The sequence below is a fragment of the Thalassophryne amazonica genome, chromosome 2 (genome assembly GCF_902500255.1).
Source record: "Thalassophryne amazonica chromosome 2, fThaAma1.1, whole genome shotgun sequence".
In the NCBI taxonomy this organism is placed as follows: Eukaryota; Metazoa; Chordata; class Actinopteri; order Batrachoidiformes; family Batrachoididae; genus Thalassophryne; species Thalassophryne amazonica.
The window spans coordinates 38,552,118-38,624,206 of NC_047104.1; the positions used below are offsets into that span (position 1 = coordinate 38,552,118).

The window sequence follows — 72,089 nt, forward strand, 5'->3', positions numbered from 1 at the left end:
AGATTGGCCCCAACCTACAAGCCGTAGGAAGCTGCAACAGTTCCTCGGCTTTGCAAATTTCTACAGGAGGTTCATTAAGGGCTACAGTCAGGTAGTTAGCCCCCTGACAGCCCTGACCTCTCCAAAAGTTCCCTTCACCTGGTCGGACCGGTGCGAGGCCGCGTTCAAGGAGTTGAAACGGCGCTTCTCGTCTGCACCAGTTCTGGTGCAGCCCGATCCTAGCCGCCAGTTGGTGGTTGAAGTGGATGCCTCGGACTCAGGGATAGGAGCGGTGCTCTCCCAGAGCGGGAAGACCGATAAGGTCCTTCACCCGTGTGCCTATTTTTCTCGCAGGTTGACCCCCGCTGAGCGGAATTATGACGTCGGCAATCGGGAACTCCTTGCTGTGAAAGAGGCCCTCGAAGAGTGGAGACATCTGTTGGAGGGAACAGCCGTGCCATTCACGGTTTTCACTGACCATCGGAACCTGGAGTACATCAGAACCGCCAAGCGTCTGAACCCCAGGCAAGCCCGCTGGTCACTGTTCTTTGGCCGTTTTGACTTCCGGATCACCTACCGCCCCGGGACCAAGAATCAGAGATCGGATGCATTGTCCCGGGTGCACGAAGATGAGGTCAAAACGGAACCGTCGGATCCCCCGGATCCCATCATCCCGGAGTCCGCTATCGTGGCCGCCCTCACCTGGGACGTGGAGAAGACCGTCCGGGAGGCCCTGACCCGTGTCCCGGACCCCGGAAACGGACCAAAAAACAGACTATACGTCCCACCAGAAGCTAGGGCTGCAGTCCTGGACTTCTGTCACGGTTCTAAGCTCTCCTGTCACCCAGGGGTGCGAAGGACCGTGGCAGTCGTCCGGCAACGCTTCTGGTGGGCATCCCTGGAGACCGACGTCCGGGACTACATCCAGGCCTGTACCACCTGTGCCAGGGGCAAGGCAGATCATAGAAAACCTCAGGGCAACTACAGCCATTGCCCGTGCCTCATCGCCCCTGGTCCCACATCGGCCTGGATTTCGTCACGGGTCTCCCGCCGTCCCAGGGAAACACTGTCATCTTCACGATAGTGGACCGTTTCTCCAAGGCGGCCCACTTCGTGGCTCTCCCGAAGCTCCCTACGGCCCAGGAGACAGCGGACCTCCTGGTCCACCACGTCGTCCGTCTGCATGGCATACCATCAGACATCGTCTCCGATCGTGGTCCCCAGTTCACCTCACATGTCTGGAGGAGTTTCTGCCGGGAACTGGGGGCCACGGTCAGCCTCTCGTCTGGGTACCACCCCCAGACCAACGGGCAGGCAGAGCGGGCGAATCAAGAACTGGAGCAGACACTTCGCTGTGTGACAGCCGCGCACCCGACGGCCTGGAGTACCCATCTGGCCTGGATCGAGTACGCCCACAACAGCCAAGTGTCATCAGCCACCGGCCTCTCCCCGTTTGAGGCGTGCTTGGGGTATCAGCCCCCCTTGTTTCCGGTGGTTGAGGGAGAGGTCGGTGTGCCCTCGGTCCAGGCCCACCTACGGAAGTGCCGTCGGGTGTGGCGGGCCGCCCGCTCTGCTTTGTTGCAGGCCCAGACGAGGGCGAAGAAACATGCAGACCGGCGACGGGCCCCGGCTCCCAAGTATCGTCCTGGGCAGGAGGTCTGGTTATCCACCAAGGACATTCCCCTACAGGTTACCTCTCCTAAACTGCAAGAACGATACATCGGACCATATAAAATCCTCAAAGTCATCAACCCCGCCGCAGTGAGGCTCCAGCTCCCGGCCTCACTGCGGATCCATCCAGTTTTCCATGTTTCCCGGATCAAGCCTCTTCGCACCTCACCCCTCTGCACCCCGGGTCCGGCACCGCCTCCTGCCCGGATCATCGACGGAGCACCGGCTTGGACTGTCCGCCGGCTCCTTGACGTCCGTCGGATGGGCCGGGGTTTTCAGTATCTGGTGGACTGGGAGGGGTACGGCCCCGAGGAGCGCTCCTGGGTGAAGAAGGGCTTCATCCTGGACCCGGCCCTCCTGGCCGACTTCTACCGTCGCCATCCGAACAAGCCCGGCCGTGCGCCAGGAGGCGCCCGTTGAGGGGGGGGTCCTGTTGTGTGGGCCGCTGAAGAGGAGGTACTGCTGGCCCACCACCACCAGAGGGCGCCCTGCCTGGAGTGCGGGCTCCAGGCACCAGAGGGCGCTGCCGCATCATGGGAGTAATCTGGGTGACAGCTGTCACCCATCACCAAACACAGCTGTTTCCACTCAGCACCGAGGTATATCAGGAGGACGGCGTCTCCACCTCAGTGCCGAGATATCACCTAAGACCAAGGTAGTATTCTCTGCAGGTATACTTTGCATTATTACTTAAGACTGTCAAAACTGTTTTTCAGGACTGGTGACTACTAAGAACCTTATTCCTTGGATAAGTACTCACCTTCCTGCTGAACTTTGTCAAGAGGTGGAGACGGCTTCTCCCCTCTCTGTAACTGGGTGCGTTCATCCACTCCTGTGTGTTGTTGCTCTCTCCTGCCAGCAGTACCGGATCCGACGAGCGGAGGCAGTGGCCACCTGGGAAGTCGGGACTTGGCGGTTCCAGTATTTCCAGGGTTCGGTGGCAGAGGAGATCTGGGTGGTTCCGGTTCGACTGAGACGGACGTCTCCTACCTTCGAGCCTGCCCACACGACACCAGCGGATTCGACCCTAAATTGTGTTTGTTGTATTACTCTTGCTTGTTCAGTAGTAAATCTTGTTATTTACTTTCTCCATTGTCCGTTCATTGCGCCCCCTGTTGTGGGTCCGTGTTCCAACACTTTCGCAACAAACCAGCTATGTAATGTGTGAGTGTCTTATATAGTGATATAAGTCCTTTAGAAACTATTATAAATGCAACTGTCATCATTTCTGTTCTAAGGTGAAAACAGTTGTTTATATACACAAATTATAGAAATAATTAATGGAAAAATAAATGTATAAGCTTCAACAAGTAATATTTGTCATCCACTTGATACTGGGGTTTAGTAAATCACTTTCTAGACTGATTCACTGTGGCCCGGGTGCAAGCGACACACAAGTCATGTTATTAAATAGCTGATAGTCTGGAGAAAACATAACACATGCTCATCAGTTGGATGGAGTACTCTTCGAACTAATAATTTTTTGGGCCACCTTTCCTCTGTTGTGAGAAATAAATACAAAGACACTGACATCCACAAAATTTACTTTTGATACGACAAAACTGTCTTCACTTGCCACTTAGTTTTACCCTTAATGTATCCAAAAAGAAAACACAAATTTATAAGGGGGATGTCTTTATGCATAAAAATATGGCATACCTGCTGCAAATATAGTGAATCATGATTGACATATTCAGGGATGAAAGTGGTGAAAAACAAAAAAAGCTGAAACCCAAAATTACCCCTCAACACCACCTCCACGAAAATGTTTCAATTCTAGAAGCTCTGAAATGCAGTCTGGGACTATTCCAGACGATAAAAGAGTGAGTGCAGCATCCATTTAGTGAGAAAAAAAACCCAACTTTCCTTATTCAAATTCATTCCAGTAGTATTCTGCTCTTACTAGGATGCACATTACACCTATCCTGGCCCCCCTCCACTGGCTGCCTGTGCATTTTAGAATTAATTTTAAGATTCTTTTATTTGTTTTTAAATCTTTAAATGGCCTTGCCCTGCCCTACCTCCTTCATTGTTACGCCCCTGCTTGCCACCTCCGGGCTGCTGATCAGCTCCTCCTGGAGGTGCCGAGGTGCAAGCGTATGCTCAGAGGGGATCGAGCTTTTTCTGTTGTGGCTCCAAAGATGTGGAACGAGTTACCGCTCCACATCAGGCAGACCTCTTCACTTTTTGTTTTTAAAACTAATCTTAAAACCCACTTTTATGCACTGGCTTTTAACTCGGAATGAGATCTTGATCTGTTTTGGTTAACTGATTTTACTTGTTTTAGTTATTTTTTTGGGGGGGGGGCTTGTTTTTTTTATTTGTACTTTGTGGTTTGTTACCTTTTATATGTCACAGCACTTTGTTTCAGCTGCAGCTGTTTTTTTTAAAAGTGCTTTATAAATAAAGTTGATTTGATTTGATTTGATGCAGCAGTTTTCTAGTTTGGCAGATAGTTCTGGAGGAAATCACTGAAGAAATTAACAAATTGAAAATATGGTTTGACCGAAACAAACTGTCATTAAACTTAAATAAGACAGGGATGAAATGGAGGTGTAAGAGTCACTAGGTGTTCACAGGAAACTTGTTTATTTCTGTATGTATGTATGTATGTATGTATGTATTTATTTATTTATGTTCATTGTTAGTTGCTTTTATATTTTCTGTTGTGTTTCTATTCAGGTTCTTTTTGTCTCTTTGTCTAAAATTGTATATAATAATCATTAGATTATTAATATATAAACAAAATAAATTTAAGGAATATTACAATTTGAAAACAAATACACCCGAACGTGATGACGGCTGCAACTGCTTAACGCTAACTTTTAACATTGAAAATGCCATAGACATGCTAACGCGTTAGCATCGCTCCCGTTTTTAAGTTTAAAATACATCTATCAACTGTTTCAGAAGCCCATAACAGGTCGGTTTAACATAGAAAAGGTAAATAATACACACAGACGTATGCTCTTTAGGGTTTTTGCGGGGGAAAATTAAGCGAAAGAAAGAATAAACAAAGCAGTAGATCGGTTTTCGATACCCATCTCTAGTTGCTATACTGTCATTTTGTCATAATTATTAGGCCCACACAACAGACAACTTAGTTTATTTTAATATATAAGTTGTGATCATCATTCATTACCCAATTGTGATTTTTATATGACATAATTTCAGGTGTCAACAGTGACCATCCTCTGTCACCAGATTTTGTGCCTGCTATATTCAGCCATGTCGTCACCATAGAAAAAAAGAGCTCAAGCCAGTCTTAAAGTAGACCTGCACTGAAATAAATGTGGTCAGATTTCAGAAAGAAATCACTGATATATATTTATAAGACCCTTGTGAATGCAGTAAAGTAAATCTGTAAGCCCAAATTTGTAATTCGGCGGATAAATCTTCATTTAAAAATGACAAATTTGCAGCTAAAATTTAGCCCTCTGTGAAAACAGCTTGTACAGCCGTATCATTTCCATGACGTCAGGGACAAGACAGCCGTATCATTTCCATGACGTCAGGGACAAGACGACGCGCTCCCACCTTCAGTCCGATCCCGCATTGAAATTGATTTTATCTGTTAGTAATGTTACTTATACACGTCCTGGTTTCAAAATCCAAAAGTAAGCTGCAATGAATGTGAGATACAGATCTGTGTGCTCAGATCAGCAACGACATCGACAGGGGGCGCCGTTCTTCCTCTCCCGCTCTCTGCCTCCGCTGCACTTATTAAGTCTGCGCCGCCCGTGTCTGCTCTGCAGCTGGTGTTGTGCCAGATTCAGCGCACAACACCGGCATCACCTCTCTGTCTACTGATGGAGCTGCAGCACACTTGGCACAAGTCCTGAGATTACGCTCGCTGTTTTAATGAGAAGCAGCCGGTACACCTGTTGCTGCAAGGACAGACTTCTTGCGGCAAAATCCACAGCACCGCACGTCTCGGCAATCGGAGCCCCAGAGCTCCATGGATGCTGAGAGAGGTTTATATCTTTTTAATGACTGGGATTCTTTGCGGGTCTCGCCTCCATATCCCGCGATGGTACCGGAGGCGAAAGACAGTAGATTTTCATTGCGACGCCACTCAATCAAACGGGCGTATGAAAAAGTCCCCCAAAATAATTTTCAAGCACAAATAAAAGAAATGTGTACTCACCAAACGTGCCGCAAGACAATATGAAGTTTTAAAAAAAGTAGATCCTTCCGTATAAGACAAGAAAAAGGTGCAGATGCAAACTGACGTAAATCCACAAATTACAATTGGCGCAATGCATGCTGGGAGAGGGTCTTGTCCGTGACGTCTCGGCAGCATCCATGATGAGAGGGACAATTTGCGGACTGTAAATTTGTCATTTTCAAATGAAGATTTCTCCGTTGAATGACAGATCTGGGCTTGCAGATTTACTTTACTACATTCAGAAGGATGTCGTGTAAATGTAAGTCATTTTTTGTTCAAAAAATCTGACTGCATTTTTTTCAATGCAGGTCTCCTTTAAGAAGTTCCATCAGCGCCAGTCCCTGAAAAGAAACAGAGGGTAGACATCATGCTGTCCAAACTCTTCTCACACTGTCAAATTCAGGTGCTTCCAATGACGAGCCACAGCACCATCTAGAGGAGGGGGATTTCACAGAATTAAATGAAGATCTGGACATTGTGGCTGACAGTGAGGACCTTGTTTCTGGTGTCTCTTCTCAGACTGATCATGTAATGCAGATAAGTGCATCATGTCAGACAGATCTAACAGTTGCTGACATTAATGCCATTGAAACAGACTGTCAGAACATGTGAACAGAACACATAAACCTCAAGGCAAAGTTAGATTCAAGTGATATTGTGTCAGAAGCCACACACAACTAATGAAAGTGAGATGCCTAACTGGCTTACCAAACTTTGCAGTTCTGCTAGCTGTCTTCAGTGTCATCAAAGGATCCCTCAAAGATACACAATCCATGTCTGCTTTTCAGCAGTTTTTACTGACATGCATGAGACTGCGGTGGAACTTGACCATGCAGTTTGTTGGATACTTGTTTGGCATTCATGCATCTACTGTATCAAGGATCTTTGGAAATGCTGTCACACTACTAAATGATTGTTTGGTTCCACTTAGTGTAATCTGGCCTGGTCGTGATAAGGACATCTTTGCCAATGTGCTTCAGAAAACATTCCTCCAAGTGCATTAGCATCATAGATTGCTTTGAGATCTTCATTGACAAACCAAAAGATCTTAGCGCTAAAGCCCAGACCTATTCACAATACAAGTCACATAACACTATGAAATACCTGATTGGGATAACACAGAGCAACAGACCAGCATATTACAGCAAACAGTGGATTTTTGGATAGACTGTTACCTGGTGACCTAGTGCTAGCTGACAGAGGATTTACAATTCAAGATCAAGTTGGTCTTTATTGTACTCGAGTGGAAATTCCTGCATTCACAAGGGGTAAGAAACAATTAGGAGCAGATGAACTTGAGGACACTAGAAAGTTGGCTTCAGTACGGATTCACGTGGAGCGAGTAATCGGAGTTGCACGACAGAAGTACACAATGCTGCAGGGTCCTGTACCTATTACACTCCTGCATAACACAGACAATGAGGAATTTACTACTCTCGACAAGATTGTTCGTGTAGCTTGTGCTTTAACAAACACTTGTCCATCTGTGGTTCCATTTGATTAGCTTTCAGTTAATCTTCCTGAAATGATGTAAAATTAATGTATTGTTCATATTATTATCATGCTTATGTTAGTTTTCAAAATTTATAGGTGTTAAGACTTAAGAAAATAATATGATATCCCTTCAATATGTATAAGTGCTGAGTAGCTGTACATGGTACATTAGTAGTCTCTTTTTTAAGGTAGTAAACTCAAATAATCAAATAAAATTTTCAAAGAATGTATACAAAATATATATATACAGACCTATACACAATATCTTGTGAACTACAGGTAATTTATCATACTAGAATACAGTGCATTTCTGTCTAAAGCAACAACAGTCACGATGCATTGTTTGTAATAACAGAAATTTGGTTATGACTTTTGTGACTTCTTTTTTGCATTGTCAATTATTCGACAGTCTGTACACAACCACTTTCACTTGGGCACTGTCTTTAGTCCTAAACATTTGAGATGAAAGTGGTTGATTGTGCAGGTCGTGTACTGACAACATATCACGTCTGGTGTTCTTACAGTTACTTTGCAGTAATACCATGTACACCTAGTCTTGTCCTGGTTCACAACTGTATGGCTGGTGACTTGGGCACAGGTGTTTTTCTTTCCTAACAGTTCAGGCAAAATGTCAAGTTTGTAAAAATATGTGACATTTTCAAGTGCAGAATAAAAAAAGGCAGAGTCAGGTTGAACACGCACAATACAGAATTCTGCACTTTCCGTCCACACCACGAAGTCGCAGTATTCTCGGCCCGTGACAAACAGCTGTGACTGCACTTGATAATAATAACTGTGGTCTTTTCTGAGCTCCAAGCTTCCATCAGTGCCCTTCAAGCTGAATTTTGGACTGCGCAGCTGTGACAATGCCAACATCCTTGCTTGCAAAAGGACATTTGATTTCTAGCAGTCCATCGCCACAACATGCACAGGACACCAAGCTATCTGGAGAGGCCCCAAGAAATGGGAAGGCTGGGTTAATGTGCAAGCCACATTCATTGACCTTGAAGTCCAGGTGTTGTGTTTTCGCGAACGTGGCATACACTTGTCTGGCACGGTCTTCATTTTCACACCCATACCTGCCAAAGTAATTATAAGCATGTTTAACAATTTTGCATAAATTTACTTAAATATTATTTAATGCAAAATTATAGGGAAGAACACAAAAGGCAAGGAACACACACTGACATATATTAGTTCAGTTTCATCACACACCCACACTTAAAAAACTAAAAGCTTAAATTAAACCTGAAAACTAAAAATATAATACTAAAGTGCACATAGAAGAAAGTAAACAAAATAGAGACCAATTTTGCACATGGGACAATAAAGCATTGCACAAACTGTCACATTTAATGCAAACCACATATGAAAAAATAAATCAGACCTTAAGCTAAATAAAGATTACCAACACCATGCAAAACCTACTATGTATGTATAAAGCACCATATTTTCTAAAAGCCTGTGCTTTGCATTAAGGCTGACACCTAATGCTATTCAAAGCATTTGCACTTTTCTTACCATATTTGCCAGGATTCTGTTATTAAAAAGAATGTACAAATCCAATGAGGCCTGTTTGAACATTTATACTTTAAAAATTGCTTATGTCTTAATATATTTTCAGTAACAATGATACATAATGTTATAAATTTCACATCATTACTGCATAGCAGTATTACATACCATGTGGCAGCTGTTGAAAACTTGGAACTGTCAGGGTAACAGATCAACCTGACCAAACTCTTTGATGGGTTTGCTGGGTCGGTTCGTGCCGCATCCTTGAACCGCAAAGTGGTGATCCTTCCTGCTCTGAGGGAAAACCATAACTTTGACTTTGCCTGTTGCCTCGTCTCCTGTTCGATCTTCACAGCCTGCAGATTTAACAATAAGATATAGTTAAAGCCAAAAATCACATGTACATGTATGTGTCCTATTTCATATTCTTGATGTTAGTGTAATTTATGTGTTCCACTTTTTTATGGTTAACGAAGTACTAGGGCTGCAGCTATCGATTATTCTGGCGATTAATTGAGTAATCGGATAAAAAGTACTTTTGCTTTTTAAAACATTAACAGTCCAGGGCTCTCCCTAAGTAATGGCACAATGTCACTGCGTCATCACGGAGATTGTCAAATTTAGTGTATCCCTTTCTGTTTTCCTGGGTAATTATGTTTTCACATCAAGTTTTGGATCTTTCCTGGTGTCAGGAGCTCAGCCAAAGTCAGGCCAAAGTCTTGACATTTTGCTCAAATAGTGATGGGTTGTGGCTTTCTGTTTTTTCCCTTACCAAAAAATAGTACTGATAAGTATATAAAAAGTAAACTAGAAGTATACTTGAAACATACTTGCATATACTACTTTTTGGTTTTCCCAACTTGTAAAATGCAACCATTTTTATTTATTGACTGATTGATTTATTAAGGTGGTAGACTGGGTCCCTGCATGAATTTCTTTTTAACACTGCGATTCAGCCAATGCTTTTCATTTTCAGCTGGAGGTTGAACATGCAGCCTCGCAGTCACTGTTTTTTATTATTATTATTTTATTTGAGTTCCCGTTTTTGTGAAGCATTGTGTGTTGCCCCAAAAAGCTAAAATTAAAAAGCGAAACACTTATTACGAATCTAAGCAAAACGCAGAAGAAAGCATGGACTTCTTCCAGAGACTCTGTGGCCGGGACGGAGCTGTGTGAGGGCAGTGCTGAGCCGCTCACACCGGGTAGAGAGAGGCAGCAGCCGGCCGCCACGCGTAGAGCGGCCAGTGGACGAAACTTTGTTGTTTAAAAAAAAAAAAAACACTGCTTTGCTTTAAATGCACAGTAAACTATTTCAGATGATCAGCGTGAACCGTCTTTTTCATAAAAGACTTTATTTCATTCTGTTTGTCGCGTTGGAAAGCTGTAGCTATTGTGCTAATTTGATTAGCGCTTGCGCTAGTCTTCTTCTTTTTCTTTTTCTGGGGACGTTACAGCGCCACACACAGGCCTGGCATATGTACTACAACGTTAAACGAAGCTTCGAGGCACAGAATTTGCCTGGAACATTTTTTGTAATCGAATTATTCGAATTACTCGACTAATCGTTTCAGCCCTACAAAGTACATAGGAAAATAGAAATAAATGAATACTGCTGTAAACTGTTTTAGTAATAAAATGTTTAACAAGTACATTCTGTAAATATTGTATTTTTTAAAACTTAAAACAGTATTTTGCTTCATTTTCATACAGATCATGCTCTAAAAATATTTTTACCTGTTCCTGAGTTACTGTTATTGAAGCAAAAACCTGTCACACTCCTTAACAAGGTCCATGGGAGAGAGCTTTCTGTGGTTTGCATTGTAGAGGTCTGTCAGGGGCTTTGGCAAGCACAAGGCAACTGGTTTAGGAACAGTCTCTACAGTACTCTGGTAGTATTGACAGCAAGCCTGGCTTAACACCAGAATTTGTCAGGGCATCGTAGAACAGTCTACTTTCATCAGCTGACACTGGTGGTGTCTCTGGTCTTCTTTTCTTCTGTTCTACATCTGCACCTGTGCCAGTTGTGCTCCTTTTCTTGGCAGGATAATCTATGGCAGCACCTGTGGCAAAGAGGTCCTTGCCTGTCTTGATGGTCCCTTGATGTCCCCACTGTCTTGGACCATCAGTACAGCTCTTGGCTTGTACATGACGCACAGCTGACTCGAGAGCAAAGAGCATGGCAGTTATGTGTGAGCAGACTTCTCCCAAGCCAGCTTTACATGTGCAATGCCCACACAGTACAGTCACATCCTTGTCTACAATGGCCCATGGTTTCAGTTGTTCAGCAGACAGCGCACATGAATGATGAACCTGTTAATGACAAACAAATATTAAGAACACATGATCATAAATGACGGACGTGGAAATGTCAAGAAATTTACATCTTTTACCAAGTGAGAGTTCCTCAAAATATAAGTCCCAAGTTTAACAAATACAATTTTATGTAGTTAGTGTATTCAAGAACTAGAATTATCATATTTGGTGAAATGTATTGTTCAAAGTTTATTTTAAAATAAATAATAAAAATAAGCATGACAAGAGTTTATAGTACCTATCCCATGATCATGATGACCTGTATGTAAAATTATGGTGTTAGGTCAGGAATTAGGAATGGGATTAGGTCATGCTAATTGCAGCAAATATAACCACATTGATAAATTGATGTTTGTTAAGTACTTGTTACATAGCTATACATCTCAAAGTGAAACATATATACATATAACATATATGTTATATGTATATAATAATATATATGCATATACATATATATATATTATTATATACATGTTATACGTATATAATAATATATATGTATATACATATAACATATAAACAGATATACCTTACTGAATTCTCATGAATTTGTAAATAAACAAACCTTTGCTGTGATGAGATGACGACCTGAAACTGCTGGTAGAATCCACTGATTGAGGCTAGTCACCCATCCTGACACGAAGTACTGATAGGCATCCAGACTCTTGTAGGCCTTCAGATCGTGTCCAGTCTATCTTGAGACATCGTTAATCACATAATGATACAGATCGTGCAGTGTGAAGTTGGGAAGACACGCAGCGCTGCACTTGATGACGTCAGTAAACAAACCACTCGGCAAAAGGTAAACATCGTTTTCCAGGCCTCCCTGATGAAGTTTCTCGATGTACCTGTCCCGATATTCACCTTGCAGATGACTAACATCACTGGAGAGTGTTAAACCATGTGTTATCATCGCCGATCGTTGAAGATTTATCACAATTGAAGACTTATTTACCGCATTGTAGTCACCGCCAACATGGCCGACACAGGTCACATGACCCGTGGTCACGTGATGCAAGTACTCAATATTGCTGCTGACCTCTGAAATGGCATGCGCAGTGAAGGCAGGGGCCACCGATTTTTAGGAGGGACCGTTCGGTTGGCGACACCAGGCACATGCTTGTAACATTCCACAGCAAAGCTTCCGTAGTGTTGCATAACACGGAGTCTTCGCAGATACGGATGGACCATTTTTTTCTTTTCAAAATAAGATTATAAACCCTTAAAGTACTGTGTATAATGTTCCAACGCTGCTTTTATTGTGAAAGCGCTTAGAGGAAGTGCTACATGAGTCTTCGTGAACTTTACTGTAGCTGTTCGTTCCGTAGCGTTTGTGTTAAAAAAATGAGCGACACCAAAGCTTTTCTGACAACGAATGGTGGGCTGTCGGACGAAGCAGTAGCCGCAGCTTGTAAAGCTGGAGAGCCGCTGACAAAGGTGAGGTTTTATATTTTTAATTTAATTAGATACATTTAAAATCCAAAAGGCTAGTTATTTCAAGCGGCGCAAAGTGTCTAGTGACAGCGAGTTATTTTTCTCTGTCGAGATCACTGACAACACTTGTGCTGTGTTTTACAGTCAAAAACGTTTTTGATTAATTTGCAAGTTAATGGAAAGATTAGTTTAATGAAGAGACGTCGAGCAGGCTTCTGTTCCTAAAGCTGATACAGGCGAGTTTTCCGCTTTTATGCTCTTTGTAAAACTGAAACTCTTTAGAAAAACACGGACGGAACATCGATGAAAGTTTGTCGACGTGTGGACTAAATATACGTTTGACACTTGCTCTTTAGTTCTTTAAAAAAAAAAAAAAAAAAGTTGGCGTGAAAGTGCGGTTCAAGCAGTGGCGGTTCTACACTGAATTACTCCCCGGGCAAGACCCCCTCCGGCGCAGCCCCCCCCCCCCCCCCCCAAAAGCAAAATTTTACACAAAAAGCCTTTATTATTATTATTTTATTTTAATATTAATATTTTAGAAGTGCCCCTGAAATTGCAATCAAAAGACTGCAGGCTACAATATTACTCCAAAACAAAACATCTATGACTTGAGGAAGATGGACATTCACACTGGTCACATCATCTGCAATGCGCTGTTGTCGCCATTTTAAAGTAAGTGAAAACGAAGCTAACTTTTTGTCTTCTGTAGTATTTCAAGCGGTTCAGATCCGGTAAATATGCAAATAGGTGCTGTGTTGATGGCTGTACAAATGGTAAATAGGCTGCATTTATATAGTGCTTTTCCATCTGCATCAGACGCTCAAAATGCTGTACACATCAGTGCCTCACATTCACCCCGGCGCCCAGTACACACCGGGAGCAACGAGGAGATTAAGGACCTTGTCCAAGGGCCTTTAGTGATTTTTCTGGTCAGGCTGGGATTTGAGCTGTACAGCCAATTAAATACAAAATTAGGGCCTAAAGCAATTGGCGTTTTTCTGCTGAGCACAAAGTAACACTTCACATTAAATCGGTAAAAATGTTCTCACTTGTAAAACAAACGTAGCATACCGCAAGTTAAACTTCGTCAAAGACATTTAAGGATATCAATCGTGACTCACCATTAAGGGGGAGGTGATGGTCTAGTGGTTAAGGCACTGGGCTTGAGACCAGAAGATCCTCGCTTCAAATCCCAGCCTGACTGGAAAATCACTAAGGGCCATTGGGCAAGGTCTTTAATCCCCTATTGCTCCCGGTGTGTAATGTCTTCTAGGGGCAGTGTTGCCAACTTGGTGACTTTCTCGCTAAATCCGCCGACTTTCCAAACCCTCTTGACGATTTATTTTCTCAAATGCGACTAGCGATAAATCCACTTTTCCTGGTGCCACCGGAGACTTTTCTGGTGTTTGGCAACTTGGATCTAGTCTCTGTTCTCACGAGCGGCAGCAGGTCTCCCCACCTCCCACTGCTGCTGCAAAGTCACAGAGGTTGTGTGCAAAGCACTGAGTGGAGGGATATCTACAATCCTCCACTTCAAACACTCATGCGTGACGCCTCCGTGACCTGAATCAGACTCCCTCAGCCTTTACCTCGTTTGCTGCCCTGTGACTAATTAGTCTCAAGACTCTGTGAAGCCATGGCCTTGAAGTTATGTTATTTTGAGAAGTGATTGGCAAAATAAGCAAACAAACCAACAGTCAATTTTATTTGTAGTTCAATATTATTAAGGCGTTTTTACTCAATTTTTGTGTCTGTCACGTGTTTTTGTTTTTTTTTCCCCAACAAATATATTAACTGTAAAATGAACAGCAAACAAAGGCCACAAAGAGATAGAAGAAAATTTGTACAATAACAAAAGTAAAGGTATTCTTTAACATCAGTTCTCTTCAAAAAAAAAAAAAAAAAAAAAATCCTTATAGAGTGTGACAGTTTTAGGACATTTGGGAGAGTCTATAAGCTTAATAGTGCTTATATATTGTTCATATTCAGCCACAAGTCCGTGTAAATTCCTTTTCAATACTCTGCATTTATGAATATGAAATTTATCAAACAATATTAAAACATTGATAATATATTCAATGATCTCTCTCACGTTTTTTTCCTGCAGCATCTGTGATGATGTCATACTATGCAAATAAAATGCAAATTAGATGATGGCATCATTTAGCAACTTCTGGTGACTTTTAGGACAGCCAATAGCTGCTTGTTTTACTGAGGAGTTGGCAATACTGTCTAGGGGGCAAAAAAAGAAGTGCATTTTGGTAGATTTCTGACACACAATTCTTACTTAGAAAAACATCAGTGTTCTCAGTTATATATGAACAAGATATAACCCTAGAAAGTGATTTTTTTTTTTTTTTTTTCCTGCAAGAAAAGTTGTATACAGTGATACTTTCCAATTTTTATGGTACCACTGCAACCCAATATATCATACTATAATAAGACATCCAAATAATCTATTTAAGTAATTTTATATGAAATAATAAAAGCTTCAGATCAATTATCATTCTCTGACTAAAATGTTAAGTCGTTATCATTTGAATGTGTTTCACTGACTTTTCTCACCCATCCAGCTAAATGTTCGGTGGAAATTGTGACGGTTGGAAAAATACGAGACAATTTCCCATGTTGACAACGCAACAGTGTGTCTTTTTTTTTTTTTTTTTGTCTCGCACGTTCAAAAACCTCACTGACTTGTGCACACACGGCAGTTTAATGCCCGCCACACGCGGCCCCCAAAATTCAGCATAAACGGGGCGGGCGAATATAATCCGGCTGCAATGCCACCGCCGTGGAGGAGGATGGGCAAGCCTCATGGGTCTGTCCAAATCCAGGTGGACTGGCTTGATGCGGCCCACTAAAATGTGTTTGGCTTTACTGCCTATGTCGACCACGTTTTTTTTTTTTAATGTTTCCATTATACTTTCATTATGAAACAGCATTTTATTCATTATAATAATTGTAGTATTCTTACCTTCAATTACAACAGACAAAATAAATTCCAAATTCCACAGTGAACAGCACATAACACAGGAAGCTGATGGAATGGATGACTCAAAGCATGCCTGTGTCCACCCGCTTCGTCAAAACTGAGTTGCTTCAATTTCCGACCAATTACAGCTCGTGTAACAAGTTTGTCCGCTTCGGTTTCCTCAGGAAATGGCGCTCATCATATTGAGAAAAATCCACATACGGAATTCTTTGGTTTTTACCAACATAGAGGCAGCTTTATGTGTAGCAAATTTGATTTTAGTTTATTTTATGACACTATCAGTTGTTACAAAAGCACAAATTGCTGAAGTCAAATGTTTAGATAAATGTAGAGCGAGAACAGTAACAGTCCAACTGTATTCTAATCCATGTGGCAGACTGTGCATTATAGTTTTGTCATCTTACCAATATGGGGAAACAAGTCTTTTCACACAAGACTCTTCTCTGGGGTTGAAAAATTGACCTGACCCAACAAAAAATACGTGTGTGTGTGTCTATAAATAGATGTGAAAATGCATTCTGGTGCATTTGAGATTTCATATTATTCTGGGGTAGGACCCAGTGGTTAACATCACTTTGAGCAGATGGGATGATCAATGAAATCACCCGGTGGAGTTGGTGGTTATGAAGAAAACCTGGACCCTCTTGGCCCTTTCTGTAATCTGGTTGACACCTATGTTCAAGAGGCTCTATAAGAAACACATTTGATTTAATGAATTAGAATTTTAATGTTTTTCCTTCTGCCCATAATCCTTTCACCAAAGAAAATATTCAGGGAACTCTCTTAATAGGTTCTTGTGCTGTCCCCCCCACCTCTAAGATTCATGAAAATTGAATATTTTTGAGCAACCTTGACAATAAACGGTTCAGTATACAGAGAAGACTGACCTCTTTGGTGAAGGTAATGTATTTATGTTTTGACTGAGGTGTGTTACTGCCATTTTGATGACTGTGCGCTCGGCTGCAGGGGGGTACATTTTAGCTCAAATCTTTTTCACAAGTGACTGTCGGGAACCAGCAATGGTGGGCACAGTTCAGCTAATCAGATAGCATATAATTATCAAAGCTAATCTTTTTGCTAGCGGATTAGTTTTTCAGATAAGTTTTACAACCCTCATCAGACCAATTATCTTCCGATAAATTTAGTTCCGATAACTTTCAGTCCGATAGCATTTTTTTTTTTTTTTTTTTTGCTGGTAAAGTGAACAAAGTTTAATGGTCAAAAATGTTTGTAAAACCTAAAATCAAACATTTTTGTCTGTTGTGTGTTTATTTATAGCAGACTGGCTGTCGCTTGCTGATGAAGTCATCATTAAGCGCAAAATGTGATTGGCCGGTCGATGCAGGGAGCATTGTGGGTAGTGTAGTTCAGGTTCACTTTGGATGTTGCAGTGTTATTGTCCCTTGGAAATCTGCTGCAAAACCCATCACACATTGTGCAGAAAGATTTATTTAAATATCTAAAGGACACTGGTTTACTTCATCGCATCTAAACAAATTACTATGGCTTCCAGGAGTTAAGGTTTTGTAAAATCTCAGTGATCACTCACCAGCCCGGTAGGTGGCAGTAAATACACCTTAAGATGGTGCCGTCCGCCACTGGATTTGAAAGAAGAATAATTGTTATTGTCCGCTCGACACAAAAACAAAACGGACTAATTTTAACTTTATTTTATTTTATTTCTTTGTGGCTGATGGTATCACCAAGACTCGGTGGGAGAGATGAGCTCTCACGGCGCAGCTGTGTACAGGCTGAGACGTTTCTTCACCGTTTAGACTGTTTTGGATAATCTCAGGACGATTGTTTTTTTTTTTTTTAGATGAATCTCACTGAACCTAACAGGTAAGAATTTATATTTACTATGTGTATTTTATTCTGCCAATCAATGCATTAATGGACGTATTTCGGTTGTTTAAGCTGCAGGGTTCAAAGCGTGTGGGCGGGAAAAAGCGGCAACTTTTAGCTCGTAAATGACGGTGTATCTAATACCGAGATAAACTGTGATTTCTAATACTGTGTTTTACTGCTTTTGAAAGATGAGTGTTTGGAGTTTTATTTTTATTCATTCATTTTTCGTGTGTTCTTGTGTTTGTGATCCTTGAATTTACCCAGCAGTCCCTGCGGCGCTTAAAGTGAAACTGGTTTATCAGAAGCTGATAGTATCAGCTCAACTAATAGTTATCAGTTATCTGTAATAAAGATAAATGTTTTTGCAGTTTATCATCATAAATGGTTATCGAAGCTAACTTTTTGGTTGGCTGTGCCCACCACTGGGAACCAGATTTTTTATTGTTGGATTTCAGACTTGTACCAACATCACCAAAATGCAAAAATAGTTGTGCATTGTGGCAAAGAATGACATCTGTATCTTGTTATTCATGTTCCAAAACTATACTGTTCTTTTACTTCATCACTTGATCTTCTTGTGTAGCAAAAACTAATATTCAGCTGGTTAATGGGCAATAGCACCGATAGCTTTAGCTTGATGTACTTCTGAACAAATTCAGTTTTATTTTAAGACTTTTCACTGAAATATTGTCCGTCTTCTGCTGCTTGTGCATTTGTGACACTTCAGGACTTCATGATGCAGCAGACTATGTTGCGTGTTAAGGATCCAGTTAAATCTTTAGACTTCTACACCAGGATCCTCGGCCTGACGTGAGTATTGACTTCATGAAACTTGAATGCTTGGGTTGATTGTGCCTGACTCAGTTTTTGCAGATAAACTACAGTCCAATTAGTTGTATGTTTTGGATGATGAAATGTCTGACTGAAGAATTTACATTGTTTTGCATTGATCATTTATTTTAGTCCTTAGACTGATGTTTGTTTCTTTGATCTTGGGTGGTCTGACAATGGATGGGATTTGGTAAGAGTTGACCAATATCATGCCATCAATTCTGAGGATCAGTTTGATTCTTTATCACTCTACCTGTTCAGTTTTTAGGGTGGGAAAAAAAGTAGGTCTATACAGGGTTTCAATGTCAATTCAGCTGTTTTCCTTGTTGCTAGATACACAATTTGGCATCATCATGTCACATCTGATGTCATGACTCATGAGTTTTCGCAACACAGAGCTGGCAGAATTGATGACATCTGAGGTATACGGTTTTGATAGATTTAGAAAAGATGGAACCGGTTCTTGAGTCCCATCCCTTGGTCTGATGATTTTAAGGAACAAAACGTAAAGCTCTCTGTATATTGACATAAGCTCTGTAAAAGGTTTGCATGAATTTATTATTTTCGACCAGTCACAAGATTATTGGAAAGCAAGGCTAAAAATTGCAATTTATTTCATTTTTAATGTTACAATACTATAATTGCACCAAACGGATGGAAGACTGACGGCGTGATCAGTTGAAGTCGTACTAAGTCCCTTCGGCTTCTCCCTTGTTTTACTTTCTGTGGATTTGGCACAGGTTTTACACCGGGTGCCCTTCCTGACACAACACATTACATGGAGAACAGGCTGCAAGTTCCTGTTTTTGAAACAGGCCTATTGTACCCTTCATGTTTGGTACAAACTGCCTAGACTCTGAGTTTGTTATTGTATGTTATTGTCTATGTTCACAAAGCAATGACTGCTGAATTCACAGTGTATATCCTGTATTTGTTTTTTCATAAATATGAGGTTTTGTTACTTACTTGTGGTACTAAATACTTCATAAGTTGTAATGTCACCACTCCAGTTTCTGATGCAAGATTTTTTTATTTTACACATGAGCGTGACTGAATAACAAGATGTTCTCTCTTCAATGTGCTAAATTTTCCAGGCTCCTGCAAAAGATTGACTTTCCTTCCATGCGTTTCTCTCTCTTCTTCTTGGGATATGAGGAAAGCAAAGATATTCCTGAAGATGTGAAAGAGAGGACAGCCTGGACATTTTCCAGACGAGCTACCATCGAACTGACCCAGTAAGTAAGGGTCTCGTTCCTGGAGATTTTAGATTTTAACACCTGAGTTTGAAAATTAACCTTCTGGAGTCTTGGCTATTTTTGGGCGTTTTTGACTACTTTTGGTTTTACCTTCATAATTTACCTTAAACTGTTTACCGGGCCTTGTTTGGTGTCATTTGTTTTCAGCACAACCTCACCTGTGTGATTTTACAGTTTTTCTTTCATTCTGACATACTGCATTAAAACGGTGATCCAATATTCACCCCAAAACATAAAATTTGAATCAGAAAAAAGTTTTTTTTTTTTTTTTACTGTGAAAACCAGAAATATTTTAATCGAGCCATTTTCATAACTTAGAATGTAAATATAAACTGTAAACTTCAAATGTAGCATAAACAAAGTTCTATACAATAATTCACATTAAAATGTAGGAAATGCTTCAGGTGTTTTTGTGTCTATTTACATGCAATAAGATGCCACACAAATTATATTTGTGCCACTCAGGAAAAATAATTCCTGTTCAATGCATGTCAGAAGCTCCAAGAATTTGTACCGATATTCCACATCATTATTGATGTTTAGTTTTCCCTAATTACTTGTTTTTGTAGCATTTTTATTGGTATTGGTACAGACTGGAGTTGTGTGTGTGTCTCCACCCTGCTGCTCCAGGACTCAACCCTGGAGCAGAAACATGAGTCCTGGAGCAGAAGGAAGGAGAGGCGCATGGTTCGATTCATTGAGGTGATCTGTGCACACAGATTGGTGAATCCACCTGCTCTCGTTCATCCAGACCAGAACAATAAAGTCCACTTCATCAGCAGATTGATCACGCTGTAGTTCAGACTGATGACGTGCTCCTCGCTTCGATAGTCTTCATGCAGTTAAAAAAAACAACAAAAGACAGAGGCTTTATGCGCTGTTCTAGATGACTGATTATTTTGATGCACTGAATAAATAAATTACGTGGTCTATTACAACCCCTGGCAAAAATTATGGAATCACCGGCCTCGGAGGATGTTCATTCAGTTGTTTAATTTTGTAGAAAAAAAGCAGATCACAGACATGACAAAAAACTAAAGTCATTTCAAATGGCAACTTTCTGGCTTTAAGAAACACTATAAGAAATCAAGAAAAAAAATATTATGGCAGTCAGTAACGGTTACTTTTTTAGACCAAGCAGAGGAAAAAAATATGGAATCACTCAATTCTGAGGAAAAAATTATGGAATCACCCTGTAAATTTTCATCCTCAAAACTAACACCTGCATCAAATCAGATCTGCTCGTTGACATTGACCCTACGTGTATTTTTGCAAGGAATGTTTTCGCAGTTTTTGCTCTATGGCAAGATGCATTATCATCTTGAAAAATGATTTCATCATCCCCAAACATCCTTTCAATTGTCCAAAATATCAACGTAAACTTGTGCATTTATTGATGATGTAATGACAGCCATCTCCCCAGTGCCTTTACCTGACATGCAGCCCCATATCATCAATGACTGTGGAAATTTACATGTTCTCTTCAGTCAGTCATCTTTATAAATCTCATTGGAACGGCACCAAACAAAAGTTCCAGCATCATCACCTTGCCCAATGCAGATTCGAGATTCATCACTGAATATGACTTTCATCCAGTCATCCACAGTCCACGATTGCTTTTCCTTAGCCCATTGTAACCTTGTTTTTTTTCTGTTTAGGTGTTAATGATGGCTTTCGTTTAGCTTTTCTGTATGTAAATCCCATTTTCATTAGGTGGTTTCTTACAGTTCGGTCACAGACGTTGACTCGTTTCCTCCCATTCGTTCCTCATTTGTTTTGTTGTGCATTTTTCGATTTTTGAGACATATTGCTTTAAGTTTTCTGTCTTTACGCTTTGATGTCTTCCTTGGTCTACCAGTATGTTTGCCTTTAACAACCTTCTCACGTTGTTTGTATTTGGTCCAGAGTTTAGACACAGCTGACTGTGAACAACCAACATCTTTTGCAACATTGCATGATGATTTACTCTCTTTTAAGAGTTTGATAATCCTCTCCTTTGTTTCAATTGACATATCTCGTGTTGGAGCCATGATTCATGTCAGTCCATTTGGTGCAACAGCTCTTCAAGGTGTGTTCACTCGACTAGATGCAGACTAACGAGCAGATCTGATATGATGCAGGTGTTAGTTTTTGGGATGAAAATTTACAGGGTGATTCCATAATTTTTTCCTCAGAATTGAGTGATTCCATATTTTTTTTTTTTTCCTCTGCTTGGTCTAAAAAAGTAACCATTACTGACTGCCACAATCTTTTTTCTTGATTTCTTATAGTGTTTCTTAAAGCCAGAAAGTTGCCATTTGAAATGACTTTAGTTTTGTGTCATGTCTGTGATCTGCTTTTTTTTCTACAAAATTAAACAACTGAATGAACATCCTCCGAGGCCGGTGATTTCCATAATTTTTGCCAGGGGTTGTAGAAAAGAAACCGACCTTTTTTATTTTTTTCAAAAACTATATGGATTTGAATCACGTGCGATTACATCAGACAAGCTTGAACCCTCGTGGGCATGCGTGAGTTTTTTCATGCCTGTCGGTTGCGTCATTTGCCTGTGGGCAGGCTTTGAGTGAGGAGTGGTCCACCCCTCCCGTCTATTTTTTCATTGTTTAGGAATGGCTCAGAGGCGCCGGGCCATGAGCGGCTGCCTGCCGACGCGCGAATCCGTCCGCACGTCTTTCATTACAAAATCTCCTTTAACAGTGGAATGTCCGGATAAACTGCTGATCCCGACCTCTTCTGAAACTTCTCTGTTCTCTCACGATGTCCTGGGTCAACAGAGGCTTAAATTTGGAAGTTTTCAGCTCGAAACAGGCTGACTATGGCGGCTCAGAGCGCGGCGCGCCCTCCAGCTCCGTGGGTTGCCCTTAAAGCGACAGTAACACTCCATAATCTCTCATCAGCAATTAAAATTTTCACCGAAAACCAGCTGAATTTCTCGAATGGTATCCACTCGGATGTGCATTACAGTTTCTGAAAAAAATTTTGTTCAAGCAAAGCGGCAGTCTCTGAGCCATTCCTAAACAATGAAAAAATAGACGGGAGGGGTGGACCACTCCTCACTCAAAGCCTGCCCACAGGCGAATGACGCAACCGACAGACGTGAAAAAACTCTCGCATGCCCACGAGGGTTCAAGCTTGTCTGATGAAATCGCACGTGATTCAAGTCCATATAGTTTTTGAAAAAAATAATAAGGTCGGATACGTTTCTAATAGACCTCGTACACCGCACACGAATCACACACGCTTAAACACTCCACCATACACTAAAATACAGTGCGATGTCATCAAACCCATGTGAAGTTGGTGAATGTGATTGGTTAGCTTCTGTTTTTGTCCATCAATAGTAACACCCCTTTCTCCTCCTGCAGTTGACCCTAACCCTGTTTCATTACAGCCTTCTCGCTGCTGCAGCTGAAAGGAGGAAATGAGTCGTTTTGCTGCAGCTGTCTGCAAAATGCACAGCAAATATGAGAATATCATCCCCCAAAATTTGAGTAAATTATTAATCATAATTTGTTATACTTGGCCTATTAACAAACTTTAAAAAGTGGTTTGGAGGTTGAAGTCTCCACTTTCAACACACATTCAAACAGGTACTCAGTGGAGCCGATTTTTATGTTACGTCTGCTTAATTAGGTCATGTGGCTTTTGACGTGCGGGTACGTCATTCGACTCCAGAGGGTTAATGAAGGAAGCAGACAGTTGTTATATGTTAGAAGTTAGCTTTTTGCCAAACTGCAGATATCTTATGCAGGCAGTTTATCCAGGTGTATTTGGCAGCTACTTGGACTCCCAGTAACCAAATCTTAAAAGCTACTGGTTGTTGTGCAGGATTATTAGATTACATTGTTGATTCAGGTTATAATGCTAATTAACAGCTCAACTACCAGAATACATACAAGATTTATGTATCTAAAAGCAATCTGCAAAAGTGATAAACAATGCTGAACAACTGTACTTTATTGCAACTTGACCGGCCAACATTTTGCCAAGTTGAAGCACCTATTAACCATATTTGAGAAACACGAGGAGCTGCACGGACTTACAGAACACCTTACAAATTTACACTCTGCATGCAGTAAAACTGATGCTTCTTTGTGCACTTGATCCTGTCTGATCTCAGAAGTGAAGCAGAGTAGACCACTTGGGAATGGCTTAAGCCCCCCCCCCTCTCCCTTTATAAACAGCTTCTGAAATTAAAATTATTTTGTGATGTTTGTATTTTTCAAATAAAGTTAAACACAACTCTCCTTTTCTGTGCAAATATTTGAAAAGAGGACTGTTGAGACTAGAAACTCATCATATATATATATATATATATATATATATATATAATATAATATAAAATCTAATCTAGGTCAGCTATTTCTTCCCAAGGGCCATACATTTATACAGGCAGCCTGTCCATAATTACGTAATAAATATGATAAGAGGTAAGGGAAAAAAAAATCCAACCATTATGTGTCTGCTGGATTTTGGGCCAACAATGGATTTTCTGAAATCTATAATAATTTCCTTAGTTCTTATATTAAAATTGAGGAAGCTATCATTACACAATCTGACAAATTAATGGAGGAGAGACAATAAGGAGGAGAGACAATATGACTGTGTCATCTGAGAACTTGACAAGATCTACAGCTGTCTGCATAAAGGATAAAAAGCAGGGGAGAAAGGACACAGCCCTGAGGACAACCTTTATTTAAAGATTTAACAGAAGACGTGTGTCCATTCACAAAAACCTGCTGCAGTGTGTTTGTTAAAAAAAACTTAAAATCATCAATAAAATTGGGTCAGATATAAAATAGGAAGCTAGCCTATCAATTCAAATATGGAGCTGCATCTTATTAAAAGCAGAGCTATCAGTCTTGCATGGGATTTGGGCTGTTTGAGATGCTTATGTGCTCTATCTAGAATGAAGAGCTCAGCATCCTCCACATGCTAACCTGCTTGATAGGTAAACTACAAAGGATCCAATTTGGCTAAAGTTAGTGACAAAATTTCATCCTTCAAAAATTTTCAAGCACCCAGAATGTTTTCTCATATTTCCTTGCTCGCAGATGTTGACTTTCTAGTTGTTTTTCTCTTTTCCAGTTACTCATGTACCACAGTTTTAACGTGTTCAAAGCTAATGTACACGACCCCTTCAAACCCAGAAGCAACTGATTTTCTAGTTGCCGGGCAATACGTGAAAATCTTCTTGCTGCTTCTCTGCTTCTGGCGGTTTTCTCTTGGATGGTGTGTATCTCTGCACTTCCCACCACAGTGTGGGATGTTTCATGCTGCGCATGGCTTCAGAGACTTGTGGGGTTTGATTGGTTTCGATGCCAGTTGCAGGAGGTGGCGTTTGAGGTATGCAGGATGCCCCTTGAAGCACCATGGATGGAGCCTGCGGCTATGTCCTGCAGCACCTGTACACCTGTTGCTGCAGACACTGGGTGGTACATAGGTGGCCACAGCAGACTGAAGGGGCCGGTGTCAGTGACTGAACGGTCTCCTCTTAAAAATTGGTCAGCCCTGCCGTCACTGCGCCTGAGACTGACTGAGTCTGACTCTCGACACCCACAGCGATCAAAGGGAATAATGTGATTATTAACCATTAGATGACAAAGTAAAACCTCTTAGATGTGAAACAAAAAGGAGCTTTTGAGTTTTTCCTGCTGATGTGCTGCCTTTGTTACATTTGGTCAGTTTTCTTCAGATCTTCATGTGATGAGAGATTTCACTGTGTTTTTGATTAAAGTCCTTCCTGCTGGTCAGGTTGTAATCGGGATAAGTGTCAAAAACCTTCCGGCAGATCTGTTAATATCTGCATCAGCTGTAGTGAAAAGAAGTGACAGAATTTAAATAGCTTTAGGCACCACCTGCTTAACAGCAGGAAATCAAAATTAGATAAATCTCATCTGGAGCCAAAATGACTGGAATGAAGGATTAAACTTCTGACTTCTAATTTAACATCATGTGACATACTGTGCATCCAGTAAATATTCACAGTGCATCACTTTTTCCACAATTTGTTACAGCCTTATTCAAAAATGGAGTAAAAAAAAAAAATCCCTCCTCAAAATTCTGCTCATAACACCCCATAATGATATGATTTTTTTTTTTAAGAAATCCCATGTACATAAGTATTCACATCCTTTGCTCAGTACTTTTTGATGCGTCTTTGGCAGCAATTACAGGCTCAAGTCTTCTTGAATATGATATCACAAGCTTGGTGCACCTATCTTTTTGCAGTTTTGCCCATTCCTCTTTACAGCACCTCTCAAGCTCCATCAGGTTGGATGGGGAGCGTTGGTGCACAGACGCTTTCAGATCTTTCTAGAGATGTTCAATCGGATTCAGGTCTGGGCTCTGGCTGAGCCACTCAAGGACATTCAGAGTTGTCCTGAAGCCACTCCTTTGATATCTTGGCTGTGTGTTTCAGGTCATTACCTTGCTGAAAGGAGAACAGTCACTGCAATCTGAGGTCAAGAGCGCGTTGGAGCAGGTTTTCATCCAGGATGTGTCTGTACATTGCTGGATTCATCTTTCTCTCAATCCTGCTCCTGATAAACATCCCCACAGCATGATGCTGCCACCACCATGCTTCACTGTAGGGATGGTATCTGGTTTCCTCCAAACATGTCTACTATTCACACCAAAGAGTTCAATCTTGTCTCATCAGACCAGAGAATTTTGTTTGTCATGGTCTGAGAGTCCTTCAGATGCCTTTTGGCAAACTCCAGGCGGGCTGCCATGTGCCTTTTAGTAAGGAGTGGATTCCGGCTGGCCTGAACCCAGTTAAGCTGGAGAAACATCTCAAGGATGATCAGTAGAAATAGGATGCACCTGAACTCAATTTTGAGCTTCATGGCAAAAGCTGTGAATACTTATGTACAACCCCTGGCAATAATTATGGAATCACCGGCCTCGGAGGATGTTCATTCAGTTGTTTAATTTTGTAGAAAAAAAGCAGATCAGACATGACACAAAACTAAAGTCATTTCAAATGGCAACTTTCTGGGTTTAAGAAACACTATAAGAAATCAGGAAAAATAATTGTGGCAGTCAGTAACGGTTACTTTTTTAGACCAAGCAGAGGGAAAAAAATATGGACTCACTCAATTCTGAGGAATAAATTATGGAATCACCCTGTAAATTTTCATCCCCAAAGCTAACACCTGCATCAGATCAGATCTGCTCGTTAGTCTGCATCACCTTGGAGAGCTGTTGCACCAAGTGAATTGACATGAATCATGGCTCCAACACGAAAGATGTCAATTGAAACAAAGGAGAGGATTATCAAACTCTTAAAAGAGGGTAAATCATCATGCAGTGTTGCAAAAGATGTTGGTTGGTCACAGTCAGCTGTGTCTAAACTCTGGACCAAATACAAACAACATGGGAAGGTTGTTAAAGGCAAACATACTGGTAGATCAAGGAAGACATCAAAGCGTCAAGACAGAAAACTTAAAGCAATATGTCTCAAAAATCGAAAATGCACAACAAAACAAATGAGGAATGAATGGGAGGAAACTGGAGTCAACGTCTGTGACCGAACTGTAAGAAACCGCCTAAAGGAAATGGGATTTACATACAGAAAAGCTAAACGAAAGCCATCATTAACACCTAAACAGAAAAAAAAAGGTTACAATGGGCTAAGGAAACGCAATTGTGGACTGTGGATGACTGGATGAAAGTCATATTCAGTGATGAATCTCGAATCTGCATTGGGCAAGGTGATGATGCTGGAACTTTTGTTTGGTGCCGTTCCAATGAGATTTATAAAGATGACTGCCTGAAGAGAACATGTAAATTTCCACAGTCATTGATGATATGGGGCTGCATGTCAGGTAAAGGCACTGGGGAGATGGCTGTCATTACATCATCAATAAATACACAAGTTTACGTTGATATTTTGGACACTTTTCTTATCCCATCAATTGAAAGGATGTTTGGGGATGATGATTATATTGGATGATTAATCCAATTGAAAATCTTTGGAAGTTGAAGAAAATGGTCCATGACAAGGCTCCAACCTGCAAAGCTGATCTGGTAACAGCAATCAGAGAAAGTTGGAGCCAGATTGATGAAGAGTACTGTTTGTCACTCATTAAGTCCATGCCTCAGACTGCAAGCTGTTATAAAAGCCAGAGGTGGTGCCACAAAATACTAGTGTTGGAGCGTTCTTTAGTTTTTCATGATTCCATAATTTATTCCTCAGAATTGAGTGATTCCATATTTTTTTTTCCCTCTGCTTGGTCTAAAAAAGTAACCGTTACTGACTGCCACAATTTTTTTGCCTGATTTCTTATAGTGTTTCTTAAAGCCAGAAAGTTGCCATTTGAAATGACTTTAGTTTTGTGTCATGTCTGTGATCTGCTTTTTTTTTCTACAAAATTAAACAACTGAATGAACATCCTCCGAGGCTGGTGATTCCATAATTTTTGCCAGGGGTTGTACATGTGATTTTTTTTTTTTAATAAATTTGCAAAAATAACAAACAAAAAAAAGAACCTCTTTCACATTGTCATTATGGGGTATTGTATGTAGAATTTAAGGAAAAAAAAAAGAATTTCATCCATTTGTTCCAAGTCTGTAAGTTCCTTCAGCTGCTCCCTTGTTGTCAGCAGATCCAAGGTGGATCTGTAAGGTGAAGAATGTTTACTCATGTGCAGTCAGTTGAACCATATCGTTCGTGATTCTTACCAAACGACAAGGGAGGTGTACCATTACACCCCGACACTTGCCCCCAATCTCAATTCTCTTTTGTACCCCTTCTCCTTGGCCCTACCCTTACCCCTATGCCTACTCCTTTAAAACAAGGGGTAAGGTGAAGGGGTATGCCTCTAGCCCTATGAATTGAGACACCCCTCCGCCTTAGGAGAAAAAAAAGTGCCGGTGTCAAACTGCCGTCTTCACTGTTTGTTAACATGGCAACAGAAATGCAACTTCTTGCAGTAGCCTGTTTGCTCTTTTTATTTTCTCGCCTTTCTGCGTAAATGCAAAGAAATAGAAGAAATCACAGATTTCTGTGATGCATTGTAATCATGTCATGTTAATGAATTCAATTAATTTGTAATTTATAATAATAATAATAATTAATAGTATTAATTAATTGATTAGTAACTTATTAATGTTAATGATACTAGTAATTAATCAATAATAATTATTCTTTTATTAATCATTAATTGATTGATTAGTAATTAAAATTTATAATAATAATTTATTAATTTATATAGCGCCAAATCACGACTAATCGCCTCAAGGCGCTTCACAAACATCATTTAAAAGCAGAATAAAATGAAATAAGTTTAAAACACAATAAAAAAATTTAAAACATAAGTAAAAGAAGTAAAATAATAAAAATGACACAATCATATAAAATACTAATGATAAAACAGGAAAACAGTTTATTTAAAATAAATAAACACGAAATATATCCGTCTGTGTGCAATGAATGTATACATTATACAAGTTTCACTTTTTGAATGGAATTACTGAAATCAACTTTTTCATGATATTCTAATTATATGACCAGCACCTGTATGTATGTTTTGGGCTGCATCTAGTTCGGTTAATATTTCTTTTTCAAATTCTCCCATTTTTTTGCATCCAGCTCTATTTCCTTTAGAAATTTCCTTGACAAATAATAGCAGTCTATTAGGACGTCAGGTTATGTGTTACACATATACATGTGCGTCTGTATATATTTTCCAACTTATTTCCATTGATGAAACTTCGGCCTCATTTTCTGCCTGAAAGCTTATTAGGAGTCGAGTGTGTTCAGGGCTCCCTGTTTTGTTTACTAAATACACACACGTGTTACAGACCTTGAAATCCAACAGCAGGGGTTAATATTATACAAAGATTTATGAACATACAAATTAACGTGCTTATCCTTTATCATGATTTTCTCCATTGTGAGATATAAGTGTCTTATCGTAGCGTTCATGTGTATGCGCATTATAACGCCTCAGCGCACGAGCGACGTTACGATATTCCTCAGAACGACAATATACGCAACATGCATAGGGATGGGTATCGAGAACCGGTTCCTTTCGGGTATCGTTAAGAAATTATTCGATTCACCGACATCAATAAGCTTTGTGCTTAACGGTTCTGTTATCGGTCCTTCAGAGCGGCCGTTGTCTTGGCGGGTGTTTGTCAGGAAAATGATCATTTCTCTACATTGATTACAGACCCTGCAGCGGGTCCTTAATCAACTTTTCTGTAGCGCGGCTTTGCTTTGAACCTTGAAGCAATTGAAGCATGGTTCGCAGATTGAAGCAATGCTTCGGTCGATTGCTTCGTTTCATTCTTTCTTTCGCTTAATTTTCCCCCGCTAAAACCCTAAAGAGCATACGTCTGAGTATTAGTTACCTTTTCTATGTTAAACCGACCTGTTATGGTCTTCTGAAACAGTTGATAGATGTATTTTATAACTTAAAAACGGGAGCGATGCTAACGCGTTAGCATATCTATGGCATTTTCAATGTTAAAAGTTAGCATTTAGCAATTGCAGCCGTCATCACGTTCGGGTGCATTTGTTTTCAAATTGTAATATTCCTTAAATTTATTTTTGCTTATATATTAATAATCTAATGATTATTATATACAATTTTAGAGAAAGAGACAAAAAGAACCTGAATAGAAACACAACAGAAAATATATAATAGCAACTAACATAAATACATACAGAAATAAGTAGGTGTTTCCTGTGAACACCGAGTGACTCTCACACCTCCATTTCATCCCTGTCTTATTTAAGTTTAATGACAGTTTGTTTCGGTCAAACCATATTTTCAGTTTAATTTCTTCAGTGATTTCCTCCAGAACTATCTGCCAAACTAGAAAACTGCTGTATCCTAGTAAGAGCAGAATACTACTGGAATGAATTTGAATAAGGAAAGTTGTATTTTTTTTTTTTTTCTCACTAAATGGATGCTACACTCACTCCAGTTTATTGTCTGGAATAGTCCCAGATTGCATTTCAGAGCTTCTAGAATTCAAACATTTTCGTGCAGGTGGTGTTGGGGGGTAATTTTGGGTTACAGCTTTTTTTTTTGTTTTTCACCACTTTCATCCCTGAATATGAGTTGTGATTCACTTTTGTGCGGATTAAAGTTACTAACTGGGACTCCTGTCTTGTTGCGAGAAAGAAACGAGAATCATCCTCAGTTCTCTTCACACAGCTCCAAACATTGCGCGGCTCTCTGACAAGTCAAGATAGAACGATAGAATTCAGTCTGAATTAATAACTTCAAAGCGAAACACAGTTTTGTTTATTTTTATTTATGTCCAGAGATCAAGGATACAGTGACTGATCTCATATTTATTTACTTTAAGACTCAAGGAAATACATAGAAAACCTGTAAAGCCTACTTTTAGTACAAAATTCACGAGGTATCGATAAGCAGAATTGATAATGGAATCTATCGATAAAACCTTATCAATACCCATCCCTAAACATGCATCCAGGAGCCTACACGTTGCTGTCATAGACAACTGCCTGTAAAGTTTTTTGGCAAGTTATAACTTTCTAAACAGCGTAATTTGTAATGAAAGCCGCTTCATTTGTGCGGCTCTTTCGGCACCATGTTTGTTTTTTCGGAGAGAGCAGTAAGCTCCTCCTACCCCTCCAAACGGAGTGTACATCCAGAATCACTCCAAACAGAGGGGTTTGTAGCCCTTCGCCTACCCCTCCGCCTCGCTGCTAAAAGAGAATTGAGACACCCCTGTCTCTCGTGCCCGCGCAAAATGGAGGGGAAGGGGTAAGGGGAAGGGCCACGGGTAGAATTGAGACTCAGCCTTACTGTGCTAAAGATCATCAAGATAGGGCCCTCAAGATCGATTTACCAAAATTATTTTCCGTTTTCCCGACTTTTGGTCCGATCTCTTTGAAATTGTCTGAACACAACAAGTTATGATGATTATGGGAGCAAATGGGCCATAAAATATGGCTTTCAGTGTAGGATGAAGTCTGGTCTCTTGAACAAATGATGATGGAAAAGACAGTTTTTATGTCTCTTCTGCTTTTTAACACGTCCTCCTTATTAATGCTTGCCTTCCATTTATCTTGCAGTAATTGGGGATCCGAGTCTGACAAGAACCAGTCTTACCACAATGGAAACTCAGACCCACGTGGGTTTGGTAAGATTCTTTTTGTTTTTATGAGATGTCATACAAGGTCAGAGGTTAACGTTCAAGACTTTACTGTCCCAAATCATGATGTTGCTATATACGAGGGCTGTCAATAAAGTAACGGTCCTTTTTATTTTTTTCAAAAACTATATGGATTTCATTCATATGTTTTTACGTCAGACATGCTTGAACCCTCGTGCGCATGCGTGAGTTTTTCCACGCCTGTCGGTGACGTCATTCGCCTGTGAGCACTCCTTGTGGGAGGAGTCATCCAGCCCCTCGTCGGAATTCCTTTGTCTGACAAGTTGCTGAGAGACTGGCGCGTTGTTTGATCAAAATTTTTTCTAAACCTGTGAGACACATCGAAGTGGACACGATTCGAAAAATTAAGCTGGTTTTCAGTGAAAATTTTAACGGCTGATGAGAGATTTTGAGGTGATTCTGTCGCTTTAAGGACTTTTCACGGTGCGAGACGTCGCGCAGCGCTCTCAGGCGGCGTCATCAGCCTGTTCAAGCTGAAAACCTCCACATTTCAGGCTCTATTGATCCAGGACGTCGTGAGAGAACAGAGAAGTTTCAGAAGAAGTCGGTTTCAGCATTTTATCCGGATATTCCACTGTTAAAGGAGATTTTTTTTAATGAAAGACGTGCGGACGGATCCTGTGCCGTCGCACCGCGTCGGCTGCGTCCCGACGCGGTGCGACGGCACAGGAAAAACACCTCTGTGTTGATAACCATTTGTAAAATCCAGGCGGCTTTTGATGGCTTTCAGTGGAGTGAGTATATGAGAAATTGTTTAACAGGCAGGACATGTTCCAACTTGTCCTTAAGGCTTTCAACAGAGGTGTTTTTCCTGTGGCGGAGCGTCGCGGCGGCTGCGTCCCGACGCGCAGACCCGTCCGCACGTCTTTCATTAAAAAAATCTCCTTTAACAGTGGAATATCCGGATAAAATGCTGAAACCGACTTCTTCTGAAACTTCTCTGTTCTCTCACGACGTCCTGGATCAATAGAGCCTGAAATGTGGAGGTTTTCAACTTGAACAGGCTGATGACGCTGCCTGAGAGCGCTGCGCGACGTCTCGCACCGTGAAAAGTCCTTAAAGCGACAGAATCACCTCAAAATCTCTCATCAGCCGTTAAAATTTTCACTGAAAACCAGCTTAATTTTTCGAACCGTGTCCACTTCGATGTGTCTCACAGGTTTAGAAAAAAATTTGATCAAACAACGCGCCAGTCTCTCAGCAACTTCTCAGACAAAGGAATTCCGACGAGGGGCTGGACGACTCCTCCCACAAGGAGTGCTCACAGGCGAATGACGTCACCGACAGGCGTGGAAAAACTCACGCATGCGCACGAGGGTTCAAGCATGTCTGACGTAAAAACATATGAATGAAATCCATATAGTTTTTGAAAAAAATAAAAAGGACCGTTACTTTATTGACAGCCCTCGTATATATATATATATATATATATCTTTAAATTTAATTATGCATATTTACGTATTTCTCTGCAGTGGCAAACTGGGGACATTTAAGTGTCCTGCAGATTTAACATGAGTATTTGTTTGTGTGCCTGATAGGACACATTGGAATTGCGGTTCCGGATGTCTATGCAGCGTGTGAAATGTTTGAGAAACAAGGAGTTACGTTTGTTAAGAAGCCAGATGATGGTAAGATGTTAATATATTTCACAGTCATGAATCACCTGTGCATGAGCATTTTAATTTCTTAATTTTTTTTTCCTGTGGAATGCTTCCTGTGGAATATTTATCCACTAGAGGACAGGAAAACAGTCAGTTGACAGACGACTTCCACCATGCTGGTCATGTTTGACAGTGCTTTTGTTAATATTGTTATTCTGTATCTAGTGACTAGAGAAAAATGTCAGTGTTTTCTTGGCTCAACTCTTCTATTAATATCCTGTGCAGTGGACGACTCCACAGACGGTTGTCAGTGTTGCACTTTTATCCTCGTGGCTCTTGTGATGGTTAATGGGGTAATGAAGAGATGATGCTTTTACACTTTACTACATTTCTTCCTTTTCAAGGTCCAGTTTGCAGTTAAAGTATGTTCCACTTGTTACATATTGTGGTTAATTGAAAATTACTTTTCCTTCACTTGCTGTAGATTCTCTTGTCCTGTGTCAGTGCAGCTTCACTGACATTCTCTACATCTGTGCTTTAAGGTGTAAATCACGTTTGATATACAGTAGTGTTCAGAATATTAGTGCTATGTGACTAAAAAGATTAATCCAGGTTTTGAGTATATTTCTTACAACACCAAGCATTCATGATATGGTCACTCTTAAGGCTATGAAATTGGGCTATTAGTAAAAAAAAAAAAAAGTAGAAAAGGGGGTGTTCACAATAATAGTAGCATCTGCTGTTGATGCTACAAACTCAGAACTATTATGTTCAAACTGCTTTTTTAGCAATCCTGTGAATCACTAAAGTAGTATTTAGTTGTGTAACCACAGTTTTTCATGATTTCTTCATGTATTTTGACATATCCAAACTGATCCATGATACCTGGTATGCGATATATAGGCCCAACACCATAGTAGGAGAAACATGCCCATATCATGATGCTTGCACCACCATGCTTCACTGTCTTCACTGTGAACTGTGGCTTGAATTCAGAGTTTGGGGGTCGTCTCACAAACTGTCTGCGGCCCTTGGACCCAAAAAGAACAAGTTTACTCTCATCAGTCCACAAAATATTCCTCCATTTCTCTTTAGGCCAGTTGATGTGTTCTTTGGCAAATTGTAACCTCTTCTGCACGTCTTTTATTTAACAGAGGGACTTTGCAGGGGATTCTTGCAAATAAATTAGCTTCACACAGGCATCTTCTAACTGTCCCAGCACTTACAGGTAACTCCAGACTGTCTTTGATCATCCTGGAGCTGATCAGTGGGTGAGCCTTTTCCATTCTGGTTATTCTTCTATCCATTTTGATGGTTGTTTTCTTCCACGCGTTTGGTTTTTTTTTTTTTTTTTTTTTGGTCCATTTTAAAGCATTGGAGATCATTGTAGATGAACAGCCTATAATTTTTTGCGCCTGTGTATACGTTTTCCCCTCTCCAATCAACTTTTTAATCAAACTACGCTGTTCTTCTGAACAGTGTCTTGAACGTCCCATTTTCCTCAGGCTTTCAAAGAGAAAAGCATGTTCAACAGGTGCTGGCTTCATCCTTAAATAGGGGACACCTGATTCACACCTGTTTGTTCCACAAAATTGACGAACTCGCTGACTGAATGCCACACTATTATTGTGAACACCCCCTTTTCTACTTTTTTTTTACTAATAGCTCAATTTCATAGCCTTAAGAGTGTGTATATCATGAATGCTTGGTTTTGTTGGATTTGTGAGAATCTACTGAATCTACTGGTACCTTGTTTCCCATGTAACAATAAGAAATTTTAGTCACATAGCACTACTATTATTCTGAACACTGCTGTATTAATACTTTAAAATCCACAACCAGCCCGAATGTTTGTAAGGCATGGTTTCTCTTAAAAATTGCCAGAATTGCACAATTTGTCAGTGGCAGGAATGAGATTTCACATTCGGCTGCCTTTAAAATTTATCGTGGACTGAACGCTTGTCATGAAAAATCACTGAATCAAACCTCATAATAGTGAGGTTTCCTCATTCAACTCTTGCCAAAAATAAACAGTTTACTTATATCCAGTGTTGAGAGAGAGAGAGAGAGAGAGCGAATATAAACTGTATACCGTATTCGCACGTGAGGGTCCAGGGCCTAGCATCAGCTCCCCCCACCCCTTTTTTTTTTTTTAAGAAAGTTGGTTAAATGCCCACCTGGAATTGAATTAATTCCATGGCCCCGAGCATATTGTAAAAATATTTAAAAAAAAAATAGTTTTCACAATGTTTTTCTCCTCTTCTATGTCGAACTTATGATGTCATCTGTTTGTCTAGTGCTCTTATTGCGAAAGACTCTTGTGCAAGAAACAGGAAGTGTTATGTGGCTAGCTTTGCCACAGTCGCACAGTGAAGGAGCTACTCTTCGTGTTTGTTTTTTTCCAACAAAAGTCATTCTTCCATCCACCAAAATGAGTTTCTTGTCAGCTGATGTCTGTATAGTTTGTCCTTAAGCGTTGTGCATGTTCAGAACTTTGAGAGGACTTCAGATCTTTTCTGCTGCCTGGTTGTTTGTGCTGTTTTGAGAGTGTGACACAGAAATGGCATGCAGTAGCAACAGACTGGATGGTTCACTGTTTTCAGTGAGAGGCTGATGGGGGGAAAATTATGGATTTTTTTTTTTTATCTTCAAGGAGCAGGAATCCTGGACAGCAACAAACAGATTATTTAACTGCATAGTCACCTGGATTTAAACGGGTAGGACGGGGTGCCCAAGTTCAGTCCTCGATCTGCCTTCCTGAGACTTAGTTGTCTCCCTGTTCCAACACACCTGAATCCATTGAAAGGCTCATTAAAAGCCTGCTAACGAGCCTTTCATTGCATTCAGTTTTATTGAAACAGGGAGACAACTAAGATTATTATATGTTATGGGATTTTTCCAACTTCTGATTGGCCCATTCGCCACTTTCTGAGCTGTACCACATGCCGAGTTGACCGCTGGTGGAGCCGAGTACACCTTGCATGCAGTGTAGCACTAGCTAATTGAGCGATGCCTTCTATCGATAACAACCAATCAGATAACGTGATACAATGCCTACTTTGGCTGTCAGTTTGTTGACAAGATGGCAGAAGACAGGTTTGCGTCTGTTAGCGACGCTGACTTAAAACAAATTTTATACAAAAAAGATGCGAAGAACACCCGCAGAAATACACAGTCAGCAGCCAACCTGTTTCGCAAGTACGTCACTGAAAAGGGACACGCACCCAACTTTGAAACTTATGACAGACGGATGCTTGACGGAGTACTCGGTTATTTTACGCGGAAGATTGACAGGCGAATGGCGAACTTTATAAGAAAACAAGCCTGATGACTCTTCCTCACGGACTTAACAGGCATCTCCAGTCGATCGATGGGATGTCAGTTGGTGCAGTATGACAGTAATAATAGAGTTGAAATAAAAGAGTTCAAAGTTGAGATTGATTTTTTCAGTTTTAGTATGTTTGACAAACTCCCAATTTTCTTGTTTACCATATAAAATAAATGGTAAATGGACTGCATTTATATAGCGCTTTTCCATCTGCATCAGACGCTCAAAGCACTTTACAATTATGCCTCACATTCACCCCGATGTCAGGGTGCTGCCATACAAGGTGCTCACTACACACCGGGAGCAATAGGGGATTAAAGGCCTTGCCCAAGGGCCCTGAGTGATTTTTTTTTTTTTTTTTTCTTCCCCCAGTCAGGCGGGGATTTGAACCCATGATCTTCTGGACTCAAGCCCAACACCTTAAGCACTAGACCATCACCTCCCCTAATAATAAAGCAGTTATAGACTTTTGATTTCGGTGTAACCGTGAACCAGGTCCGGGTACACCTCATCAAAAGTCTATAATTGTATAGTGTCAGGAAGGTAGATCTGGAGGACCGAACTTGGGAGGATATATATATATTTTATTTTAATCTTACATGAGAGACGGTTTTCTGTTTTGATACAACACTGTGCAAAATATTTCAGTGAAATAAATTGTCTGTGTGGTTAGTATTGAAACAGACTGTGCACATCACTCTTTTTATTTATTAAATTTTTGTTTGCTGCACCAAACATTAGCTGACAAGGAACACATTTAATAAATGATGAAAGGATAGGGGGAAAAACTCGACAGATTTGTTCTTTATTTATGAGGCAATCAGACATGTTATTGAAATAGGCGGTCCAGCAAACATATTTGGCTGAGCTTGTGCAAATGGCCACCCCCACTTCAAACAGAACTTCGTGTGAAGTGCCCAGACACATGAATAGGGTATATTGTTTCTCTCTTTTAAATTTTTATAGAATTTTATTTAATGATTTCTGATATTGTAACTAGATGCTGCAACATTGCATTGACCTTGCTGGTATAATTGAGTAATTGTTCTGTTTCCATAGAGGTGCAGGACTGGCAGGTGGAGTGAAAAATTAGCCCAGACACTGCTTGTGCTTCAGATGGTTAAATACATGTTCATTATTTTAATTCATCTTTTTTCCTTGTTCTCACTCAGGCAAAATGAAAGGTTTGGCCTTCATCCAGGACCCCGACGGTTACTGGATTGAGATCCTGAGTCCCAACAACATGGTCTCGATTACCTCTAACTAACGTAACAGTCGACATGCTGCGGTGCATCCAGGTTTGCTGCGGCTTCACTCAGAACACTGGGGCTTAGCGGCGAGTTTGTCAGCGCTCAAGGGAGAGCCTGTATTTAATGAACTCTGAGGGAGGATGTTCAGGGATCGCCTGTGCCTGGCTGTGGGATGGACTAATGTTGCAAAATTGTAATGCAAATAGATGGGATAAAATAATTTCTTATTAATAGCATTGACTTCTTATTGTCAGCTTTGTTTAGTTCAGACAGTGAAACTCGAAACGCGTGGAATTACTGTGCAATAAATGCAAAAAAGCCAGCTGTCAAACAGCGATTTGTAATGTTTTCTTTTAAGAATGTACTTGCATTTCAGCCTGTTTGTGTCCGTTGTGTTGAAATACATATTGCTCATGCCGAAACTTGCTAATACCGTTAGCGTGACCACATACACTATGGCTAATTACAATTAGCATTCTCTTTTAGAAGATATGTTATTAAACACACCATATTCTTGTAACAACTCGAGGAGCATGCGCTGGTAATACAGCTGTCAAATTATGGAAATGCTTTGGGTCCTGGATGGCAAACACCCAGGCAGACAACCAGTCCATCCCCACCTCTCAAAAGCAACCATCTATCTGCTACAGCCAGGTGAAGCATGGGTGTCCCCTTGGTCTTCTCCAGCCTCTGGGGTCCTCGGCTCTGAGACACCTATGTACAGGGTAATAATAAACGCACTATGTCAAACATGTCGAAGTTGACCCTCTCTCGCTATGGAAGCAATACTCCTCATCGTAGTCTCTCTAAGATCCACTTGTTTGATACAAAGTCATTTCAATGGTACCCAAGAATCCTCCCAAGTGATCAACTGCCAAAGACCTCTTGTCACACAGGAAGCACCGGGAACAGAAAGCTTTCAGCCTTCATTCTCCTGCAAAATTATTGGCATCATCAAACACCTCTGCCCCAGGTGGCCCTGATCTCAAAGGTCCACAAGATGTGAATGTCACTTCTGTGAGATAAGTGAATCTGTCCAGAAGTTGTACAGCAGCTAACTCGTGGATAAGGAGCTGGCCTGCCCATATGTAGACCTGGGTTTGAATCCTGCTCGTGCTATCTGTCTGTGCCATTGGACAAGACACTTAATCTGCATTGTCTCTGTCTGTCCATTCAGCTGTAAAAATGAATACTGGCCTTAGCTTGAAAAGTAAATGTGAGGCATAATTTGAAAGCCTGGATTTTGGACATAATCATTGCACAATATCTCCAAAAGCAATGATAACAAAAGTCAGATATACAAATAATGCAATGGTAAGAATATTTCACGAGATGAAATATTCTTTCCATTGCACAAATGGGAAAAAAAAAAAAGTTTGTTTTTTATGTAACTCCTAAAATAGATTGTTGTCATTTGATATTTTATTAATTTAGAAACTAGAGAAAAGAGACACCCTTCCTGGTCCTACGGTGTCTGCCAACGCTCAGTAACGAGATACAGATGCCCCATCTCACCCAGATGTCATCTGATGGAGTCTGCTGTGCCACAATGGCCCAGTGCAAGCCCTCAGCTGTGGCAGTGCCAACTCAGCTTGCATGGCTCTGCCTCTGGCAAACGCTGCTTTCTCAGGACCCCCCCGACTCACTGTTTAGCTCCCCCTGCGCATCCAGCGTTCCCATCCATTACCCAGCGAGTCTGGGCACTGTGTCAGACTGCTGTTTGTTTTTAAGTTTAAGCGCCGTTGCTGTGTGTGCTGGTCGCAGTGTGCAGTGGTCCAAAATGTATGGAACCAAATTTGCACGGTAAATAGAACACAATGGAAGGAAGATCAATATCACGTGACATACAAACTACCGAGTAAACGCTTTTGGCATTGTATAATTCCTGTAAGTACGTACATCCTCTCCCTTACAGGTGTACCCAGTGGCGGCTGGTGAAAAACGGTCTTGGTGGGGCTGCTGTGCCAATAGATTCCCTTGCCTTGTCCAGTACAGGCATTGTCCAGTACAGTCGGAAAATTACTACAATTCCACAATAATCATTTCATGTCCTTCTCAAAATCAGCAGTTTTACAGATAAAGTTAACCATTTACAGCTATATTAGGCCCCATTTCTACTTTGGAAAAGAACAGTATCAAATACAACACTCAAGTTCTTGAGCATAGAACATTTCACCATTTGACACCAATTACACACATAGTACACCAAACTGTACTGCACTGCCATTATCTTCAGACAAACAGATCCTGGGGTTCACAATGACACCCCCTTAACAAAATAGAAAATATCACCAAATTTACACTCTTTCAAAATATGGAAAAATTCTTCAATTGACAAAAGAACATTATGTACATGGGTGATTCTTTAACTACGGGCACTATTGGCCTTGTAAATGTAATTTCCACCACACCATTGCCTTACAATATAAAGCGCCTTGGGGCAACTGTCTGTTGTGATTTGGCACTATATACATGTGCTCTGATGTCACTGTTTATCTCCATAGAAACTACCCAAACAATCTTTCATACAAACTGTTTAGGGACATTACAGTGTTGTGGTGGAAATTACGGCAATAGTGTGGGACAACTACATTTTGTTTAAAAAAATCACAACAGTTGTATGACATTGAATACCCCAATTATGTTTTGATTATTTTACTGATATTTTATTCAGAGATATTTTAAAACATTAGAAAAAACGTTTCTTTACCATTCATTTTTATCATTGAAGATCAAAAGTCTGGGTGTGGGACAAGCACAAAATGGCAATATTTGCATATAATGATGCTGAAAAAAGGTGAAAAAGTCATCATAGACTACTAGAACAAATTTCTTAACACACTTTCATTGTAAAGATAACTATAAAAGTGTGAAATGTCCCCTTTTTTGTTTTTCATACAATATGATCAAAGGACATAAGTGCCCGTAGTCTAAGAATCACCCATAAGTGTCTTGTGTGTACTCAGTGGCTGAGTTAGAATTTCTTTAAAAAAACATGCAAATTGCTATTTTAGGGTTTTGTTTTTAAACTGAGCAAATAATTTGTTTTAGAGTGTGGAATACTCCAAAGAATATTTCACTTCTGTGAACTGATCCTCATAACGTGTAAAGTGAAATCAAAATACCAGCATGGCTGCAGCTTTGAACACTGTTACAAACAGCCCCGGCCTCCCCTATTACCATTATAACTGGTCTGCTGTCCCAATAAAGATCACAGCTTTGACCCCTAAAACAAACAAAAAACATCACTCATTCGTTTTATCTTAAAATTTCATCCTCATTTCCACACCAGGAGCAACATTTGGGAATAAATCCGAGCAGCTCGTCAGCTCACCTGAGCTGAAGTGGATCCAGAGGAGTCAGTCAGCAGCTGGCAGAGGTGGATGCGCTCCTTTCCACCCCGCAGTAAAGAGCGCAGATCAGCAGCCTCCGTGACGTGTGCGTGCTGACAGTGTGAATGAAGCCTGACACGGTTTATAACGAGTCAAACGTCTCTCCTCCAACCGGGATGTGCAATTGTCATTAAACCACGAGAAAGATCTGATGTGCGCAGCTCCATGTGCCTCCAAAACGATCCCCGCGAAACTTTGGTGTCATTGATTTGATTAGTTTTGTCCCGTTTTAAACCTCCGAAGAGTTCTTCAACTTACTCCAGCAAAACACACGGAGACAAAATAAATAAATATAACCCAAACGTCGTTGTCACCATCATCTCTTCCTGCCTGACAGCAGCAGCTGCAGAGTCACGTATATCACTGACTGTAGCAATCTAACGTTCCCGCATTTTTGTCGCAAGGGCTAAAATTCCGGTGCCCCAAAGCCATTAATTTTGGCAATGTTGATTTGCCAAATATTTATTAATATTCCCTAGCAACTACATACAATTGGTTATTTCGCTGCACTTCAATGGCGCTTTGAATGAGCGCCCAAGACGAGGAATGATACGTTCTCTGCTTCTGTCGGTGGAAATGCACTGTTGAATGAGAGTCAGTTGGAGGAAGTGTTGTTTTAATCATTCATATTACATGTAGGCACATACTATTAAGTAAAACTGACATTGATAATACTTTTTAAATATATATATATTATGACTTTTCCCCTCCACATCTAGGAGGGCAGCACCTGAGCACCCCCTATGGGCCAGCCGCCACTGGGTGTACCACACTTTAACCATTATCTTCTTAAAGCTGTAAGTGGTCCTGGGTAATATGAGTGTTCATAATCTAGTATCGTTTATAACTACATGATTCTGGAATAACAGTAGCTCAGATGCAGTGACTTCACTCAGAAACTTCCTCTCCTCCTCTTTGGTTTTTTTTGTCTGGGTGAACCTGAAATGACAGGTTCAGTTTAAATTGTTGCTCCAGATGGAGGAACCAGATGGCAGCAGACAAGCTTTGGCACTCTGGAGGTAGCAAGATAGAGCTAAAAATATGTTGGCTGTTTTTTCTAATTTATAAAATTCAACCACTTTGTTTATTCTCCACTGCAGTGCAAAACTGAAAGAGTTGGAGTTTGTACATCACATTCACAACAGTAACCTCAGAATCCAAGTATTGATTGATTGATTGATTGGCATAATGGCATGAATTTGATTCATCTTTGGAATAATAAGGCTATTCCAAAAGGTAGGCACATATACCCACAATGATAACTGTAGGTACTTACTATGGTACAGCACATATTCCAGCTCTTCCACTATATATAAGTAATTTTGTTTGTGTCTCATTTTAGCTATTTTGAAAAATAAGCTACTTGAACCCTTCCATGTTGTATTCATGATGCCTTCATACTGATTTAGTTAAATGGCTATGACCTTCAGTCAAGGTCAAAGGGTACATAACCAAGAGAAAGCTGATATGACTTCACATTGATGTTTAATGGCAACCATAAGTGCATTTACTGCAACAAATCCCTGTCAATAACTCTTCTAAATATCTCCCTTTTAATTAATGACCTTGGTCAGTCACTTTGGTTTTTAACAGATTTTCTTCTAAATCCAATCACTTTGTCCAGAATGACTCAAACATTCCACCACCTTTGGTACAAATCAGGTTAAAAATCAATTATTTTCTTCACAGATGAATGCACATACACAGAACTGAAAACTAAACCCCTGCACATGCTACTGCTGCACACAGTGTAAAAATAGTTTTGAAAACATGCCAACTCCGCAAGTAAATGGCATGTTAAAATTTATCCAGGTTTATTGGAGGAAGACATGAAGACAAGTTTTTTTCTTTAGCTTGTAAAAATCAATTTATGCAGAAACAAAATGATGCAGTATTCTTTACACAAAGAAAGTAATTATTTTACTCCTGTGTAAAATCTTAGGAGCGGCTAGCATTTTCGCTAGCGGTTAGCTTGCGTTAGCTATTTCGGACCCCGTCATAATTTTTTCATTTCATTTTTTTACACTCCTGTTAGTTAACTGTCTAGTGTATTTTGTAGCTGCTGCTTTTTTTATACATAAATACATACATATACATATCCTCTTCGGCTTGGAAGGAATCCACAAGGATCCCTATTGGAAAGCCGCTCTTCTTAGACCTGGTCCACCGTCATATGTGGGTTGACTGGACAGTCGAGCGCCCTGCAGTTGTAGACCACAGGGTGATCCTTGAAATAATCATCTAGTCGGCTTTTAAATGAGTTTGTCGTGGGTGCATCTATCACGTCTTGAGGAAGACTATTCCACCAGGCACCTACTTGTTGAGTGACCTACTAACCTACTTAGTTTTTCAGTGTAACTGCTGTGAATTTTAATTTATTTGCGTCTGTGTGAGCCTTAGGAGTGGTTAGCTTATCCATTATTGGTTAGCTTGTGTTTGCTTGGCTACATTCTTGAATTTCTTAGTGCACAAAGTACACTACAAATTCTACTTTACACCCTCCGTAAATCCTGCATGATGTTGGAAGATAGGGTGGCTCTCTTAGAGAGCCGTGTCCGTAAGTTAGAGCAGCTTCTTAGCGCAGTGGAGTTAAATGTTACGGGCACTCCAGATGAGGTTAGTGTTGGGCCGGCTAGTGAGCCCATTAACATCAGCTTAGAAACGCCGGCTGTGGAGGACGGCTTTTGGAATGTGGCTAGGCGGAGGAAGCCCTGTAGGGCTTGGTGCCCGGTTGTGGCACCCCGATCACACTCGCCAGTGCGAACTGTGAATCGGTTCTCCCCCTTGGATTTGCCAGACGTGAATTGTCTGAGCCCACAAGTGACTTCCACTCCTGTCTCCAGGCCACTCCTGTGTCAGGTTACAGACACCGGCTGACGTAAAATGTATTCCTGGGGCCAGAGCTCCCGACATTGCATCTCATCTTAGGGTGCTGACACTGCAGAAGGGAAGACAGACGAAGGAACATGACATGAGATATAGTCACATAGTTATTCACATTGGCACCAATGACATCAGGATGAAGCACTCAGAGGTCACATAAATGGATATGACCTTGCCAGAAAGATGTGTCAGCATCGATTAATAGTCTCTGGTCCTCTCCCCTCCCGGGGTACTGATGAGGCGTTTAGCAGTCTGACATCATTAAATAGGTGGCTGGTGCAGTTTTGTAGACAGCAAGGCTTTAGCTTTATTGATAACTGGCCTTCGTTGTGGGGCCGCTGTGGCTTGCTGATGCCGGACGGCCTCCACCCTACTGGGGAAGGTGCCGCCATCTTGTCTGCGAACATAGATAGAGCTCTACAGGGAGGGTAACATTAGGAATCTACAGCAGGCCACAGAGCAGGTGATTAGAGACCCTGCAAGGCTTATGACAAATGTGGGTGTGGAATCTGTTAGCTTAGCTGGGAATTTAGTGCAGAAAATCTGCTATGGTGATAGTGCAGTTTATTTGCCAGGGAGGGAATTTCAACAAGTTGAGACCGTGGCCTGCTTCCATAGTCGTGTCCATAAAAATCTTAGAGGAAATTTGATTTGATTTGTCCTCCAAATCATTGTTGATCAGTCATCTAATTATTGATCATCATTGATCCTTGTTCTATTGGTGATCATACCCCTCTGGTAATCCATGATGAAGAAATCAATCAGGTCAGCTTTTACAGGTATCCAGGCATTTACTTAGATAACCAGTTCAGCTGGGAAACGCATGTCAATAACTTATGCTCTCGTTTACAGCAGAGGTTATATTTTCTGTGCAGACTCAGGGCGTTTGGGGTTGATCAAAAAAATCTTGTTTTTGTTTTATCAGGCTGTTTTGGAAAGCATCCAGTATGGGATGTCATCTTGGTATGGTAATCTCTCTGTCCAGTTAAAATCTAGGCTTGCTCGTCTGGCGAAGACTGCTATGAAAGTTGTAGGGAGGACGGGAAGCTCTTCCCTGCAGTCCATGTATGAACAGTCTGTTCTCAAACAAGCGCAGCGAGCTTTGTCAGATCCTTCCCACATCCTCTGTCCTGAGTATGAACTCCTACCGTCTGGTAGGCAATACAGAGTCCCTCAGTGCAAATTGAATTGCTTTAAAAACTCATTTGTGCCAACATCAATTAGAGTCTTAAATATGGTTCCTGGGATAGGTAGTAGGATTGTGCGTTAATGACATGGTGGCATTGTAATTTTAGTGTTATTTATTCACTGTTAGTATTTTCTTAACCATATGTGGGAGATGGCTGTGCAATAGGGGTATGTGTTTTTAGGGATATGTGCAATATGCATGAATTATTTATGGGAGACCGCTGTGTAATACGGGTCTGTGCAATTTGGATATGTGTATTAGGGATGTGCAATATGTATGATTGATGTGTGTATTAAGTTTTGTAATATGTATGAGTCATGTAATTATGTCATGGCAGTTTTACTTTTTACATGTGCAGCTCTTGGTGTCTAAGACAAATTTCCCGGAAGGAACAGTAAAGTGTATCGTATCGTATCGTACTTAGATATGATTGGGCTATGTGAAACCTGGCTTAATCCTACAGCTGTCCTCCCCTTAAATGAGGCCTGCCCACCAGCATATACATTTAGTCACGTCCCTCGTGATGCGAAGCAAGGCGGGGGTGTTGGTCTTATTTATAAATCTAGGTTTAGCTTATTAGCTGTTGGGGGTTACAAATATCACTCGTTTGAGCATCTGATTCTCCGCTCTGCTCAGGATATTACACATTGCCAAGGTCAGAAGAATAAAAATCAGTCGTATTACTTTGTCACTGTAAATAGGCCTCCTGGCCCATATTCTGAATTCTTAGATGAATTTGGTGCGTTCATCTCTAACTTGTCAACTAGTGTAGATAACATTCTGATCAAGCTTCTCTACTATGGAAACCACCAGGACAACTGAGAGCCTACACAGAAACATTCTGATCATTGGTGACTTTAACATTCATATAAATAAGCCTTCTGATCCCCTCTGCAAATTATTTATGGAAATTGTGGATGCATTAGGATTTCGGCAATGCATTCGGGATTTGACGCACATTAGTGGAAATACCCTGGATCTGGTTCTCGCACGTGGTATTGCTGTCACGAATATTGACATCATGCCTCTTACATCAGTGGTGTCCGATCACTCATTAAGTTTACAGTTTTGCTGCCGTGTTTAGTGGAACAACAACCTTATATATCATTACGGTGATGCATCAACTCCTCAACTAAGACTGAACTCGAAGCTAGACTGCCTGATGTCTTAGCTTCACATTTGACAAATACCTAGTCAGTAGACCGACTTGTGGATAGTTTAAACTCAGTGCTCAAAACTACACTCGACATGATTGCACCACCTGTGTTAAAACCGCGCTCCCCAAAAATCACAGTCGCCTTGGTTCAATGATTATCTGCGTGACTTAAAGCATAAAGCAAGAGGTCTAGAATGGAAATGGCGTCATTCAAAATTAGGAGTATTTCACCTTGCATGGCGTGATGCTATCTTAGACTATAAGCAAGTATTATTGGCTACAAAGCGGACTTACTACTCTGATTTGATCAACAAAAACAAGCATAACTCAAAGTTCTTGTTTGACACAGTGGCAACACTTTTGCATGGACAACCACCTGTAGTTCGCTCTCCTTTTACAGCACAAGATTTCCTGGATTACTTTGGGAAGAAAATAGAAGACATCAGGTTAAACATATCTCGGCATGCCTTAATCCAGCCACTACACCCTGCTATTGATGTTGGCGCCACTACTGAGGTATCTAGATTTACAGAATTTGACAGTATCTCACTAGGCATGCTGACAAAACCCGTAATGTCAACAAAAAGCACAACCTGTTTATTTGATCCTATACCAACAAAACTGTTTAAGGACCTGTGGCCCACTCTTGGGCCGACTGTGCTGGAAATGATTACCGTATTTTCCGGACTATAAGTCGCACCGGAGTATAAGTCGCACCAGCCACTTTATCCATTATAAAGAAAAATAAACCATAAATAAGTCGCACCGGAGTATAAGTCGCACCAGCCACTTTATCATTATAAAGAAAAATAAACCATAAATAAGTTGCACTGGACTATAAGTCCCATGGACATACAGGTATGTTAACTTAACATGAAAAGTTCAGATGATAATATTATGACGGCTACCGTTTTCAGATGCATATTTCACCAGTCGTAACTTACAATCTGCAGAGTATGATTTTCTTTTTGGTGGCATTTTTTCGGGCCTTCTCCGTTGTCTTGTTAAGTTATCAGTAACGTTGAAATTTTTATTTTTCTATGGTAGTCAGAAGTCGCAGGAACAGTCACACAAGCCTTGAGTGCCCTCTCGTGAGCTGCATTTTACCTACAGATGTGTTTGTATTTTGCGGACCACATTGCGAGCCGAACCATGCAGCACCTACCTGCGCAGCTCATGACCACCCAGCGTTGTCGATCCAGCTCCTTCCAAGTGCAGACGCTAATCCTCCGCCGTCGCTCAGTGCTCCCATGCAGCTCTCAGCGTCAACTCTGCTCACACTGATATCCAAGGGTTGAAGCTGTTTTGTTAGCCGTCCCGGAATAAACACCATGTTCGTCTGCTTCAAACGCTATTCACAATCTTCGACGCCAGCTCCTTCCAAGTGCACACACTAATCCTCCGCCGTCGCTCATCCGGTGCTCCCACGCAGCTCTCAGCGTCAACTTAAACACTCTGCTCACACTGATATCCAAGGGTTGAAGCTGTTTTGTTCGCCATGCCGGAATAACAGCAAGCACCGTATTCGTCAGCTTCACACGCTGTGGGTGAGGTGAGGAATACGCGTCCAACGTTCTGTTCTCTGATTGGTTATCGCAACCAGCGTGACTTATAGGACGGCCGCCATACTACAGTGTCCATGATGCATTGCATTTCCTTTTCTGGTGGCCATTTTAAAACATAGATTGACTCTGTCACGTAAAATTGTTTTGTTATAGTAAATGAATTGAGATCCTACCGGTATATTTTTCATTTATAAGTCGCACCGGAGTATAGGTCGCACCCCCGGCCAAAACATGTAAAAAAGTGTGACTTATAGTCCGGAAAATATGGTAATCTTTCTTTAACTTCTGGATCTGTTCCTAAATGTTTCAAATCTGCAGTGATTAAAGCATTACTTAAGAAACCTAATCTTGACCCTAGTGTATTGACAAACTGTCGGCCGATATCAAATGTATCATTTTTCTCTAAAATAGTGGAAAAAGTGGTATCACGGCAGCTCGTAGACTATCTTACTGAGAATAATCTCTTTGAGCCACTGCAGTCTGCTTTTAGAAAATATTCCACAGAGATGGCTCTCACTAAAGTGGTGAATAATCTTCTGCTTACAATGGATTTGGACACCACTACGGTTCTGTTGCTGTTAGATCTCAGTGCTGCATTTGATACAGTGGATCATCATATTCTACTTGATAGGCTGGAAAATCATTTTGGGATTATTGGGAGTGCCCTTGCATGGCTGACATCATACTTGACCAATCGTTCTCACTGTGTTTTGTACAGTAACACTACCTCTAACCTTAGTGACATGAAATTTAGGATTCCACAGGGGTCTGTTTTAGGCCCCCTGCTTTTCTCCCTTTATATAGCACCCCTTGGGCACATATTGCGGCATTTTGGGATTACCTTTCACTGCTATGCAGATGATACTCAGTTATACATGCCGATAACTGCTGGTAATCTTGTTCACGGGTGATTCTTTAACTACGGGCACTATTGGCCTTGTAAATGTAATTTCCACCACACCATTTCCTTACAATATAAAGCACCTTGGGGCAACTGTCTGTTGTGATTTGGCGCTATATACATGTGCTCTGATGTCACTGTTTATCTCCATAGAAACTACCCAAACAATCTTTCAAACTGTTTAAAGGGACATTAGTGTTGTGGTGGAAATTACGGCAATAGTGTGGGACAACTACATTTTGTTTAAAAAAATCACAACAGTTGTATGACATTGAATACCCCAATTATGTTTTGATTATTTTAGTGATATTTTATTCAGATATTTTAAAACATAAAAAAAAAATGTTTCTTTACCATTCATTTTTATCATTGAAGATCAAAAGTCTGGGTGTGGGACAAGCACAAAACGGCAGTATTTGCATATAATCATGCTGAAAAAAGGTGAAAAAGTCATCATAGACTACTAGAACAAATTTCTTAACACACTTTCATTGTAAAGATAACTATAAAAGTGTGAAATTTCCCCTTTTTTGTTTTTCATACAATATGATCAAAGGGCATAAGTGTTGTGTGGGCCGCTGAAGAGGAGGTACTGCTGGCCCACCACCACTAGAGGGCGCCCTGCCTGGAGTGCGGGCTCCAGGCACCGGAGGGCGCTGCCGCCTTACGGGAGCAGCCAGGATGACAGCTGTCATCTATCACTGGAGACAGCTGATCCCAATCACTGAGGAGGTATATCAGCAGGACGGCATCTCCACCTCATTTGCCGAGATATCGCTCTACCAAGGAGGTAACGAACTCAGCCAGCCCTTCATCATTTGTGAAAGGAACGTATTTGATAAGTATCCTAGTTACTAGACAGTGTTGTTTTCTGATTAGAGGTGGAGGTGGTGTTTTCCACCCCACGTGTTGTTGGGTGCAGCCGCACCCACGTCTGACTGTGTCCGTTCCTCGCCAGCAGTACCGGATCCGACGAGCGGAGGCAGAGACCACCTGGGAGTTCGGGACTTGGCGGTTCCAGTATTCCCGGGGTTCGGTGGCAGAGGAAATCGGGTGGTTCCGGTTCGTCTTGGACAGACGTCTCCTATCGTCGAGCCTGCCCACACGACACCGTTGGAATTTAACTCGAGACCGAAATTGTGATTTGTTGTATTTGTTGTGCGTGTTCACAACAGTAAAGCCTTATTTGACTTTCTTCATTGTCCGTTCATTTGCGCCCCCTGTTGTGGGTCCGTGTACTGACACTTTCCCAACAAATAAGTGCCCGTAGTCTTAAGAATCACCCTCACATAAAATCCTTAGAAGATTGCCTTGCAGCAGTGACAAGTTAGATGTCTAGAAACTTCCTACTTTTAAACTCTGATAAAACTGAAATGATGGTTCTTGGTCCAGTGAGACATCGGCATCAATTTGACCAGTTAACTCTCAGCCTCGGCTCGTGTGTCAAACATCACACTGACAAAGTGAGGAACCTTGGAGTAATTTTTGATCCTCCATTGTCCTTTGGCCTCCACATTAGAAATATTACTAGGACTGCTTTCTTCCACCTGCGAAATATAGTGAAGATTTATCCCATCCTGTCTGTGGCTGATGCTGAGACCCTGATCCATGCATTTATCTCTTCTAGATTGGACTACTGCAATGTTCTGTTTTCTGGTTTACCGCAGTCTAGCATTAGGGGTCTGCAATTGGTTCAAAATGCTGCAGCCAGACTTGACACGAAGCAGAAAGTTTGACCACATTACACCCATTTTGGCATCCCTTCACTGGCTTCCTGTCCCAGTGAGATCAGATTTTAAGGTTCTGCTACTAACCTATAAAATTATTCATGGACTGGCACCTCCCTACCTAGCTGACCTAATTAAAGCTTACGTACCGGCCCGGGCTTTACGTTTTCAGGGTGCAGGACTACTTTGTGTCCCTAAGGTGAATAAGAAGTCTGCGGGTCACAGAGCTTTCTCTTATCGTGCCCCTGTTCTGTGGAATGATCTCCCTGCACCAATAAAACAGATTCTGTGGAGACTTTCAAGTCCAGACTTGAGACGCAGTTATTTTCCCTTTCATATGGCTAGCATACTGGTACAGTTTTTACGCTTTTTACTCTTTTAATTCATTTATTAGTAATTGGAACTTTACCTAAATTCTGCGTCTTTTAGTGAAGTTTAGGGCTAGTGGCTGCTGGCAAATTATATGGTTTTTTTTTTTTTGTCTTTCTGATGCTTGATTGTTTTTTTCTCTCTAAGGTGCAGCTTCATCCAGAGATGGGAGTTGTATTCGTGTTGGCGATCCTCCTATCCTGTGCACCAACAGCATTTCTTGTATATTCGTCTGTGAATTGTTCTGTAATTTATGTTTGTAGCATGGCCCAAGCAGAGGGTCACCCCTTTGAGTCTGGTCTGCTTGAGGTTTCTTCCTCAGAGGGAGTTTTTCATTACCACTGTTGCTCTGGGGGTTGGTAAGGTTAGACCTTACCCGTGTGAAGCGCTTTGAGGCAACTCTGTTGTGATTTGGTGCTATATAAATGAAAATAAATTGAAATTGAAAGAAAAAAAATCAGTTTTACTACCACAATTAGCACACATGTTAATTTGCTTTGGCTGTAGAAGGATTGAATCCCATTTGTCCCCCAAAAGTCATTTGAGTTTTATAATCTTGATGAAACCTGGATGAATTATGCATGTTATGTTCTAGGGGCAAGTAGAATAAAAAAAAAAATCCTTTATCTGCAGTTTTCTCACAGTTGAGATCATTAATCAGTTTGATACATTTTGAAAGGTAATCCATGCATAATGCATAATGTAAGAGGAAATTGTGAGAGCAATCATGGCATCAATGATCATCTGGATCAAATGATTGTCTTTAGTGATATCAGTAAAGCGATAAATGCACTTGTTAATAAGTGAATTCTGTTTTTGCATCTGTGCATGGTTGAAATCACATGCTCCTGGGCCAGTATGGTTTCCAGGGGTGGGTTGAAGTTGAAGGGGTGGGGGTGGGGGGGTGTTCTTCTCTGGCAGTGGTATGCCGTGGCAGTGAGCATGTTGTGGAGGACGTCACAGGCCATCACAATGCGACACACCTTTTCAGGTCAGTACAGCAGCCGCTTCCCCCACCCCCCAACCTGTCCGAGCAGTGCCACCGTTCCTTCAGTAGGCCGAATGCCCTCTCCACAACTGTCCGAGTGCAGGAATGGAGTTCATTGTACTGTCTCTCGGTCGGTGTCGGTGTTCGCGAGCAGGGTCATCAGCCACATTACCGAGTAGCCACAGGTCCCTGGGGTCAGATGAAGGCAGAATTCAATACACCACTTAAATGTACCAAACTACAACCCCAATTCCAATGAAGTTGGGATGTTGTGTAAAATGTAAATAAAAACAGAATACAATGATTTGCAAATCCTCTTCAACCTATATTCAGTTGAATACACCACAAAGACAAGATATTTAATGTTCAAACTGATAAATTTTGTTTTTGTGCAAATATTTGCTCATTTTTAAATAGTGTGTTTAGATATGTATTTATGAAATTGTGTTTATATGTGCATGCATGTATATATGTGTGTATATAGTTCTTATTTTTATAGTATAAGGGGTGGGTATTTATAAGCTTTGCTTCTGCCCTCACCGTTTCAGCCACATGGGATCATTGTCTGGTTTTGTTGTTGTTGTTACTGTTGAATTGTGTGCAGAATAATTCATTCATTCAAGTGAATCACTGACTTCCTGTCCAACAGAAGGCAGCACCTGAAGCTGGCGGTGGGGGGGTGGGGTGGGGGGCACATCTTCAACACATGGTCCATCAGTACCGGATCCCCCCAAGGCTGCATTCTTTCTCCTCTACTCGTCTCCCTGTACACCAACATCTGCACCTCCAGTCACCAGTCTGCGAAGCTTCTGAACTTCATGGACGATACGACCCTCATCCCCATCTTTGATGGGGTTGAGTCTGCCTACTGACTGGAGATCGATCACTTGATGTGCTGGTGCAAACTGAACGATCTGGAGCTCAATGCCCTCAAGACAGTGGAGATGATTGTTGACTTCAGACAGGACCCAGCCAACCCCATCACCCTGTGTAACTCCCCAGACACCATTCTAGAGTCCGTTACCTGGGGATCATTATCACCCAGGACCTCAAGTGGGAGCTGAACACCAGCTCTCTCTCACCAAGAGAGCACAAGAGAGGATGTACTTTCTGTGGCAGCTAAGGAAGTTCAACCTCCCAAAAACAATGATGGTGAACTTATACAGTGCCATCAGGTCTGGTACGCTGCTGCCACTGCTAAGGACAGGAGCAGACTGCAGCATTTCATCCACGCAGTAGAAAGGTGATGGACTGCAATCTGCCATCCCTTCAGGACCTGTAAATTATCTTTACCACCGTTCCCTCTCACCCAGGATACAAACTTTTTGTTACCATCCCCTCTGGCAGGTCCATCGGGACTCGACATAAAAACAGCTTCTTTCCGTCGGCAGCTAGACTTATAAATAATGCCAGAGACCCTTACTTACACTGCCTCAACCCCTCCACTCCCACAAAGTAGAGACTGATCAAACCTGTACTGTTCCTCTTCATGCCTGCACAGCCCATCCCACCATTCCACTATATCTATTTGACAGTAAACCTAGCTTTGCCCATTTGTTTGACTCCTTTACTTCTTACAGAAGTATTTTTTTCCTTTTCTTTTTATTATTTTTTATGCACCTATTACTTCTTAGAGAAGTATTTTCTTTTATTGTTTATGCACCAATGATACCAGATCAGATTCCTTGTATGTGAGAATGTTTCTGTGTGGGCTCTCAGTTGTCCAGGTGGTTTCCATAGTAGAGAAGCTTGAATGGGTTGAAGCTGGACTGAGTTGCTTGACGCGAGGATGTTTTGCTTCAAATCGCAGAAGCTTCTCAGCTAAAATTCTTGCTCTGGTAGTCTGACTTCTGTCTGACCCTTGTCGAGAAGAACAAACAGAAGCCACAAAAGCTGGAGTTAATAAACCTAACCAGACTAACCAAACCTAGCAGTCTGCCTCTTGGTAGGAGGCATCTGGTTAGGTTTAATTTTAGCTGAGGAAGCTTCTGCGATTTGAAGCAAAACGTCCTCGCGTCAAGTAACCCAGTCCAGTCGAAGATTCAAGCTTCTCTACTTTGTATGTGAGAACTTACTTGGCATTAAATTCGATTCTATCTATCTATCTATAAAATTATACATTCATTGTTACTTACATGTTCAATCAAGCCCCTCTATTTTGTCACGTGATAATTTCACAAGGGCCACAATAGAAGTAAGCGTTTATGCTTTATTGCGTTGTCTGTGTATCATTGATATATTCACCTCTGTATGTTTATATTGATATTGCAGAACAAACTAGATCAATCAGTCATACACCCCTCCTCATAAATGGAGAACTGATGGAAACAGTCACCACCTTCTGGTTTCTGGGCACCCACGTCTCTGCAGACCACACCTGGACCTCCAACATCAGGGCTCTGGTTAAGAAGGCTCATCAGTGGCTGCACTTCCTGTGTGTCCTCAGGAAGAACAACCTGGACATGAAGCTGCTGCTGGGCTTCTATCAATCCTCGATGGAGAGCGTACTGACATACTGTCTGGGTGTGTGGTACACAGGCTTCACAGCTGAGGACAGGAAGGTGGTTCAGAGGGTCATAAACACTACCCAAAAAATCATCGGCTGTCCTCTCCTCTTTCAGGGAGTTCCACTCACAACTAACAGGTCCAAGGACAGTTCTTACTACTAAATTCTCAGTTACCTGCCTTTCCTATGCAGTTGTCACGTGTTTTGGAGGAGGTGCACCTGGATCACCTCATCCATCCTAATGAAATGTATGTACCGTATTTTCCGGACTGTAAGTCGCACCGGAGTATAAGTCGCACCAGCCACTTTATCCATTATAAAAAAAAAACAAAAAAAACTATGAATAAGTCACACTGGACTATAAGTCGCATGGACATACAGGTATGTTAACATGAAAAGTTCAGATGATAATATTGTGACGGCTACCGTTTTCAGATGCATATTTCACCAGTCGCAACTTGTAATCTGCAGAGTATGATTTTCTTTTTGGTGGCATTTTTTCGGGCCCTCTCTGTTGTCTTAAGTTATCAGTAATGTTGAAATTTTAATTTTTCTATGGTAGTCAGACGTCGCAGGAACAGTCACACAAGCCTTGAGTGCCCTCTCGTGAGCTGCATTTTACCTATGGATATGTTTGTATTTTGCCGAACCATAACCTGCACCATCGCTGAATGGTTCTTTTCTAACATATTACCCGCTGTGGACCATAGTACACACCAGGTGTCAGCTGCCGATGTTCATGCAGCACCTACCTGCGCAGCTCATGACCTCCCCGTGGTGTCGATGCCAGCTCCTTCCAAGTGCAGACGCTAATCCTCCGCCGTCGCTCACCCAGTGCTCCCACGCACCTCTCAGCATCAACTTAAATACTGCCCACACTGATATCCAAGGGTTGAAGCTGTTTTGTTAGCCCTCCTGGAATAACAGCAAGCACCGTGTTCGTCTGCTTCACACGCTGTTTCACAATCATTGTCTAGGTGAGGTGAGGAATACGCGTCCAGTGTTCTGTTCTCTGATTGTTATCGCGACCAGCGTGACCTATAGGGCGGCCGCCATACTGCAGTACCCATGATGCATTGCGTTTCCGTTTCCGGTGGCCATTTTAAAACATAGTGCGACTCTGTCATGTAAAATTGTTTTATTACGGTAAATTAATTGAGAATCTACCGGTATATTTTTCATTTATAAGTCGCTCTGGAGTATAGGTCGCACCCCCGGCCAAAACGTAAAAAAGTGCGACTTATAGTCCGAAAAATACGGTAAGTAGTTTCATGACAAGCTGATCTGGAAACCTGACAAAATGTATTTAATCAGAGTGGTGAGTTTCTAAGAATATATGAGTAACACAAGATTTCCTGATTACGTTTTATAATTTGTCTGACAGTTATTCACAGCTCAACAGCATTCAGATACTGAAGCAGACTGCGGGTGCTTATTTCTCCTGGTGGATTTAATAAATAGCACATTTGGGAACACTGCTGCATTCACAGCAGTGTTTCTCAAACTGTTTCAGACTATGGACCGCTTAAGAAATTAAAATAAATAAATAAATAAAAAATTCTCCCAGATCACCCAACTCCTCAAATATTAAAAAACAATCGGCATGTGTACCACTCCAACAGTATTCAATGCAACAGTACTCCCAACACTCGCTCGCACATCTTCAACCGCTTACTCCAATTAATATAAGAGTCACAGGGGGGCTGGAGCCTATCTCAGCAGTCATAGGGCACGAGGCGGGGTACACCCTCAACAGGATGCCAGTCTGTCACAGGGCCACATGTCTTTGGATGTAGGAGGAAGCCGGAGCACCTGGAGGGAACCCACACAAACACAGGGAGAACTTCAAACTCCACACAGAAAGGTCACAGTTGGGAATCAATCCCATGATCCTCTTGCTGTGAGGCAACAGTGCTAACCACTAGTGCAAGTGCCAGTAGGGCACCACGCCACCGTGGTGCCCTACTGGCACTTGCACTAAATGCAAAATTAAAATTTTTAGATTTACATACAAGTTAATAAAAATAATATAAATATGCTACAATCTACTAGACTTTGGAGTTGTTTTCAATCCATTTGAGAAACACTTTTAAGTTAGAAGATGATAATAATTATGTCCCCCAAGGACATAATTAGTATCATCGGCATTGGTTGATTTATTTATTTATTTGTGTGTTTGTAGGATTACGTCAAAACTACTGCACAGATTTTTTTTTTTGAATGGAATATTCCAGCTTTCATGAAATATTCATTCCATTGAAAGAATGTAAAAATATTCATTATTTGTTTTATATAACAGCTAAAACGTTTTTCATTTGATATTCTTTAATTTAAAGACAACTGAAAAGGGACTCTCATTTTGGTGTTCCACTGGTGCTAAAGTCCAACACGAACTTTAAATAGAAGCCCAATTTCAAATTTGTTCTCGGTCAAATTGGAAAAGCAAATGTCTGCACCGACTTCCTGTACTTCCAAAGAAAGAAAACGGACTGTGTACTTCCTCAATGATAAAATCACATCAGAAATTAGTCCAACAGCTCTTTGTGCCTCCAGACGGCTGACAGTGTAGGGGATTCATTTGTGTGTGTGTGTTAGAAGAATTAGCACCGTCAATTAGCTCCTTCAAATCGTCATCTGTCATTAAAACAAACTCCGCCTTGTTTAGCTAAATGCTGCCCCCAGTAGTGGGCGGGGTTCACAGCGTGCAATGGTACAAAATGTATGGGTGCACATTGCACACAAAATGCAACACAACACAAATGGGATGAATAATCCGTGTCACGTGACTTACAAAGCACCAATCAAATGACAAGGATCCACTCAACCGTTATATCATCAATTTTAATCCACTTGTCCTTGTTATATGTCCTTTAAGGGTGGAGATTTACAAGAAGATACCTTTTATTGTTTTTTCATTACTGGCTTAAAATTCAGGAATGCACTCATTTATCCATCCATCTATTCACTCACTGCATTTTACACAGCACGTGTAGGATTTTCCAAACACAATGAAAATGCTATCCCAGATTGTAAAATTTCCAAGATAATAAAAGCATCATGATATCATGCATATGAACTACAGTGAGGAAAATAAGTATTTGAACACCCTGCGGTTTTGCAAGTTCTCCCACTTAGAAATCATGGAGGGGTCTGAAATTTTCATCTTAGGTGCATGTCCACTGTGAGAGACATAATCTAAAAAAAAAAAAAAAAAATCTGGAAATCACAATGTATTTTTTTTAAATAATTTATTTGTATGTTACTGCTGCGAATAGGTATTTGAACACCTACCAACCAGCAAGAATTCTGGCTCACACAGACCTGTTAATTTTCTTTAAGAAGCCCTCTTATTCTACACTCTTTACTTGTATTAATTGCACCTGTTTGAACTTGTTACCTGTATAAAAGGTTGGAGTGTGATTGATTGAGTGTGTGAGTGTGTAGTCCCCCTGCTCAAGCCAGCACACGTCCAGGCTCGTTTGAAGTTCACCAGTGACCATCTGGATGATCCAGAGGAGGCATGGGAGAAGCTCATTTGGTCAGAAGATACCAGAATAGAGCTTTTTGGAATCAGCTCTACTTACCATGTTTAGAGGATGAGCACAACCCCAAGAAAACCATCCCAACCGTGAAGCATGGGGGTGGAAACATCATACTCTGGGGGTGCTCTTCTGCAAAGAGGACAGGATGATTGCACCGTATTGAAGGGAGGATGGATGGGGTCATGTATTGTGAGATTTTGGCGAACAGCCTCCTTCCCTCAGTAAGAGCATTGAAGATGGGTCATGGCTGGGTCTTCCAGCATGACAGTGACCCCAAACACACAGCCAGGGCAACTAAGGAGGGGCTCCATAAGAAGCATTTCAAGGTCCTGGAGTGGCCTGGCCAGTCTCCAGACCTGAACTCAATAGAAAATCTTTGGAGGGAGCTGAAACTCCAAACCTGGAAGATCTAGAGAAGATCTGTATGGAAGAGTGGACCAAAATCCCTGCTGCAGTATGTGCAAACCTGGTGAAAAACTACAGGAAACGTTCGACCTCTGTAATTGCAAACAAAGGCTAGTGTACCAAATATTAACATTGATTTTCACAGGTGGTCAAATACTTATTTGCAGCAGTAACATACAAATAAATTAAAAAATCATACATTGTGATTTACGGATTTTTTTTTTTAGATTACGTCTCTCACAGTGGACATGCACCAAAGATGAAAATTTCAGACCCCTCCATCATTTCTAAGTGGGAGAACTTGCAAAATCGCAGGGTGTTCAAATACTTTTTTTCCTCACTGTACTTGTGGCTGCTGCTGTTGGATGGGCAGGGATTCCATCTGGATCTTGGAAGAGCAATTATATTCTGAACCTTGTTATAAGCACCACAATGACACAGGATTAACGTGAAAATAAGTCTGATTTCTGTGTAGGAGAAGGTCGTGTCCTCTTTGGACGGTGAGATCTGTGTAAACCTGCTGTCACCAGTCACTGGCTTTATCACTTTAACCAGCTGTGCCACTGATAATCCACCTCTGAGTAAAGACTCAACAGGCTCGGCTGCTGTCCAGAATACCCCAAATAGTTCAACGTGGCAAATAAAATGTGACTGCAAATATTTCCTATCATGCTTGTACTTTTTAATTAATGACTTCTAATACAACAACTCACACCAACAAGTGAGTTCTTGCACATCTGTGATAATGAGCTTTAAGAAATTCACATGTATGTGTGTTTAGGGACACTCCGATCTGATCAGAGCTGTTGACCCCCAAAATGTGGATCTGCTGCAAATCATAAATTATCCGCAAACCGTGAAATGCAAAACGTGAATACTGGAAAAATATCACACGAGACATGAACGCACATCTTGCAAAATGTGAATTTCTTCACGATTTGTCTTATATTTTGCACATATTCATGATCCGTGGTTTAGCATTCCTCCAGGAACACCTTAGTAAAAGATCCCAGCCCAGTCTCACTTTTTTTCCCTGTACCCCGTCACGAAAAGTGCCAGATTTTTGTGACGTGATGTCCATGCAATTTTATTTTGCTATCTATAATTCTCCCTTTCTCCTTGATGGGCAGGTTGGTCAAAGAAGTTTGGACACAAATGCGAGGCTCACACAAACAGCTCTGGTTGGTAAAAGACATTAGTGATGAGGATAGCAGTGGTTGGTACACAAAGAGGCTGTCCATGGGTGCATACACACATAAATATTCTCTGTCCCTTTTTCACTGTTTCTTGTCTCAAGAGGGGCTGTGCACAATGGTTGAGCCTCACTTTAGTTGGCGTGGTTGGGGCCAACTGTAATCCCCCTTTTACTTGGTTTTTGTTGGGTGTATGGTGTCAAAATCCACCTGTGTGGAAAAGCCACACTGATGTACATATGGACAGCAGAACTGAGGGATGTACTTGAAAAACTTGATTACAAATGAAAACAGAACCAACAAAAACTAAGTAAAAGGGGGATTACAGTTGGCCCCAACCATACCAACTAAAGTGAGGCTTCACCATTGTGCACAGCCCCTTCTGAGACAAGAAACAGTGAAAAAGGGACAGAGACAATGTATGTGTGTAAGTATGTGTATGGGTTATTATTTTGAAGACATCCTATCATCACGATGAAAGCATAGTTCGCAGATAATTAATATACAGACATCCTGTAATCACTATGGGCCTCATGTATCAATGTTGCGTACGGCGATATTTGAGTGTATATGGGGTGTACGCCAAAACGGCTGCGCTACTTGGTATTTATCAATGTGGTCGTTGGCGTACGCTGCGCTGAAAATATACACCAGGTCGAGAGGTGGCGTAAATTATACACCAAAATGAACCAGCGCTGGAATCCACATAAAAATGAAGATGATCATCATGATAAACAGTGCCATTATACAAATCAATACATATGTTACATAAATAACACTTTCCTGATTATACTACATAATAATCAATACAAATCCCGCCTTTGCGGGATTGTTGGTCTCGAGCACGATCCGTGGCCACAGCGCTGACAGGAAGGAAAGCGCTGCTCGCCTTTTTCTCCAGACTTCGAGCCTGGAGCCAGAGCAGCGCTGAGCTTAACTTCATCTGGTGTGATTGTTTTAGACTATGAAATTGATAATAACAACTGTAGTTTCGTCATTCCCTTAATTCGCCCGTGCTGCAACCAGGTTTTGTCGTCTCCATTCGGTTGTCACAATAAAATAAATACAGAAATACATTTAAAAAATAAAGAAATCTGACAGATTAGGCGTGTCTTATTACTTGAACGAGCAAATATCCACATCAAGAATTATTGACGTGAAAAGAGAATACAGTGGTCCCTCGCTATAATGCCGTTCACCTGTCGTGGCCTCGGAGTCTCACGGAGTATTTAGTCCAATTTTGCATGCCTTTTTTTTTTTTTTACAATGTTCTGTGTTCTGCGTATCTGTTTATAAGAATCTTGTTGCCCAGAAGAGAAAAGAGCGCCAACAACTACTCATAACTGTGTTTGTCACACGGAAACAAACACCTGCAGCCAGGTGTGAGTGGAAAAAGGTGCGTCGTCAGGACGAAGAGGCCCGATATGTGAAATACTGGTGAGTCACTATTAATAATTTCTTATGTGTCCGACCTCGTTCATTGATCGTTAAAATGAATTCGTTAGTTCTAAATGCCATCATAATTATTTATAGGAAAACGTTCTGTTTTTATTTCTCAAACAAATGTTTGGGCCTGAAACAGTTTGGTATTATTTTCCTACTAAGGTTTGAACTTTGAGAGTGTTTACACACGAGAGAAAAGTGAGAAAATGTTCGTGCTTGATTGAGAAAGTGTATAAACTGTGTAGTGAGGGGTTTTACAGCTTTGAAACGTCTATAATAATTGTAAAAAATAACGCTGCCTAACGTCGCGGTTTCGCGTATTTCGGGCTATTTTTTAGAATGTAACTCCAGCGATTAATGAGGGACCACTGTAACACTTTATTGATTATATACTACAAAACAATTGATACGACAGCCGCTTTTGACGCTCTATTGGCACGCGTCGTGATTGGTAGAGTTCTTTTTCATTGCCGTCTTTCCGGCTTCCATGTCGTAAAATGAGGATGTGTCTGAAGCGGAGTCTGAATATTTATGGGCGTGTTTATTATAATTACGATCGTTTCCACCCGCCGCATTTATCAAGATCACGTCAGGCGTATGCCAGAAATGGGCAGGTGCGCACTGCTTGATACATGTCACGGCGACTTTGGTGTATTTCAAGTTTACGCCGTAAATTTACACCACAAGTGCGCAACATTGATACATGAGGCCCTATGAGTGTATATTTAGCAGGTTAATACACTCAACAAAAATATAAATGCAACACTTTTGGTTTTGCTGCCATTTTGTATGAGATGAACTCAAAGATCTAAAACTTTTTCCACATACACAATATCACCATTTCCCTCAAATATTGTTCACAAACCAGTCTAAATCTGTGATAGTGAGCACTTCTCCTTTGCTGAGATAATCCATCCCACCTCACAGGTGTGCCTTATCAAGATGCTGATTAGACACCATGATTAGTGCACAGGTGTGCCTTAGACTGTCCACAATAAAAGGCCACTCTGAAAGGTGCAGTTTTGTTTTATTGGGGGGGGGGATACCAGTCAGTATCTGGTGTGACCACCATTTGCCTCATGCAGTGCAACACATCTCCTTCGCATAGAGTTGATCAGGTTGTCAATTGTGGCCTGTGGAATGTTGGTCCACTCCTTTTCAATGGCTGTGTGAAGTTCCTGGATATTGGCAGGAACTGGTACATGCTGTCGTATACGCCGGTCCAGAGCATCTCAAACATGCTCAATGGGTGACATGTCCGGTGAGTATGCTGGCCATGCAAGAACTGGGACATTTTCAGCTTCCAAGAATTGTGTACAGATCCTTGCAACATGGGGCCGTGCATTATCCTGCTGCAACATGAGGTGATGTTCTTGGATGTATGGAACAACAATGGGCCTCAGGATCTCGTCACGGTATCTCTGTGCATTCAAAATGCCATCAATAAAATCCACCTGTGTTCTTCGTCCATAACAGACGCCTGCCCATACCATAACCCCACCGCCACCATGGGCCACTCGATCCACAACACTGACATCAGAAAACCGCTCACCCACACGACGCCACACACACTGTCTGCCATCTGCCCTGGACAGTGTGAAACGGGATTCATCCGTGAAGAGAACACCTCTCCAACGTGCCAAACGCCAGCGAATGTGAGCATTTGCCCACTCAAGTCGGTTACGACTACGAACTGGAGTCAGGTCGAGACCCCGATGAGGACGACGAGCATGCAGATGAGCTTCCCTGAGACGGTTTCTGACAGTTTGTGCAGAAATTCTTTGGTTATGCAAACCGATTGTTTCAGCAGCTGTCCGAGTGGCTGGTCTCAGACGATCTTGGAGGTGAACATGCTGGATGTGGAGGTCCTGGGCTGGTGTGGTTACACGTGGTCTGCAGTTGTGAGGCTGGTTGGATGTACTGCCAAATTCTCTGAAACACCTTTGGAAACGGCTTATGGTAGAGAAATGAACATTCAATACACGAGCAACACCTCTGGTTGACATTCCTGCTGTCAGCATGCCAATTGTACGCTCCCTCAAATCTTGCGACATCATTGTGCTGTGTGATAAAACTGCACCTTTCAGAGTGGCCTTTTATTGTGGCCAGTCTAAGGCACACCTGTGCACTAATCATGGTGTCTAATCAGCATCTTGATATGGCATACCTGTGAGCTGGGATGGATTATCTCAGCAAAGGAGAAGTGCTCACTATCACAGATTTAGACTGGTTTGTGAACAATATTTGAGGGAAATGGTGATATTGTGTATGTGGAAAAAGTTTTAGATCTTTGAGTTCACCTCATACAAAATGGGAGCAAAACCAAAAGTGTTGCGTTTATATTTTTGTTGAGTGTAATATACAGACAACCTTTAATCATTATATGTATAGACGACAGGTTATTAAATCAAAGACATGCTTTCTGTCTGAATGTACGATATGTCTTACATGATTTAAAGTCACTGTTGGGTTCTTGCTATCAAAATTCAAATTCACCATCTGTTGATAAGCATAAAAATATGGACTCACCATTTGTTGCTGGCAGTCAAAATTGAAATTTGCTGTTTGTTGCTTGCAGTCAAAATTGAAATTTGCCGTTTGTTGCTTGCAGTCAAAATTGAAATTTGCCGTTTGTTGCATGCAGTCAAAATTCAAATTTGCCCTCTGTTGCTTGCTCTCACAATTCAAATTTCCCGTCTGTTGCTTGCAGTCAACAATCTAATTCGCTGTCTGTTTTGTTGCATGCAAAATTCTAATTTGCCTTCTGTTGCTTGGAGTCAAAATTGTAATTCACAGTCTGTTGGTTGCAGTCAAAATCCAAATTCAACATCTGCAGCTTCCACTGAAAAAAGAAATCCAACATCTGTTGATGAGCATAAAAATATGGGCTCATCTTTTTTGTTTGCAGTCAAAATTCAATTTTCCCATCTGGCGCATGGAGTCAAAACTCAAAGTTTTGTGGACGTCGCCTGAACACACGTTTCGTATTATGACCCAACCTAGGTCCAGCTTTTGAGCGTAGGGTGTCTCATGCGGGCCACTTATGTGCTGACGGACTTTGTGTACTCTTACTATGTCCCTTCCAAGGAGCATTAGTATTTGAGCATGAGAGTCCAGGTCAGGAATGAGATGAGCCACAGATTTTAAGTGACTGTGATGTCTGGCTGCACTAGGAGTTGGTATCTCATTCCTATCATTTGGAATATCCTTGCATTCAATTAGGCTAGGAAGTGGGATGTGGACTGTACCCTCTAAATCTTCCACTACATAGCCGATGGCTCTCCTACCCATAGTCTCTTTGACACCTGAACGTGTTCTGAGTGAGTAGGGCGAGCTAGGACCAGAGTCATTAAACAACTCGAAAAACTCTGGGCGGACCAATGATCTGTTACTCTGTTCATCATGAATGGCATAGAGCTGCAGTGCTTTGTTAGGACAGCCAGCAGGATATACGTTCACGAGACAGATTGTAGAGCATGATCTACCTGCCTGGCTCTCGCCACAGACCTGAGTGCATTTGGAGGTTATGTCATCTGGCACTGTGGGACCTGGTCTGTGGTGGCTAGCTCCTCGCCGTGCTCTGCTGCCATTCCAGTTTCCTTCTGCCATGGAGCTGGGCTGGGGTGAAAAGCAGCACAATGTTTTTCACTGTTGCAATGAGAACATTATACTTTCACCTTACAGTCTTTAGCCATATGCTTGGAAGAGGCACAACATTTGTAGCAGATGTTGTTCCCCTTCAGGAATGCTTTTCTCTCATCGAGTGACTTCATGCGAAATGTTCTGCATTTTGGCAGAGGATAGTCCTTTTTGTGAAGAGGACAGAGTTTCTCAGTGTCCACTTTTCTGTTTACATTCTCTTGAGTGTCTGAGTTGAAGCCAGGAACTACTTCAGTTTTGTGCACTGATACTTCTCTTTGTCTGTTTGCCTTCCAGGGTGGTTTCTCTGATTTGAGAGGAGCAGCAGAGTGTGAAGAGAATTGAAAGCTAGGGTCATTTCTAGCATTTGCTTCTTGTGTAACAAAAACATTAAATGGTGGATAAGGGACATGGTGTTTGGTTTTGTAGTTAGCTCCAACTGTTATCCACTTTTCCTGCAAGTTAAATGAGAGCTTCTGGACAATGGGACTTATTCCCCTGGCTGTGTCCAGGAATGAGAGACCAGGAGGGTCACCTTCAGCTTTAGCACACTGCATTTCCATTAGCAAATCGCTAAACTTTCTCAGTTTGACATAGTCTTTGGTTGTATTTTGGAGAATGAGTCCAATCTTTTAAATAAGGCATCCTCAATCGCTTCAGCTGAGCCGTAACATTGTTCAAGCCTGTCCCATATCATTACAAGGCCAGCAACAGGATTGTTTATGTATATGGCTCTGATTTGCTCAGCGTGTTCGGCAGATTCTTTATGAGCCACATTATCATCAAGTCCATCTCCTCACTTGCTGTTAAGTCCAACCCTCTGACTGCATTGTTGAATGAGCGTTTCCATGCTCTGAAGTTTTGAGGCTTATCATTAAATTGGAGCAGCCCTGTTGCAACAATTTCTCTGAGCAAAGTACCTAATTAAGTCACTTACATTACTGCCATCAATGTCTCTTAGCTCTTGGTGGTAAGGTATGGGATTGTGGGGGGAGGATGCTGACACCTTGTGGGACCAGCTGGTATTGTCAGGTTTGATGGGACGAGAGAAGGTATTTGCTGGAGTGTCTGTCCTGAGAGTAGTTGGGATTTGGGTGAGGAGGATTTGTAGCGACATTTGTGTCATCATTCTCTGTGTTGACTTGCATACTAGTATGCTTTTGCTTATGTGATCTTGAGGTTTCACTGTTGAGTGATGGTACTGAAGAACTTTTCACAAATGCAGCTTGGGTCAGGACATACTGCTTTGTGTGCTCAGCTGTTTCAGACGGCGATAAATTACTTTGAACATCTAACTGAGAGGCGGCTGCTGCCTCATAGACCTCCGCTTCTGCCATGGCTGAAGCTACATCTTTTGTTGAAGTAGCTCGATAGATGCTTCAAGTTTGGCTTTTTCTAATTTTAAGCTCATTTCCTTTTCTGCAAAGCTAAAACGAGCCTTTGCTGCTTCAGCTTTTGCCCTCGCTTTGGCTGCAGCAGAGTCTACAGACCCCATCTCTGACCGGGTCTTGTAGGAAGCTGACTTGCTGGATGGAGAAGTTTTGAAAGATGGCACTCTTTCGGATGGCACCTTCTTGGACGGTGCTCTGTTGGCCATAGTTGTTGACCAGGTGACGATTGCTGGGACCCTGCTGTATGCTGCTCTGCTTGTGGCGTAGAAGAGGTCAGCGTAGATGCACTCTAGTTGTAGAGATGACCGCGGAGTCTCCCAACGTGGATGCCGCCGTTTTACTGTGCCTTTTTGGGTATCATGGCTATGAACACCTTTCTTGGATCAATGACTCTGCAGACTTGGATGTGTCTAAGCAGGTTTACTGACACTCAAAAGGGTGAAACTGAAGAAAACAAACAAGCAATACAATTAAAAAAATGCATAAATAGGCATAATGTGTACTGCACTGTTTCTATTAGAACTACATTAGCATATGCTAAAACAACGTGAAGTGCGTCCTAAACGCCATTTGACGACCCTCTGATTAGCGGCTAATTAACATATTACCACGTCACGTTTTATAGTAATTTTCCCTTATTATCGAGCAGTAATATATATTAGAACTAGGGATGTCCCGATCCGATCACGTGATCGGAAATCGGGCCCGATCACGTGGTTTCAGACTTGATCGAAATCGGACGTTGCATCCCGATCAGGAATCCGATATAGATTTTATCCTCATTATTTTGATCAGCACTATTTCAGGCTCATTATTGCAGATTAATGGCCCTTTCATGCGTCGGACGCGTCAGAGGTGTGAGACAAATTGCTTTTTAGAGGCGTCGCTTTCGCTCGGCTTTTGACACAACGCTTCTGATGGGAGCGTGCATTGCCGCTTGTCGGCAGGCTGACGCGGTCAACGTTAAACCCAATCTTTTTTTTTAATTGAACAAAAGAAAAAACATAAGTTCAACCGGACATTCTCACACACGCGTGCAGCTGAAACCGATTCTAGAGGAGAAAAGGGAACAAGTGTAGCGCCATGAATTTGGGGAGATGGAATTGTAACCCGGACAGAGGTGGGGGAAGTTATGCGCACAAAGTTTCTTTCGCAGAACTGCTGTTTATGTGTTTACGCACTCAGCCTGATGCCTCGATGGAATGACAAGAGGATGATGGACACTTTCCCACCGAAACTCTTGCTCAGTCATCCTTCCGTGCGCAGCAGAACTAGGTGCTGACCAAGTCCTCAGGACGACGATCTGTCATCTGATTAACAAAAAGAAAAAATAAATTGTCCTGTGATCGTTTGTCTGCAAAACGGAGTGAGAGATGGTGTGTGCACGAGTGACGTGCGCACTCATCACATTTAGGAGCACGTCTTAAAGAGCTTCCGTCCTCATTCACGTTCACTGCGCTGCTCTGAACTTGTTGAACACTGATAAAGCATCAGAGGGGTACACTGAGGACTGTCAGGACGCAAATGTAAGGTTTTTTTCCTTTTACTTTTCAAGTTGACTTTTGAACTTTCGACGCTCTGAGCTGTGACGTAGCTTCGCGCTGTCCAATAGGAACGACGCGTCGGGCCAAAACATGGAAGACTAGTGGCAGAAACCACTGATCTGTACAAATGGTAAATGGTCTGCATTTATATAGCGCTTTTCCATCTGCATCAGATGCTCAAAGTGCTTTACAATTATGCCTCACATTCACCCTGATGTCAGGGTGCTGCCATACAAGGCGCTCACTACACACCGGGAGCAATAGGGGATTAAAGACCTTGCCCAAGGGCCCTTAGTGACCTTCCAGTCAGGCGGGGCTTTGAACCACAGATCAGTGCAGAAACCATGTGTCTGAAGAAAAATCCTTGGAAATGTTTTTTTGTTGTTGTTGTTTGTTACCTCAAAATTTCTGATTACTGTAGAACACTTGTAGTTAAAATAGCTAAATCAATAAATGGTTTTAGAAATCTTTCATCTATAAATTAAAACCACCGGTTATTTCAGATTAGATAATTTCTTGTTTAACATACGAAACCTTGGACATTTATTTTTAGACAAATAAAATAACATGGAAATTTGTACATTTTTTAAGTCTGGTAGATTATTACTTGATTGTTCAAGCTACCTCAAGGAGAAGTGCACTGTTTAAGTGATAAATAATAAAATATGGTGATTAAAATGAAATTATCAGTTTTTTAAAGTATCGGATCGGGACTCGGTATCGGCAGATACTCAAAATCAGATGACTCGGAATCGGATTAGGGCCAAAAAAACGTGATCGGGACATCCCTAATTAGAACGAAAAATTAACTTGTCATAAACGTGGGTGGATACATACCAGCGATGCAACCTTAAATGAAGACATTGCGATCTCAAAGACGTCACAAACTGTGTGCTGCCATTGTCTTTTCCTCTACTGAACAAAAGTTCTTTTCAAATTACAATGAACATTAGCTGTAATACCCTGAAGTGTCCGTTAGATGGCACTAAAACACATAATTAAATGAATTAAAGAGGAAATATTCAACACATTTAAAAATTTTAAACAACTTATTGTAGAAGGCAGCACAATATGTACAGATGACAGGTTATTAAATCACAGACATGCTTTCTGTCTGAATGTACGATATGTCTTACATAATTTAAAGTCACTGTCCGTTTCTTGCTATCAAAATTAAAATTCACCATCCGTTGATAAGCATAAAAATATGGACTCACCATTTGTTGCATGCAGTCAAAATTCAAATTTCGCATTTGTTGATTGGAGACAAAATTCAAATTTCCCCTCTGTTGCTTGCAGTCAATATTCAAATGTCCCATCTGTTGCTTGCAGTGAATATTCAAATTTTCCATCGGTTGCTTGCAGTCAAAATTCAAATTTGCCATTTGTTGCTTGCAGTCAAAATTCAAATTTGCCGTTTGTTGCTTGCAGACAAAATTCAAATTTCCCCTCTGTTGCTTGCTCTCACAATTCAAATTTCCCGTCTGTTGCTTGCTCTCACAATTCAAACTTCCCATCTGTTGTGTGCAGTCAACATTCTAATTTGCCGTCTGTTTCGTTGCATGCAAAATTCTAATTTGCCTTCTGCTGCTTGGAGTCAAAACTGTAATTCACAGTCGTTGTTTCCAGTCAAAATTCAAATTCAACATCTGCAGCGTCCAGGGAAAAAAGAAATCCAACATCTGTTGATGAGCATAAAAATATGGACTCATCTTTTTTGTATGTAGTCAAAATTCAATTTTCCCATCTGTTGGAAAAGCCACACTGATGTACATATGGACAGCAAAACTGAGGGATGTACATGAAAAACTTGATTACAAATGAAAACAGAATGAACAAAAAACAAGTAAAAGGGGGATTACAGTTGGCCCCAACCACGCCGACTGAAGTGAGGCTCAACCATTGTGCACAGCCCCTCCTGAGACAAACAGTGAAAAAGTGACAGAGAATATGTATGTGTGTATGGGTTATTATTTTGAAGACATCCTATCATCACGATGAAAGCATAATTAGCAGATAATTAATATACAGACATCCTATAATCACTATGAGTGTATATTTAGCAGGTTAGTAATATATAGAGAATCTTTAATCACTATATATGTATAGACTACAGATTATTAAATCAGAGACTTGCTTTCTGTCTGAATGTACGATATGTCTATCATAATTTAAAGTCACTGTCCGTTTCTTGCTATCAAAATTAAAATTCACCATCTGTTGATAAGTATAAAAATATGGACTCACCATTTGTTGCTTGCAGTCAATATTCAAATGTCCCTTCTGTTGCTTGCAGTGAATATTCAAATTTTTCAATGGCTGCCTACAGTCAATATTCAAATTTTGCAATTTGTTGCTTGCAGACAAAATTCAAATTTGCTGTCTGTTGCTTGCAGTCAATATTCAAATTTTGCAATTTGTTGCTTGCAGTCAATATTCAAATTTTGCAATTTGTTGCTTGCAGACAAAATTCAAATTTCCCCTCTGTTGCTTGCTCTCACAATTCAAATTTCCCGTCTGTTGCTTGCAGTCAATATTCAAATGTCCCTTCTGTTGCTTGCAGTGAATATTCAAATTTTTCAACGGTTGCCTGCAGTCAAAATTCAAATTTGCCGTTTGTTGCTTGCAGCCAAAATTCAAATTTACTGTCTGTTGCTTGCAGTCAATATTAAAATTTTGCAATTTGTTGCTTGCAGACAAAATTCAAATTTGCTGTCTGTTGCTTGCAGTCAATATTCAAATTTTGCAGTTTGTTGCTTGCAGACAAAATTCAAATTTCCCATCTCTTGCTTGCAGTCAATATTCAAATTTCCCTTCTGTTGTTTGCAGTCAACATTCTAATTCGCCGTCTGTATGCAAAATTCTAATTTGCCTTCTGTTGCTTGGAGTCAAAACTGTAATTCACAGTCTGTTGCTTGCAGTCAAAATCCAAATTCAACATCTGCAGTGTCCATTGAAAAAAGAAATCCAACATCTGTTGATGAGCATAAAAATATGGACTCACCATTTGTTGCATGCAGTCAAAATTCAAATTTCCCGTTTCTTGCTTGCAGTCAAAATTCAAATTTGCCATCTTTTGTTTGCACTCAAAATTCAACTTTCCTGTTTGTTGCTTGCAGCCAAAATTCAAATTTCCCCTCTGTTGCTTCCTCTCACAATTCAAATTTCCCGGCTGTTGCTTGCAGTCAATTTCCAACTGTCCCTTCTGTTGCTTGCAGTGAATATTCAAATTTTTCAACGGTTGCCTGCGGTCAAAATTCAAATTTGCCGTTTGTTGCTTGCAGCCAAAATTCAAATTTACTGTCTGTTGCTTGCAGTCAAAATTCAAATTTCCCCTCTGTTGCTTGCTCTCACAATTCAAATTTTCCATCTGTTGCTTGCAGTCAATATTCAAATTTCCCATCTGTTGCTTGCAGTGAATATTCAAATTTTCCATCGGTTTCTTGCAGTCAAAATTCAAATTTGCTGTCTGTTGCTTGCAGTCAATATTCAAATGTTCCATCTGTTGCTTGCAGTGAATATTCAAATTTTCCATCGGTTTCTTGCAGTCAAAATTCAAATTTGCTGTCTGTTGCTTGCAGTCAAAATTCAAATTTGCCGTTTGTTGCTTGCAGTCAAAATTTAAATTTTCTGTCTGTTGCTTGCAGTCAATATTCAAATTTTGCAATTTGTTGATGCAGACAAAATTCAAATTTCCCCTCTGTTGCTTGCTCTCACAATTCATATTTCCCCTTCTGTTGTTTGCAGTCAACATTCTAATTCGCCATCTGTATGCAAAATTCTAATTTGCGTTCTGTTGCTTGGAGTCAAAACTGTAATTCACAGTCTCTTGCTTGCAGTCAAAATCCAAATTCAACATCTGCAGCATCCACTGAAAAAAGAAATCCAACATCTGTTGATGAGCATAAAAATATGGACTCATCTTTTTTTGTTTGTAGTCAAAATTCAATTTTCCCATCTGTTGCATGGAGTCAAAATCCACCTGTGTGGAAAAGCCACACTGATGTACATATGGACAGCAAAACTGAGGGATGTACTTGAAAAACTTGATTACAAATGAAAACAGACCCAACAAAAAACTAAGTATAAGGGAGATTACAGTTGGCCCCAACCACGCCAAATAAAGTGAGGCTCAACCATTGTGCACAGCCCCTCCTGAGACAAGAAACAGTGAAAAAGTGACAGAGAATATGTATGTGTGTATGGGTTATTATTTTGAAGACATCCTATCATCACGATGAACGCATAATTAGCAGATAATTAATATACAGACATCCTATAATCACTATGAGTGTATATTTAGCAGGTTAGTAATATATAGAGAATCTTTAATCTCTATATATGTATAAACTACAGATTATTAAATCAGACTTGCTTTCTGTCTGAATGTACGATATGTCTCATAATTTAAAGT

General features: G+C 41.1%; 1 protein-coding gene and 1 long non-coding RNA gene across 2 annotated transcripts; one reads left to right on the top strand and one right to left on the bottom strand.

Moving 5' to 3' along the window:
• Positions 1 to 7,048: 7,048 nt before the first annotated feature.
• Positions 7,049 to 12,261, bottom strand: LOC117502049. The gene is made up of 4 exons (XR_004558167.1): positions 11,706 to 12,261; positions 10,562 to 11,137; positions 8,996 to 9,183; positions 7,049 to 8,391 (listed from the first exon to the last, which is right to left on the bottom strand). It is a non-coding gene; the product is annotated as an uncharacterized LOC117502049 (long non-coding RNA).
• Positions 12,262 to 12,432: 171 nt separating this feature from the next.
• glo1 (glyoxalase 1) lies at positions 12,433 to 38,175 on the top strand. Its single transcript, XM_034185138.1, has 6 exons — positions 12,433 to 12,577; positions 18,142 to 18,224; positions 19,340 to 19,480; positions 31,563 to 31,630; positions 33,202 to 33,291; positions 37,765 to 38,175. Exons 1-6 carry the CDS (start codon positions 12,485 to 12,487, stop codon positions 37,857 to 37,859), a joined length of 570 nt encoding a protein of 189 aa, XP_034041029.1. The 5' UTR covers positions 12,433 to 12,484; the 3' UTR covers positions 37,860 to 38,175.
• Positions 38,176 to 72,089: the final 33,914 nt, after the last annotated feature.

Coding starts and splice junctions, on each gene's coding strand:
- glo1 (XM_034185138.1), top strand. CDS start 12,485: ATGAGCGACACCAAAGCTTTTCTGACAACGAATGGTGGGCTGTCGGAC. Junction 12,578..18,141: donor CTGGAGAGCCGCTGACAAAG/GTGAGGTTTTAT, acceptor GTGACACTTCAG/GACTTCATGATGCAGCAGAC. Junction 18,225..19,339: donor ACCAGGATCCTCGGCCTGAC/GTGAGTATTGAC, acceptor TAAATTTTCCAG/GCTCCTGCAAAAGATTGACT.